The 72,089-nt window shown below is 39.9% G+C and overlaps 1 protein-coding gene across 1 annotated transcript; it reads left to right on the top strand.

The window, feature by feature from the left end:
- Positions 1–14,716: 14,716 nt before the first annotated feature.
- slc22a13b (solute carrier family 22 member 13b) lies at positions 14,717–62,477 on the top strand. Its single transcript, XM_069915446.1, has 10 exons — positions 14,717–15,094; positions 26,016–26,119; positions 38,156–38,310; positions 44,684–44,852; positions 47,492–47,612; positions 50,163–50,257; positions 55,076–55,287; positions 57,062–57,170; positions 58,402–58,611; positions 62,253–62,477. Exons 1-10 carry the CDS (start codon positions 14,717–14,719, stop codon positions 62,338–62,340), a joined length of 1,641 nt encoding a protein of 546 aa, XP_069771547.1. The 3' UTR covers positions 62,341–62,477.
- The last annotated feature ends 9,612 nt before the right edge of the window (positions 62,478–72,089 follow it).

Genomic DNA, 72,089 nt, shown 5'->3' with positions numbered 1-72,089 from the left:
CATTAAGTAAACCAGTGGATAAATTCTCCAAGCTGTTGGAAAATTTCCCTGAGATTACTAGTATACAATTTTCTGCTTCCACTGCAAAGCACAGTGTTACTCATCGCATTTGTACTAAGGGCCCTCCTCTCCATGCTAATGTGTGCTGCTTGCCTCCAGAGAATCTGTGCTTAACTAATTAAGAGTTTGCCAAGATGGAGAAACTAGGCATAATTCGTAGATCTGACAGTCCCTGGGCATCTCCATTACATATGGTCCCCAAACACAATGGAGGTTGGTGACTTTGTGGAGATTACAGGTGGCTTAATGATGGATCGTTATCTGATACCTCATATTCATTGTTACTCGACTAATTTGCATGGAGCAAAGATCTTCTCCAAAATAGACTTGTGCATGGCCATCACTAAGTACCAGTAGAGCCAGAAGACATTCCAAAAACAGCAATAATTACCCTGTTTTGGTTATTCAAATTTTTAGGAATGCCATTCAGGTTAAAGAATGCCGCTAAATAATTTCAACGGATGATGGATGCTTTAGGACGTGGTATGATCAATGTCTTCATTGACCTCAACAACATTTTAGTGGGCAGTGGAATTAAGGAAGAATATTTGGAACATCTTTGTACACTTTTTATTCATCTTCAAAACTTTGGACTGACCATCAATCTGGATAAATGTGTTTTTGGACAAGAATTCTTGGGGCATAGGATTACTCAGGAAGGTGTGATTCTGCTGCCATCCAAAGTTGAGGCCATTACCAAGTACTCAAGGGCTGCTATGGTTAAAAGCCTGCAGGAATCCTTGGGAATGGTAAATTTTTACTGTCGGTTTATTCCGGGAGCAGTTCATATCATGAAGCCAATTTACTCTCCGGAAATGCCAGAACCGTCCATTGGATTGAAGAGTAAAAAAAATGTTTTTTTGAAGGTAAAAGAGTTGCTGACTCATGCCACTACACTCAGCTACTAAATTTTAAATGCAGCCATTGCCCTTTCTACAGACACTTCCAGTATAGCCATAGGAGGTGATCTTCATCAATATGTCAGCGGGCAATGAAAACAGTTAGCCTTCTTCAGCCGCCATCTTCGTGCTTTTGTTAAGGAGTTTTTGGCCATTTGCTTCTCTATTTGACACTTCCATTATTTTTTGGAGGGCAGAGATTTTACTATGTACATCGACCACAAGCCCTTAACGTTTGCATTTTCCAAGGTCGCAGAGCCCTGGCCAGCGCGACAACAATGGCAATTCTCATTAATTTCAGAATTTTCCAGAAAAATAGTATGTATTTCCAGAAAAGACAATTTAGTAGCTGATGCATTGTCTTGCTTGGTTCCACTCGAGGTTTAGTCTGTAGATCAAGGTATTGACTATGCAGCTTTGGCCATGGCCCAAGAACATGACCATGAGAGGAATGATTATTGGACTGCAATCATGAACCTACAATAGAAAGATGTCCAGTTTGGAGATCATGGCAAACTACTCCTCTGTGATAAATCAACGGGACACCGACATGCAGTAATTCCAGCATCATGGAAACGTTGAGTATTCAAATCTGTCATGGTCTCTCATATTCATTGATTAGATCGACTGTCCATATGGTTTTGGATAAGTTCATGTGGCGTGGTCTTAAAAAAGATATTACACATATGGCAAGGTCCTACCTTGCCTGCCAGAAAGCAAAAGTTCAGCAGCATATTAAGACACCACTGCAGCCCTTCCCAGCAGTTACTCATCGTTTTTCTCATGTTCACATGGACATTATTGGTCTGCTTGCTGTTTCAAGAAGATACCGTTATCTTTTTACAGTAATAGACAGGTTTGCACGGTGGCCCAAGGCCATCCCTTTGGTAAATCCTACTGCAGGCACTTGTGCTTGGGTGTTTCTAAATTCCTGGATATCTCATTTTGGTTAAACAATGTGTGTTTCTTTGAATAGAGGACCACAGTTTACTTCCTTGCTGTGGACAACCTTGTCTCACTTGCTCAATACAACAATTCACCATACCAATGCCTATCATCCCCAGGCCAATGGAAAGATTTTATTAACATCTGGTTAGAGGGCCTGGACTGGGCTGATGAGCTGCCCTGGTAATACTAGGCATTAGAACAACTCCAAAGGAGGACATCCAAACTTCATCTGCAGAACTCGTGTACGGTGCACCATTGGTGGTTCCAGGGGAGTTCATCCCCTACCATTCCAACTCCAATAATGATCCTAAAGAACTGTTGAGCAAGCTGAAAGATCTCTGGATTTTTTGGTATGTTGCTTTTTGTGATTTTATTTAATACCTGGTTTAGATCTTCCCAAAACTTTTCCACTTTCTCACATGCCCAAATTGCATGTTCTGTTGTTCCTGTTTCCTTCTTACAACGAAAACATCTGTCTGATACTGTTGGGTCCCATTTATTTAACTTTTGGGGCGTGATATATAGCCTGTGTAACCAATTATATTGTATCATGCATAACCTCGTGTTTATTGTATTTCTCGTAGTCCTGGAGCATAGCTTTTCCCATGTTTCATTCTTTATCTTTATGTTTAGATTTTGTTCACATTTTTGTTTGGGTTTACGGCTTGTTTCCTCATTCTCTTTCTCTTACAGTTTGATGTACATGTTTGTTATAAATCTTTTAATTATCATTGTGTCTGTAATCATATATTCAAAATTGCTTCCTTCTGGTAACCTCAGCCCGCTTCCCAATTTGTCCTTCAAGTAGGTCTTCAGTTGGTGGTATGCAAACATTGTACCGTGAGTTATACCATATTTGTCCTTCATTTGTTCAAAAGATAATAATTTATTTCCCAAAAAACAATTTTCTATTCTTTTGATCCCTTTTCTCTCCCATTCTCTAAAGGAAGGTTATAATACATTTTTTTTCTACAGCTAAGGCTATCATAATAAATCTTTTTTGTGCTCCATCCAAATCGAGTCCAAGTTCTTTACTTCTTATATTACTTAGAAGAAGTAAAGAATTTGGACTCGATTTGGATGGAGCACAAAAATGATTTATTATGATGGCCTTAGCTGAAGAAAAAAAATGTATTATGTCAACCTGGAAATTAGAAGAGAGCCTGAGAATACAGAAGTGGTACATAGAAATGAATAAATGTATTCCATTGGAAAAAAATAACATATAATTTAAAAAATAACATCACAGTATTCAAACAAATTTGGGAACCATCCATGGAACACAACAGAGAAGTCCTACCGCGGACCTCCACCCCCTAAAATGACAGAAGGAGAAGAAGACAAATTGAACTGACCCAGTATGTAAAAGTAGAAGACACAAATTTCTTGTTTATTTTCATTGTGTGATGACATTGTTTAATGGGTTTAATGTATCATATATGTTGAACATTGAGTGGGTGGGGAGGGGGGGTGAAGCAGGGAGGGAAGGGAGAGGGGAAAAGAGGGAGAAAATGACACTGTATATTCAAGAGGGAAATGTTTGTGTGTATTTTGGTCAGTATGGTTCGTAGTGTGAAAATTTTTTTAAAAACTGTTGAGCAAGCTAAGGCAGACAGTAGGAAAATTGACCTCTATACATGGTCGCATGGAGAACACTCTTCCTTTGTGCCCAAAGACCTCAAAAACTGCAAATATGTCTTGGTCAACCTTTTCAGATGCCTTATGAAGAACCTTGTAGGATACTCAGACAAACTAGGTCAACCTGTATATTGGACATTGGAGAGAAGCCGCAGTCTTTCACTATTGACAGGTTTAACCACCAGCTCATGTGACGTCTTCCCCACTGCAGCAGCCAACAGTCCATCACAGAGGTCGACCACCTAAAAGACAGACAAACATTTCTACCAGCTCTTGGGGTGGGAGGGGCATGTAGTGGTGCTACAACTCCCAGAAGGCATTGAACCAGCTATGTGACATCAGGGCGTGATGACGTCAGTACACTTTGAGCATGTGATTTTGGCTTTTCAAAGGTTACGCGGGTGGTGAAGTGTCAATACGTTTAATTCACTCTAGAAATGTGTGTTATTTTGTCATGTGTACTGTGATTCTAGTTGCCACAGAATCATTGATTAAGCTAAGAGTAGAGTTTTAGATGTGGTAAGGATATTGGAAATTTTATTCATTCTACATTGTCTTGTTCAAAAGTTAAACCTTTTTGGATTTCTATTAGTAAATTTTTGCAACAGGTTACAGGTGTTGTTTTTTCATTGAATTCTGAATTATTTTTGATGGGAAATTTTGAAACCATAACTCCTAAATTATTTTTATCAGATTTTCTGTTGAAATTTGTTAAATTAGCTTTGGTGATAGCAAGGAAATGTATTGCTGTCACTTGGAAATCAGATGTTTCATTAACATTAGGAAGATGGCAAACAGAGATTCAAAGTTGTATTCCATTAGAAAAATTGCACATAATTTGAGAGGTGAATGTTCTGTATCTTTACAGATTTGGAGCCTGTATGCTTGAACATTAGGTTTGAAATTATAAATAATTCATTTGAACCCTCCAGACCAGTGAAGTCTTCCCTTAAAAATAATTAAATGTTTTCTTGTGAAATGTTTTTGGGATCTTTGAGTGTTTCCTAAAGCAATCCAATTTAATATATAGCCATATTTATTATGTATTTTATTAATTTAGATTTTTTTTTGTAGTTAGTATTTTTAGTGGGGGGGTTGGGAGGGAGGGTTTAGTTAGGGTTTAGATAGGGTTCTTTTGTAGTTTTTCTTTCTTTTTCTTTATATATCAACATGTATTTAATCAATAACTTTGCAATAACATGATATAATGTTTTTTTTTATTACATATGTGTTGATCATAAATAAAATATTCAAAAAAAAGAGTAGAGTACCAGTCTTCATCTGAAAATGTTATATTCAAATCACGTTCCCAATCATTCTTAATTCCAGCCATTGAGGCTGATCTTAAATACATGATATTAATCCACCGTGAACAAACTGTAAGTTTTTTTTAAAATCAAGAATATTTGTATTTAAGATTCAAGCGAAATCAGAAAGCTTGGGCTGAACAAAATGCCTAACTTGTAAATATCTTAAAAAAGTCAATTAAGATTAAAATTAGCTGACAATTGTTCAAAAGTTATGTAAATAAAAAGATATTTATAATTTTTGATACCTAATCTATACCATTCCTTAAAACCTGCATCTAACACAGATTGCTGAAAAAGATGGTTATCTATAATGGGACTAGCCAGAGAAAAACTATTATAACCAAAACATATTCTAAATTGAGCCCATATTCTCAACCTATTTCTCATTATCGGATTATATGTCAATTTAGAAAAGGAAAAGAGTTTAAAAAAAGGTCAATGTCAATGTCATCTGGTTGGAGAGATCTCAGGAGGAAAATTAGGTGCTGCTCCTCCAATTTGTAGGTGGCCTTGATTTGGCAGTGCATGAAGCCCTGGATGAGCAGGTCAAAGAGGGAATGGAATGCAGATTCCGTGAATTGTTGTTTGGAACCCCAAAATGTGGTGAGGGAGGAGGTGTGGGCACAAATGTAGCACTTCCTGAGGAAGGTGCCAAGGGGGCAATTAGTGCAAAGGTATGCATGGAAAAGGGATTCATAGAGGGAGCAAGCCCTACAGAAGGAGGAGAGGGGAAGATGTGACTGGTGGTGACATCCTGCTGAAGGTGACAGAAATTGTGAGGATAATAAGTTGGATGCAGATGCTGGTGGGGTATTAGGTCAGGACAGGGTAAATCCTGTTTTTGTGGCATCTAATGGGAGATGGAGCCAGGGCAAATGTGTGAGATATGGAAGGGATGCAGGTAAGGGCTGTGTTGATGGTAGTAGAGAAGAAGCCACATTTTATGAAGAAGGAGGACATCTTGGATAATCCGGGCTGAAAGATCATTTATTGCAAACAGATATGATGGAGAAAAAGAGGAACTTTTGAAGTTTACCAATATCACTTGAGGTGTGCTTTATTATCTTCTGCATTGGTGTGGTGACATGTTTCCTCCATTGTATATAGTTATTGTTGGGTACTGTATATATGGAGCTGGCCTGCCCGCTGATGACTTATACTCTACGACTCCTTCCCCATGGTCTTAGGCCATAAAAGGTTGAGCCATCTCTCCCTTCCTGCCATTCCTATACCTGGATCTAGGCCAGCAAGGTTTTTCTGTTTATTAAAGCCTATCGTTCCCTCAGCCTTGTCTTGATGGTTACTGAGAGTACCCTACAACTTAATAAACATAAATTTATTCCTCCGGTAATGGAGAAGATGCTGCACCCCGATCGGTTAGAAGTGGACCCCCAATCTCCAGGAGCGTCTGAACAGTACGAGCAGTGGATCAGCTGCTTTGGCAATTTCCTCGAGGCCGCTGCCAAACAGGTCGACTCTGATGAAAAAAAAGCTCAAAGTTCTGCAAGCAAGATTCAGTCAGAGGGCTATCCAAGGCATCAGGAGCAGTGCTACTTATGCCAAGGCGATATAGCTGAGCAACAGGCCCTCTACAAACCAAGGGTCAATTATATGTACTCGCGTTACCTCCTGGTGTCCAGGAAACAGCAGCTTGGTGAGTCGGCAGAAGAATTCATTCGTGCCCTGCTTGTACTGGGGAGAGACTGTAGGGGTGGTTCAACAGGGGGCCGCCATCTTGTGCATCGGGCCACCCTGTCGACGACAAAGATGACGATCCAATCCTGGCATCAATTACACCAGGCCAGGCCAGCCCTCATCTGATCACCCACTCCATGATGAGGTCGAGGTGTATGAACATAGGATGAACTGTCTCTTCGATAGTGGCAGTATGGAGAGCTTCATCCATCCAGATGTGGTCCACAGACTCTCGCTCCCAGTCTAGCCAAAGAACGGCTGTTTTATGAACTCCAAAATAACTTTACAACATATCTTTAAATTTAGTAGTGGGCCACTATTTGGTCCTTTAGTCCCTCCTGTCTCTTTTTTTTTAAACTTTATTTAAGATTTTATAACATGAATAACATATAGGATTACATTAAAAAAATTAAGAATAAAATAATAAAATTACAATACAATATCAGTAATCTAAATAAACTATACCCTCCCCAATAATTATTACACATTAATAACCCAACTCAAATTAGTCCAACCCCCCCTTTCCCCCCAAAATAAAGAGTGAAGAATTAATAAAGTTAATAATATGTGAGGAAAAAAACCCACTTACAAAAAAAAACAAAAACATAACCGATTAAAATACTAACAAAAAGAAAAGTAATTAATACCAAGATATCAGACGTAAAAAACATATTTAAATCAAACTTAAATGCATATATTTAACAAACGGAGTTGAGATGAAACATATATTTAACTCAAACTTAATATAAAAAATTAGTAAAGTTAGTAACATTATCTATCAAAAATTATTAAACAATAATCAATTCTTAAAAAAAATTGTAGCATGAAAAAAAGATGAAAAAAAACTTTCTCTATTGAGATAAACCTTCACCAAATATCAACTAACTTCACATCTATCATCATATTAGTCACATAAACCACCATCTTAAAACAAAATTCAAACCTCGTTAAGCATTGTACAATTCAATTTTAGTACTCTTCCACATTTTTCCCTTTTACTCTTGAATAGTTATCCAATATAAGCTCCAATACCACATTTAAATATCCCCAATCATTACGTTAAAATTCAGATATGCAAATAATAAAAACACATCTACAACGAAATCTATATCTTCAACAAATGGAGCATAAACCACAAACAAAATTCAAGCCTTATTAAGAATTCTACAATTCAATTTATAACTTTCACCATTATTCCCTTTGTTCTATAACTAAAATAGCAAAATAATATACACCAGAATTACCACACCTTTCACCTTAAAGTTAAAGAAAAAATACTAAAAAAACTTAACCATCCCATGCACATTTACATTTCAGATATTCCTTATCTACTGAATAAACTTTACAAAAAAAAACACATCAATTTTTAGTTTTTTTAACAATCAAATACTTTCTTATGCTTTTTTTATGAACAAAAAAAAACCCTTCACTCTTTAATCTAATAATACAAAAGAAAAGGAAAAAATAAATGGGTAGGAGGTTAAAAATACCCCCTCCCGTCTAAACCGCGCAATGCGGTAACTCCCCAAAAAAAATGGTGTGAGATAGCTCACACGTAGCAGAGAACTTTCAGGAAATAGTGCCTATCCAGTTCTCTCCCCCAACTCTCACTTCATCTTAAACTAACATCATCATTATTTAATATCCCTTTTTTTAAAAAAAAAATTAGAAAAAAAAAGGACAACTCTTCTTTTAATCAGCTCCAACTGCCGAGTCACCATTACAACCATTCCTTCTTGGAGCACGGCTCTTTTCTTCCATCTCTTGTCTCCTTAGAGATCGCGGCGGACTATGTCTCTGTTGAAACTGAGTAATTGGCAGCTCTTGAGCAAATGCTATAGCTTCCTTTGGAGAATCAAAGAACTTTGGTTGGCAACCATCTTGAAAAACCTTCAAAACAGCTGGATATCTAAAGGTTGCCTTGTAACCTTTCTTCCACAACAACTCTTTAGCAGGATTGAATTCCCGTCGTTGGAACATAACTTCTTGACTCAAATCCGCATTGAAGAAAATTCTATTATTTTGAATAATCAAGGGTGATTTTCTCTGTTGTGCATTTCTAATAGCCACTCGTAAAATTATTTCTCTTTCATAATAATTCAAGCAACGAACCAAAACAGGTCTTGGACTTTGACCTGAAATAGATCTTCTACGCAAGGCTCTGTGAGCACGTTCCAGTATTATACCTTCCGGGAAATGTTCTTGACCCAGCACCTGCGGAATCCATTCAGTAAAAAATTTTCTTGGGTCTGGTCCCTCCATACCTTCCGGCAAACCAATAATCTTTATATTGTTCCGTCTGGATTGGTTTTCCAAATAATCAATCTTTTTCACCAAATTTTTATTTTGAGTTTGTAAGTCTTCGACCATTTTGGTAACATCAAAAACTTGATCCCGTATTTCGTCTATATCTTCTTCACACGAATTAAATTTATCTCTCACTTCAAGCTTAAAAGCTCCAAACTCAGCCATCTGTTGAGAATGTATTTTCACCAAAGTATTAAACCTAGTACCAAGTTCAGTCATAATCTTGGATAATCCCTGCATTGTATAAGATAATTTAGATTCAAGATTCACAAAAATCTTTTCAATTGGAAGAGATTTTGGCTCAACAGATTCCTGCTTCTTCTCCAAAGGATCTTCTATTCCTTCCTTCATTCTGGTTGCCTTCCTTGTAGTATGACTGCATGTGGAAACCCCAGTCACAGCCTCTCCAGCAATGACTGGAGGACGCTGGCCGGGGTTTTCCCCAGTCCATAATGTATTAAATTCTCCCAGTACATCAAGTTGTATAGGTTCTTGTATCTCAAGAGATGCAGTTTGCAGCGCCACCTCTACAGTTGACAAATGCCTTTAAGTAACTCTTTGTTCTAAAGGCTGTTTGGCGCCCTCTTTAAGGGGCTCTACCGATGTAACATAGAGCTCTACATCCGAACACTGTACCTCTCTCCTGGGATCCATTTCACGCTGAGTCCCGGTGTCTTTCCTGTAGGTAGGCTCCAAAACTTGAACTTTTGGAAAATGTAGTTTTTTGATGATCTGTTGTCGTTTTTTTTGCTCTTTTCCACCAATTGTACCATCATAAGTTAAATTAACAGCACTGAAATTATCTAAACTTTTAAAGAATTTTAACGGGCATTTCTAGACAAAACAATAAGATAGAGTCAGGAGAGGACTGGAAGGCACGTCTGATCCTTATGCCATCTTGCCACGCCCCCCCAGTCCCTGCTGTCTCATCGCAATTCCATCCTCCTCCTGGTAATTTTCCCTGTAACCCAGTGGTTCTCAACCTTTTTCTTTCCATTCACATTCTACTTTACGTAATCCCTATGCCATCGGTGCTCTGTGATTGATAAGGGATTGCTTAAGGTGGTATGTGGGTGGAAAGAAAAAGTTTGAAAACCACCATTTTAATCGTACCTAATTGACTTGTTATGTGTGTGGTTTCATAACTCCAAAGGAAATGGACCAATGACAATTTTTCTCAAGCAACATATTTCAGTAAAAATTGGGTCTAGAACAGTGATTTTTTTTTTATTGGTACTTGAGTGGAAAGAAAAAGGTTGAGAACCACTGCTGTAACCTATTCTCATATTCTCATCAGATTTTCAGATCTTAGATTTATTGTCCGAGTACATGTATTACATAAAACTCTGAGATTTGCCACTTATTGGTAGTGCAGAAAATTGTACTCAACACACACATTTAAACAAATAAAGTAGTGTAAACAAACAGACTCTGCAATACAGAGACGGAAAAAAATCAAAGTGCGCAAGCAAGAGTCCTTAAATAGGTGCCTGAATGAGTTTGTTGTTGAGTCTGATGGTGGAGGGGTAGCAGCCGTTCCTGATCCTGGTGGTGCACGTTTTGTGGCACCTACACCTCTTTCTTGATGGTAGCAGCGAAAACAGATCATGTGCTGGGTAGTGAGGATCTTTGATGATTGCTGCTGCTCTCTGATGGCAGTGTTCCCTGTAAATGTTCTTGATGATGGGGAGGGTTTTGCCTGTTATATCCTGAGATATGTCCACTACATTTTGCAAGGCTTTATGCTCCTTGGTATTGGTGACCCCATACCAGACTGTGATGCAGCCAATCAGCACTCTTTCCACCACACATCTATAGAAATTTGCCAGGGCTTCTGATGTCATAGAAAACCTCCGCAAACTCCTGAGGACATGCCTTCTTCATTATGCCATTAGTGTGTTGAGTCTAGGAAAGATCAGCACCACCATTCATATTTTTTTGGGATGTGGAATGAAATCAGACCACTTAGAGGAAGTCTATGCAACCATAGGAATAATGTTTAAACGTCAAACAGACAGCATTTGAGGTCAAGATTGGCCATGGTGCAGTTAGCTTAGTGATTATGAGATCCAGTTGGCTCCCCCGAAAGGACCTACTGCCCAGGCCTACTGCCAATGGCTCTGTATAGGGTTTAAATGGCCTGTTGAAGGATCCAACAGTGTTTTATTTAAAATCCTGTGGCCATGGTGTTTGGGCCCAAGATGGCAGTGCCTGTGTTCGGCAGCAGCCACAATGGGTTACAGATTCTGGGGGAGCAACTACCTATTTTATTACATAACAACAAATAGTATGTGACCTGATTGGTGTAATGTCATTGTAGTGCTAGTGGCCTGGGTTTGAAACTGCTGTGTGTAATGAGTTAGTACGTGTGCATTTCCTCTGGGACCTCCAGTTTTCTCCCACCCTTAAAAAAAGTGTGGGGGTTTGTAGGTTGATTGGTGTATCTGCAGGGCATGAGCTTATGGGACGGAGGTTATCAACGAAATCAGTGGTTCTCAACCTTTTTCTTTCCACTCACACACCACTGTAAGTAATCCCTATGCCATCGGTGCGCTCTGATTAGTAAGGGATTGCTTAAGGTGGAATGTGAGTGGGAAGGGAAGGTTGAGAATCACTGCTCCAGACCAAATTCTTAATGAAATGTTTTGTTTTAGAAAAATTGTCACTGGCCTTTGGAGTTATGAAACTCTTCACATAACGAGTCAATTAGGTATGATTAAAATAGTGGTTTTCAAACTTTTTCTTTCCACCCACATACCACCTTAAGCAATGGCATAGGGAATACTTAAAGCAGTATGTGAGTGGAAAAAAAAAGTTTGAGAACCACTGTTAACCAATCAATGCATTTTTAAATATAATTCCCTTTGCAGCTTTTATCAATGAGCTTTAATATCTATTCTTAATCCCCATTCTCAACAAATAGGATTTGTTTTTATCTGCTCTGTCTCAGCCTCCATTTTAAAAACATTTGTCACAACTCATCAAAGGAAAATAATCTTCAGTAAACTTCTCAAGTAACATACATCCTGCAAACTACGCAATAATTCTTTTGGCACACAAACTCCAGACATTTTTGGAGGTTGGGAGGAAACAAGAGCGCCCGGAGGAAACCCATGCAGAGACGGGGAGAGCATACAAACTCCTTACAGACAGTGCCGGATTTGAACCTGGTTTGTTGGCACTGTAATAACATTGTGCTAACCACTACATTAACTGCACTGCTTTCTTGACTTGCTTAGTCATTTCAAAGATTCAGACAGACACGTTCCTTCACTGTCTATATTAATTGCATATATGCATTAAATGTAATCGTTTGCTTGTCTAAGAATGCTGTAGCCACTCTATCACCACTTTTTACAAGCAAACACATTAAATATTCTTTATTTGACTGTGTAAGTCAGTGGAAGTAATTTCCATGCCATAAATTCTCTGTGATTAGTAAGGGATTTCTTAAGGTGGTAGGCGAGTGGGAATAAAAAGTTTGAAAACCACTTTTTTTCAATATTTTTATTGGTTTTGATAGGAAATACAATACAATGAAGAAAATAGAATAAAACTGAAAATACAGTATCATGTGTGTGTGTTTTTAATTTATATATATATGTAGAAACTTCAAACAGAATAAACATGATTCCCCTCTACTGCGACACGTGAAAATGAAAAAAAAATCAAAAGTATTGCATGAAAAGACACCCACCCAACCTACTCTAATAAAAAAAACAGCTGAGGTTTACATGTATTTTGCAGTTTTTGGTTCCTATAAGTGAGTACATCTAATCACATTAAAAACACTGACATCAAATGAAAATAAGACATAAAAGGTCACTACGTATCTTTAAATTTCATCGATGAAAATTTCATCGATGAATCAAATACATGATTTCTAATTTTTTCTAAACTTAGACAAGACATAATATGAGAAAATCATTCAAACACTTTTGGAGATTTAGAGTCTTTCCATTTGAATAAGATAGCTCTTCTAGCCAACAATGTAGAGAAGGTCATAACCTGTTGAACAGGTACAGAAAAACTCCCTATGTCTGGGTCAATAGCCCTGAAAGAACAGTATTAGGTTCGGTCATAATTCCACCTGGAGTATAGTCGAAAAGATGTTAAAAATTTCTTTCCAATAGTTTTCCAAGGATGAACAAGATCAAAATCTATATGTCAATGTAGTAATTTCAAATTTGTATCTGTCACAAATAGGGTTAATATTAGAAAAATATGCTAGTCAATTTATCTTTGAGCAGGTGAACACGATGCACCACTTTGAATTGGATAAATGAATGTAGGGAGCATATAGAAGAGGTATTTACCAGTTTAAAAATCTTGTCCCATTGATCCTCAGATAAGGATCTTGCAAGTTTCAGTTCCCAAGCTGTTTTCATATATCGATCAATTATTTATAGTTGAGAAAAGTAATTATGAGAGATAGCACTAGATAAACCAAAGTTTTTTTAAATTAAAAAAAATCCTAAATTGGAACCAGATTCACAATATATATTTGAGTATTGGATTAGATGTATTCCTACTGATCTTAGAAAAGCTAAATGGAAGAGAAGCATCCAATAAAGAGGCCACTGAACACTGTTGTATAGATTTCAATTCTAAATCTATCCATAATGGATGATCCAATTTATCAGAATAATAGTCCACTGTTTTGATCGTACCTCATTGACTCATAATGTGCAGGGTTTCATAACTCCAAAGGAAATAGGCTAATGACAATTTTTCTCAAGCAAAATATTTCAGTAACAATTGGGTCTAGAGCAGTGGTTCTCAACCTTCCCTTCCCATTCACATACCACAAATAATCCCTTCCTAAACACAGAGCACTGATGGCATAGGGCTTATTTAAGGTAGTATGTGAGTGGAAAGAAAAAGTTTGAAAACCACTGGTGTAAGTGAAACTGAGAAGCACTCAGAAAACTGGAGATCACCCAAATCAAGATAACTTACTTTAAGTGTCTTCCAATCCACCAAATGTTATCTTAATTCAGTTCTCAAAAGTGCTGGAGAAATTTGGTTAGGTCCAAAACATCGACTGCCTGTCTTTTATTTCCAATGGATGCCATGTAATCTGCTGAGATACTCCAGCCATTTTGTATACTATACTAAACCCCAGAATCTGCAGATTTTCTTGTTTTCCTTAAAATTGATTCCTCCAGTCCAGCAACAGAAGGCAATATGTACTATTTGCAACACAGACTACAGGAGCCAACTTAGTCTTCACTGTATATCAGAATCTTTGTCTTAGAGGATTAAGGTGTCAGGGGCATAGGATTTTCTTCATCTGTAGACTCCAAGTTGTGCATCTTTCTGACTTGCTGTGCAATTTCTTCATAGTTACTGAACCAGTATCCACTATGGGTTTGCAAGGATTGCAGTGGTTCACAAAAAAAGCTTGCCACTGCCTTTTCAAGGTCATTTACAAATAGTTACCAAATGTTGCCCATACCAGAGATATCGAAGTCTCGTGAGAGATTAAAAATAAGCTTGAAATGTTAAAATTAGATTCCAACCATGCCATATTTTCCTTAAGGTTGCATGGTATGAATTAAGATGAAAACAAAATACCATTTAACTGCTGAATTTAATTTTAAGTACACTTGGAATTTCCAGGTTTCATACCCTTCTTTTAATTGAGAGGATTAGATGTGTTCTTAACATGCATCATTCTCCGTAATTTTTGAACTGTGCTGTGAGATGACATTTTTCACCTTTATTCATTATAAAAATTAACTGTGTCTGGTTAATTGTAGACAACAATGAAAGAGTGTTAATCCAGTTGCTTTGTACTAGTTCAGACTTTGTACATTGCTTGATTTAGAAAACACATACTGTTCATCAAAAGTCAAGATGAGCGAGTTTGGTGAAATTCTTAAGAACGTGGGAGAATTTGGTCCATTTCAAAAACGTTTGCTGGTGTTGATAGGTTTCACATACATGTTTGCAGGATTCCACTTACTTGCCCAGGTTTTTACTGGAGCGAACGCTCAGCATCGTTGTCAGGCCGACTGGATTCTAAACATCACGAATGACTTAACCAGAGAAGAACAATTGCTCCTGACAATTCCAAAAGAAAAGGATGGATCTTATCAAAAATGTAAAATGTACGTGCCTCACCCAGATAAAGATATGGAGTGGATTTTGTTACATGCAAATGAGACCACGGTAAAATGTGAAGAAGGATGGATATACAACTTGTCACAATATAGATCGACCATAGTTACAGAGGTTTGTGGCTTTTTAAATTATAGTGTACATAATTTGTCTTTGATAATGTCCCTGCAAATGCCACCATTGGCTGCACATTTGCAGATTATGGACAAGAGAGATTGGAATATTAATTTCGTTGCCATGTACTTATTTGTTGTAAAATTTAATTCAAGGTAATGTTATTGTCACATAAGAAAAATATTGCACAAAATTTCCATTGGCCTCCTGTAAGACAGACAAGGATTCACCATCAGCAGAAATTGCCCTGTGCCCCTTATTGTCAGAGAAAGAGAAGCAAAAGAGTCACTGAGTGTTCGTAGATTTGCCTCCAGTATTCCCACAGTCTCTGTAGTAACACAGAATTCAGTCCAAACCATCGGCAACCCAAGATCCAGGTCCAAACCTATTAAAATATCAGGACGTCCTCAGCATCCTCTTGCATCTCGGTTCTAATACCTGGTACCCCTTCAGCCATTCTCAAGCCAGTCTCCAGCAGTCCACAGCCTGGTGCAAGTCTCTTGACCGCAGTCACCAGTAGCCCGCTTTGAAATGCAATGTCATTTTCAGGGGGAAAAAGAGAAACAATAATGTGTAGTGAGTTTGAAAGCAATTGGATTAGACCATGTGTAGGAATATCAAGATGGCAAAATCATCAAAGAACTAGATAAGACTACAAGAACATACAAGACCTCACACAAACCATCCCAGCTGGAAATGGGAAAAAGCACAGTCAACAGTTCCCATTTCTCACGTTGCAATGTGGAGATGGATACATTATACTTTTGATTCAATCAGGTACTTAAGAATGATGTGATTTGGTGAACAAGAATATCAGTGAATATTAAACAAAATAGGTGTTCATAAATCAGAGAGATGAGGTTAGTGAGAAAAGTACCAATGTGGGCAATGATAACCTATGACAGGAAAGAATAAAGAGCACATATTCAGAGTAAGTACATAAAATGAGAGATTACAAATAATAAAAGAACAGATTAAAAGCAGACTTTATACGTGAATGCATAACATTTTGGAAAAAAAAGCAATGAACTCTGAAGACTAAATACAAATAACTATAACCTATTTGCCCTTTCTGAGTATAAACCTTATAAACTTAACGCTTTCATGTTGATTAAGGTGTCTTGAACATTTGAATGCCTCAGTGTAGATTTTAAAGGACCACTACCCTCAAATAATAAGAATACCTATTTCCCTAACATCATTGATGAATTCTCTCGTTTCACCTTCGCTACACCATGTGCTGATATTTCAACATGTTCTGTTATTAATGTCTTGATATGTTTTTCAGTATTTTCGGTTATCCTAACTTCATTCTTAGTGACAGAGGGTCAGCTTTTATGAGTTCTGAACTTAGGCAATACCTTCTTGATAGGGGTTTAGCTACAAGTCATACAATCCATGGAGTAAAGGCCAAGTAGAGCGCAGTAATGGTACAATCTGGAAAGCTGTTACTCTAGCACTAAAATCAAAAGGTCTCCCCACCAGTCCCTGGCAAGAGGTGCTGCCAGAGGCTTTAAACTCTATCCGTACTTTGTTTCGTACGCTACCAATGAAACTCCTCACCAACGTCTTTTTCTTTTCCCTAGAAAAGCGAAAACTGGATCAACCTTGCCAACATGGCTATCTAAACCCAGAGAAATTTTGTTGAGAAAACATTAGACCCAGCAAGGCTGACCTGCTCATCGAGCATGTGCAACTGTTTCATGCTAATCTGCAGTATGCTCAGATTATTTTTCCTGATGGAAGAAAGGACACTTTCCCTTAGGGATCAGGCCTCGCCTAGTCTACAGCCTGCTAGCCCTTCCACTGACCTGACTCCTTTTTTACACTCCCCATCTCGAGAAACGCCCGAGGAGCAACATTCATTTCATGAGAATGTTTCCCCATGCTCTCCACTCCCTTCCACACCTGGTGACAGAAGTCCTTCAGTTGGAGATAAGTCTCCCCCATCTGTGCCTTTGCATAGGTCAACATGTCTGTCTTACAAGATCATTTCTAATCTTTGCTATGATTACAATGAGCTCAGTTGCAGTGTGTTTTCTCAGACTCGCAGCTTGTTTTTTTTTACTCAGTATTCTCATTTATTCTAACCCTTGCTCTTCTGTAATCTTTTTGCTTTTGCTTTGGCCGTTATTGTATTTTATTAAAATTGGTCGATTTTGCATGGGGTGGGGGGGGGGGGGGTGGTCATGTATGTGATGATGTGTCGCTTGCTATTGGCTTTGTCTGTAGAGATACTTAACCCTACCGGTATAACAAATGGAAATGCTTTCCCACTGACCAGTTAGAGGTGGTTTTAGCTGCTAATAAAAGCCCACTATTGGTATAATACTTTACTGGTCCATGTCTATGGCATATCAATAGGTAAGGGAAAATTTGTTGAGAAAGACAGATAATTTTCCGGAGGATAGATCTGTTGAATTGCAATTAGAGTTGGAGAAACTGAGGGTGGAAGAAGAAAGAACGAAAGGGAATTTTGAGTGGCAGAAACAACAAAATGAGGGAGTGGAAGCTGAAAACCAGAGGAAATATGAGTTAGAGGTGGGTGAAAGATGGAGGGAGGATGAGGAAAGGGACAGATAGTTTCAATTAGAGAAGTTAAAAATTGAGATGGAGGCTGAATTGAGAATTGAGGCTGTAACTCCTGGGGAGAGGTTTTTGGCTAGTGGAGAGGTGAATCTAGTTCCTCCTTTTGATGAAGGAGATATAGATACTTATTTTCAGCTTTTTGAAAAGGTTGCTGAGAGCTTAAGATGGCCAAAAGAAAAATGCTCCAAAGAGTATTGAAGGGAAAAGCACAAATTGCAAACTCTGGTTTGACTACAGAGCTAGTGGCAAATTATGATACTGTTAAACAGGCAGTTAGGGATGAAGATCCAGCTGCGCTGGGTGGGTCACGTCTCCAGAATGGAGGACCATCGCCTTCCCAAGATCGTGTTATATGGCGAGCTCTCCACTGGCCACCGTGACAGAGGTGCACCAAAGAAAAGGTACAAGGACTGCCTAAAGAAATCTCTTGGTGCCTGCCACATTGACCACCGCCAGTGGGCTGATATCGCCTCAAACCGTGCATCTTGGCGCCTCACAGTTTGGCGGGCAGCAACCTCCTTTGAAGAAGACCGCAGAGCCCACCTCACTGACAAAAGGCAAAGGAGGAAAAACCCAACACCCAACCCCAACCAACCATTTTTCCCCTGCAGCCGCTGCAACCGTGTCTGCCTGTCCCGCATCGGACTTGTTAGCCACAAACGAGCCTGCAGCTGACGTGGACTTTTACCCCCTCCATAAATCTTCATCCGCGAAGCCAAGCCAAAGAAACAGGCAGTATTGAAAGCTTATGAGTTGGTTCCAGAAGTATATAGACAAAAATTTAGGAGCAAAACATGGAGCCAATCTTGTATGGATTTTGCTCTGAAGAAATCTCTATGTTTTGACCATTGGGGAACCTCAAAAGAAATAAATAAAGATTTTGAAAGATTGAGAGAATTCACATTATTTGAGGAAATTAAAAGGGTTGTTCTAAATAAGATTAAATTATATCTGGATGAGAGAGATGTGGGGACGTGGCGGCAAATGGATAGGTTAGCGGATGAATATGCCCTGATTCACAAAAATACATTTCAGAATAGCAGGTGTTTTCAGGGAGTTAATGTGGAGCAGATTAATAAGCCTGTTCAGAAGGTTAATGTGGAGCAGACTAGTAAGCCTGAAATTAAGGCTGGGGAGAATGTTAAGAGAAAAGATGAAGGTAAGATAGGAAAGGAGAGAACTTCTGGATTTGTATGTCATCTTTGTAATAAACCCGGTCATGTTATTGTGAATTGTTTTGTGTTGAAAAAGACACAAGAAAAGGAGGTTTTACCAGAAGCATGTATTCAGACAGGTGAATTTAAGGAGGCCAGATGTTCCAAATCTGGTAAGGGAATTACGGATGCTTTCAAGCCTTTTGTGTCAGAGGGCTTGGTTTCAGTAAAGGAGGGAGAATCACAGGTACCAGTTAAATTTCTTAGAGATACTGGGGCTGCTCAGTCACTGTTGTTGGAAAATGTTTTAATTCTTGATCCAAAGACTGACATAGGGGAGATGACTTTGAGTAGAGGTGAGGTAGAGTTAATATCTCTTCACAACATAGTGCTGAATTCAGAATTAGTTAAAGGACCTGTTGTAGTAGGAGTTATTTCAAAGTTACCCACGCAAGGAGTCTCATTTTTATTAGGGAATGATTTGGTAGAGGATAACGTTGGGTCAGTTTTGAGATTAATAAATCAGCCTAGTAAGGATGAGGTGGAAGATTATTGTGAGATATATCCTACATGTGCTGTAACAAGGTCTGTGACTAAGAAAATGATGAAAACTGAAGAAGATCCCATTGATAGAGACTTGCCCAGTGCTTCTGAAATAATCTTGAAAGAGCAGGTTAATTGTGAGAGTCAGGATTTCTTTTTGTCAAGGAAAGAGTTAATTCAGCAAGAGGACGGATGATGATCTTATTTACTTAAGATACAAAGCAGTAACTAAACAGAAGATTAAAGAAATGGCTTGTGGATATTACTTGAAGGGTGAATTGTTGATGAGAAAATTGAGACCTTTTGATATTTCTGCTAATGAAGAGTGTGGAGAGGGGGGCTGATTCATCAGATGGTTGTTCCTAGAAATTACAGGAATGAAATTTTAAATCTAGCCCACAGTACTCCTTTGGGTGGTCATCTTTGCGTGAAGAAAACCATGAATAAGATTTTGAAACAATTTTTCTGGCCTGGTTTGAGGACGGATATTATAAATTGGTGCCGACATGTCACTTTTGTCAGGTTGTGGGGAAACCTAACCAGGGTCCTCCAGTAGCTCCATTACAACCTATTCCTGTTATTGGGAAACCTTTCACTAGGGTTATTGTGGATTGTGTAGGTCCCCTGCCTAAAACTAAGTCTGGGAATCAGTACATTAACCATTATGTGTACAGTGTCGAGATTCCAGAGGCTATACCATTAAGGAATATTAAAGCCAAAGTGGTGGTAAAAGCTTTGGAAAGATTTTTTGGATTACCTAAGGAGATCCAGAGTGATCAAGGATTTAACTTTATGCCCAGGTTGTTTCAGCAGTTGATTTATGAGTTGGGAGTAAAACAGATCACTTCATCTGTGTACCATCCTGAAATTCAGGGAGCTTTGGAAAGATTTCATTCTACTCTTAAAAATATGATGAGGATTTATTGTCCGGAGAAAGGGAAAGACTGGGATGAAGGTATTCATTTATTGCTATTTGCGGCAATCGAGTCTGTACAGGATTCATTAGGTTTCAGCCCTTTTGAAATTGTGTTTGGACATCAGATTAGAGGACCTTTAATGTTGATAAAAGAACAGTGGGTTAATGAGGATTTGCAGTTGGACTTGCTGGATTATGTTTCTAAATTTAAAGATAGGTAACAAAAAGTATGGACTTTGGGTCAAGAATTTATAAATTCCTCAGGGTAAAACGAAATGTTTATTTGACAGGAAATCTTAAGTGAGGAATTTTAAGTCAGGAAGTAAAGTTTTAATTTTGTTCCCAACACATGACACTCCTTTGAGAGCTAGATTTTCTGGACCATATGTAGTTAAGTCAAAACTGAATGATGTTAACTATGTTGTAAATACTCCAGATCGAAGGTTAGTCACATAAATATGTTGAAACCTTATTATGAGGATAAGGGTGGTGGAGAACAATCTGTATCAGAGGTGTTAGTTGTTGACAGGGTTGAGGAAGTTATGGATCATAAGATTATGGAAACAGAAACTTGTGAGGGTAACCTTAAAGAAACCACGGTTCATGTGCTCCTGTATAACTCAGCAATTTTGGAAAATTTGGAGGAAAGTTGCAAGAACAGATGCAATTGAAATAATTAGTTTTGAAATATGCAAATTTGTTTCTTAATGTGCCAAAAAGGGCATCAGTGATTTATCACGATGTGGATGTGGGAGAGGCAAGCCTCATAAAACAACACCCATATAGAATAACCATTTAGAAGAGTAAAATCATGGATCAGGAGGTGAAATATATGTTCAAATATGATATTATTAGACATTCAAACTCAGCTTGGAGTTCTCCTTGTGTTCTGGTACCAAAACAAGATGGAACTGTTAGGTTCTATACATATTACAGGAAGGTTATTTCAGTAACTAAAACAGATGCTTATCCTATTCCGAGAATAGATGACTGTATTGATAAAATTGGGAAAGATAAATTTCTTATTAAGGTGGATTTGTTGAAGGGTTACTGGTGTGTGCCTCTAACTGAGAGAGGAAAGATTATTTTGGCTTTGTAACTTCATCTGGTTTGTAAGAGTGTTACCTATTGGCATGAAAAATGCCCCTGCATTTTATCCTTCCAAAGGATAATTAATTCTGTAATCCAAGGGTTAACACATAGAGATGCTTATATTGATGACTTGGTCACAAAAAGTGACAGATGGGAAGAACATCTGAGGGAAATGGACAAATTGTTTGGAAGATTATCCAAAGCAAACTTAACTGTTAATTTAGCAAAAAGTAAATTTGCAAATGCCACGGTAAACTACTTAGGTAATGTAGTTGGTCATGACCAAGTTGCACCTATTCAAGCTAAGGCGAATGCAATTTCTGAATTTCCTATTCCCAATGAGCAGTGAGAAGGTTTTTAGGAATGGCAGGATATAATAGGAAATTTTGCAGAAATTTTGCTGAGGTTACTCCTCCTTTAACCAATCTTTTGAAGAAAGGGGAGAAATTTGTGTGGACTAAAGTTTGTCAGACAGCTTTGGAAAATTTAAAGGAGATGGTATGCCATTACCCTGTTTTAAAATCTCCTTATTTTGACAGATCATTTTCTTTAGGAGTGGATGCCAGTGAGGGGACATTGTAATTGCATAGGGAAGAAATTGCAAGAGCCCTGGCAGAGATATTTGCATCATCATTAAGCCTGGGTAAGGTGCGAGAAGACTGGAGGGTAACTAATTAATGCACAGTTCAGGCCCTTCAGCCCACAATGTTGTGCTGACCTATATAAATCTATTGAAAACTCAAAACCTTCCCTACCTCATAACCCTCTATTTTTTCTTCAACCATGAGCTGTCTAAGAGTCTTTTAAATCCCCCTATTGCTCAAGCCTTCACCATCACCCCTGGGAACACATTCCAGGCACCCTATGTAAAAAGAAAAACAAAAATGACCCTGGACATCACCCCTAAAGTTTCCTCCCCCACTTTGTACAGATGTTCCTTGGTGTTTATTATTCTCACCCTGTGAAAAGGTACTGGCTCTCCTCCCTCTCAAAATCTGATCTCTAAAATAAAACCTCTTCAATAATCATTGGAATGTCTTGTGTAAACCGAGACCAAAATTGTCAATAAAGGCAGTACAAAAACTTTCTGGAATAAAACATTAACATATTGATCACACATTGATGGCATCTCTTCACTACCATAAATCTTTAACGAACCTTCACAAGTGATCAAGGCAATGTGGTGCACATGTGGAAAACATTAGTTCAACATACCACAAAAAATGTAAACAGAACGATTTCAATAATAAACAGATAATGCGAAACTTTTCATTGGACATTCTCATCCTCTTCCTCAAGCAGATGAATGTAGGAGCTGGGATAATGGCCAATGAGGGAGTGATCAGCTGAACCCTCCACACCACCCCGTGGTGAGGGTGCCCTGCTTGAGGAGGTGATGATGGTTGGCATATGGGCAGGGTTCACATTGGAGCCGGAAGATAGCAGTGGGATGAGCAAGGCTGTGTAGGGCGATAGGAGGGAGAAGAATAGAAAGGGGAGGGCTGACGGTGGTGAGAGGAGGGAGGGGTATGCTGTGAGGCTTATGGCAGCATGGAGGCGGAAGATGGTTGAAAGGAGGGGGAAGCTCGTGGGAAGGAGGCTGGTTGGGAAGTGGAGGAAGGAGGCAGGAGGCCTACCAATGGAGGAAGGAGACTGGATGGTGGAGAGGCAAGGCTGGACTTGCACAATTACTTTGATGTATGAGGCAATTCTCGTTATCCCTGCAGTCAGTGCCTGCATCTCCTGCCTAATCTCACTTATCAGGTGTGCGAATCCATTGCTGTTTGCCTGGTGCTCCTGTCTGTTGGTGCCACGTTCCTGACTTTCGGTCTGTTGCTGTGTCAACCATTGCTCCTGTATTAGCCCCTGCAACATCTCCACCTGCCTCTCCCTTCAGTCCTGTTCTCTTTCTTGGTCCATCTGGTCTATTTCAGATAGATGCCCATGCATCTCGGTTGCCGCCTCCTGCCTTTTTGTGGGTTTCTTAAGTTTCTGCCTCCTTCTGCCTCCTGGGTAGAGGTGAGACACATATGTGAATTAGATGCCATGTCATGACCATGAATTGACATTGAACATATTAATTATGAGTCTTACCAGCTTCCAGTGCAGCAGGAAATGTGATCCCTGTTTTTTCGGCTGTTGTCATCTGGTCAGTTGCAGTCTGACGGGCAGTTGAGGTAGTGGCAGGGGATGAGGCAGAAGGAGGGGTTGCAGTAAAGGTGGGGGGAAGGTACCAGGAGCAGATGAGGAACTGGGATAGTTGATGGATCTGGAGCAGACAAGGTAAAAGGGGCATCTTGTTCCTTGACCTCGCCTACCTCCGCCTCAGGTTGCAATCTGGGTTCAAGGGATGGTGCAGCAGTCCCACTTGTTGCCTGCAGGTGCCTACAAGGGCCAATGGTGTAGCTTGCCTGCTTGTACCCTAGATGTCATATGCCAGGTTAAAATAAGGCCAGTCCCAACAGTCTGCACCACTCCTCCCATTATGGTCCATGACCTGGTGATGCCTTCTCTATAGTGTCCTTAACTTGTTAATGACCTTTTTTATGTCACTCTGACACTCCATTGTCCCGAGCTTCGATGCAATACCCTCATAAAATTACCCATCTTTAATCGTGCCCAATAACTCACATCAAGCACCCTCCTCCAACCTTAAGGCGAGGAGCTCTTTCATCTCCCTATCCCCTAGTTGGAAGAAGACATTTTTAATATTTGTTTGTGTATGCAATGTTTTTCACTGATTTAAACTACTTTAAAATCACATCAAATCACACCTGATTTTATAATTCACAGTTTTTATAATCCTCTCCCAATGTGCCTGCTATTTTTATATTATATTAACTTCAAAGGATGAATGGAGGAGGAGTGTCTGCAATAACTTAGGACTCCAGCACATCTGCAGCACACTTCCCCATGGGGTTTAACATGCTCATGCAAAGAATAGCATCATTTCTATCCCAGAATGCAATTGCCCCATTCTACACTTGCCTGATTGCAACACTGACATCTGCAGACGCTGTGGATTGTACTTGGGGTCAAGGCAGTCTATTCCCAGCATGAGATGATGTCGTCTCACTCCAATGTTGAGAAGATTTTCCTTTGATGCTGGACCCGTTAATTCCTGGGACCAGTTGCAAGTGTGAAAAGGGTTATAATCTTGAAGACTTCATTTAATTCACCTCTCATCTTTCTTTGCTCCAAAAGGAAAAGCTCTAACTCTACCAACTTTGCCACATAAGGCACGTTCTCCAATCCAGGCAAAGTCCTGGTAAATTTCCTCTGCACCCTCTCCATAGCTTCTACATCCTTCCTGTAATGAGATGACCAGAATTGAACACAATATTCCAGTGTGGTCTAACCAGAGTTTTATAGAGCTGCAGCGTTACCTCTCGACTCTTGAACTCAATCCCTTGACTATTGAAGGCCAGCATATCATAAGCCTTCTTAACTACCCTATCAACCTGCATGGCAACCTTGAGAGATCTTTGTTTTGGACCCATGGTCCCTCTGTTCTTCCACACTGTTAAGAATCCTGGCATTAACCATGCACTCTGCAGAAAAGTTTGAGCCTCCAAAATGCATCACTTCACACTTATCCAGATTGAATTCCATTTGCCTCTCTTCTGCCCAACTCTATATCCTGATGTAACCTATAACAGCTTTCTGCACTACCCACATCTCCTCCAACCTTTAGTGTCATCTGCTCTGCTTCTATTAAAAAAAAGGGGTTTCTAAGGATAAGCCAGAGAAATGCACTCTGGTGAACTTCACATTTTGTGAGTATGGGGTTGGAGAGAGAGAATCTATTTGCATTTGGAAAATAAGGAACTGATTAGAGATCATCATCAAGGCTTTTCACGTGGAAAGTCATGTTTCAACAATTGGATTGAAGTTTTTGAGAGGTGACCAAGAAGACTGATGAGGGGAGGGTTGTAGGCATTATCCATGTAGACCTCAGCAAGGATGTTGACCGGGTCTTGCATGGCAGATCTTGCATCTGGAAGATCTTATCACACGAGTCCAGAGGGAGCTGGTCAATTGAATACAGAAGTGGTTTAATAGGAAGAGATAGAGGATTGTTCTTGAAGGTTGTTACTCAGATTGGAGGCCTGAGATCAGTGGTGTGCTGCAAGGATCTGTGATGTTCACTGTTGTTTGAGACTTTGATTGACATCAATGTACTTAGCATAGGTGTAAAGCGAATAGAGCAGAGGGCTAAGAATGTAGCCCTGTGATGCTCCGGTACTGATGTAGATCTATGGAGGAGATGATCTTACCAATCCTCACCGAATGCGGTCTGTGGGTGAGGAAATCAATTACACAGTAGGGTGTTGAATCCCAGGTCTTGGAGATTGCTCATTAGTTTTGAGGGGATGATGGTGTTAAACGCCGAACTGTAGTCAATAAATAAATACATCTTTGCTGTCCAGGTGTTCCATGGCTTTGTGTAGAACCAGTGAGATGTCATTCACTGTAGATCTGTTTCTACGATAAGTGAACTGGAATAGATCCAAATCACCACTCAATTTTATTCCTACACTTTAATATTTTTGAATAATAATTTAGTATAGTATAGAACAGGCTCACTATTCTGTCTTTTCCTAACTGATTATTATTGCCTCCCCAGTTTAATTTGGTTTGTGATCGAAAATGGCTAAGTCAGTTCTCGAGGACAAGTTCAATGATTGGCCTTCTTGCTGGAGCATTGTTGTTTGGTCCCCTGGCAGACAGGTAAGAACCAAAAGTTTGGATGCTCATTAAATTGGCCTTATCAACCTTGACAGAGTTGTGTCTTAATCCCACTTTGGTTATAAGATATTATTTTTCTTGATGTGTTTGGCATACAGTATCATTTGGGATAGTGTTTTGAGACCTGCAAGGTCTTTAATTAAATTTGGGATTAAGATCAGACACAGTCATTTGTGCATGTGATCCTCCTCAGCTGACCTTCTTCTGACCTTCTTCTGTCTGCTGTACTCAGATGAGTAACATGTGAAAACAAATGGAACTATCTGGTTCCTTGTACAGGTACACAATCCTTTATCTGGATATCTAAGATCCGGAAAGCTCCAAAATCTAGCAAGTGGGGAGAGAGAGATGGCAGCACAAGTCGGGCGGGCGAGGGGGGGGAAGAGACCGGGAGCGCAAGTTGGGTGGGCAAGGGGAGGGAGTCCGGCAGCTCGAGTCGGGTAGGCGGGGCAAGGTGAGGGGAGATGGCAGCGCGACTGGAAGGGGGTGGGGGTGGATATGGCACCACAATTTTAATCTGGCTTTCTGAAATCCTGAAAAATCCAAAATTCGGGACACTCTCTCTCCCAAGGGTTCCGGATAAAGGATTGTGTACCTGTACAAGTGGTTTCAGGATGCCATTAACAACAATCTGCTAGGGGGGACTCAGCAGGCCAAGAGGCATCGTTGAGATATAAGCATGGAGAAAAGTGTAGAATTTGCTGTTAAAGGCAGAGAAATGAGTAGTGATGCCTTTTGGTGGGAAGGCTGAGGACATAACTATAAATAATAGTCACATAACTATTCTTTGAAGTGCGTAGGAGAAGAAGAATTGGTGAAAAGTGTCGAGAAAGTCGCAGAGCCATTGATAACGCATATGCAATTGAGGCATGGAGTATAAAACCAGAGACGTCATGCTGAACCTCTATTCAGTAAAACTCCTGCTTTCTGGCACTTATGGTGATTGGTAGGTGCTGGATAAGTACATTTTATGGTTTCTTGAGATTTACTCTTACAATGTCTAACTAATATTCCTGCATTAAGATTAACAGTTTAAAAGACAAAACTACTGTTACTTACACTGAATAGTCTTCACTTGCATGAATATGCAAACCTTAAAACATTTCACTTTATTTTCAGTCACATTCTTTTAAAACATTTAACTGTCACTGCCTCTGCAGATTCCTCCTCCTCCACGGAGCCACCTGAAAGATGAACAATAACATTCTAGAAAATTAACTTTCCATCCCTCAAGTTTACAGAAAAGCCACTGACCTTCACAACGATAAGAGATTTATTTTCCTCAAATTTTATTTTGTTGGTTGCTTGAGGCTGCTGGTGGCTTGAATTCCAGAGACCAGGGGTTTTACTCTATAACTCTGGCCCAGCCTTAGCTGCAATATAATGTTCCTTTCTGGTTTCCTCATTGCGGGAAGGATGTGGGGAAGCACAGGAGAAGGTCCAAAGGAGATTTACAGGAATAATTTCTGGGATAAGGATGTGCTGGATAGACTGGAACCCATGAGATGGGAAAAGTGAGGGAAGATTTAAGAGGTGTCAGCCATTGAGCAGAAATATGCAGGGCAGGCAGGGCACGATGTAAAGCAGCATGAAATTCTACTTTAATTATAGTGCATTGAGAGAATCAAGTGCCAACGTCCAGGTATGAACTATGCTATGTAAAGGGATCATTGCGTCAAGGCTTGCAGATAATTTGATGATTTACTTCTGTGGAGAAAAGTTTGGAGTCAAGTTTTTTTGGAAAAAAAAATTAGATATACAGTGTAATGATAGTGATCATGTTTGCATTTGCTACTAGTAATGTCTTAAGGATATAGTTCCTGTTTGATTATACTTGGCTGCCAGCAGGGGGCTGAGACAGATAGCGAGATTGCTGGATGAGAGATCTGTAATGGAGGTTTTCAGCCTCATGGGCTTCTGACAACAACTTTAAAGAAGCTTTTCCTTCATCCATGTGTTATCTAAGAACTCACACATACGGATACAAGATGAAACATACACCATGGTAACAGGTCCTTTCAGCCCATGAGTCTGTGCCACTCAATTGCACCAAATTGACCAACAATGGTGGAAGGATACCGGAGCTCTTCGGGAAAACCCATGCAGACACAGGGAGAACGAACTAGCTCCTTGCAGGCAATGTGGGTTTTGAACCCCGGTCCCACTCACTGGTGCTGTAACTGTGTTGCACTAACTGTTATGCTAAGCATTTCTTCTCACCATCTTCAATCTCTCTGTTTCTCACTCTTGGCTTATGTTCTTGGTAAACAAAAGAGCCATGCAACAGGTAAAGGTTGTGGTGAGGGACCATTGAAGAATGGTTGAGTGCTTACATCAACTTTAAATGTTGAAAGAAGGTGAAAAGAAGGATTAGGTCTGGCAAGAACATGACATTCCGAACTAACCATCCAAGACTCATTTTACGAAACACTTATTTGGTTGTATATATGAATACTCGTCCTGCATGAGTATTGTTTGTCTGTATATGAGGATGTCTAGTTGTGTATCTGCATGTTTTGTACTGGGGATCTGAGGATGCTGTTTCATGAAATCAGATGATAATAAATTTGACGTGACTTGACATTCAATGGATTCAGCCCAGGGTCTTTGCACAGCCATTCCATAAGAACATAATGCCAATGATCATCAGGAGCATATCCTCTGTACACATGAGGTTGTGCAGGCTGACTATCCCTATAAAGTAGCTTTTGTTATTGAAAATTCGTGCGCCATCAGCTGCAAGAAAAATGAGCATATAAGTAAATGCTGTGTCATCTGTTTGACTGGTGTAGTTGTCATGGTTGAATAGCTGGCAGAGTCTGCAAGGCATCAGATGCATTCCTGATGATGACAGCAATGCCGTGAATGAAGGATGATGTGGCTTACGATTATGTCGTATGAAACTGGTTGTAAAGGATTGTTTGGAGCGGAGTGATGGAAGCATGTAATATGAGAAGTGAATGTCCCTTGAAAGTGAATTCACCATTTCTTTACTGAAAGAAAGATAGACAGCACAGCAACAGACCTGAGCCGCCCAAAATGCACCCATGTGACCAATTAACTGACCCTGAACGCTTTTGGAACATGGGAGGAAACCGGAGCACCCAGATTGCTCATCAGTTTTGAGGGGATGATGGTGTTAAACGCCGAACTGTAGTCAATAAAGAGCATCCTTATTTATAAATACATCTTTGCAGTCCAGGTGTTCCATGGCTTTGTGTAGAACCAGTGAGATGTCATTCACTATAGATCTGTTTCTACGATAAAGAGCATCCTTATTTATAAATACATCTTTGCAGTCCAGGTGTTCCATGGCTTTGTGTAGAATCAGTGAGATGTCATTCACTATAGATCTGTTTCTACGATAAAGAGCATCCTTATTTATAAATACATCTTTGCAGTCCAGGTGTTCCATGGCTTTGTGTAGAACCAATGAGATGTCATTCACTATAGATCAGTTTCTACGATAAAGAGCATCCTTATTTATAAATACATCTTTGCAGTCCAGGTGTTCCATGGCTTTGTGTAGAACCAGTGAGATGTCATTCACTATAGATCTGTTTCTACGATAAAGAGCATCCTTATTTATAAATACATCTTTGCAGTCCAGGTGTTCCATGGCTTTGTGTAGAACCACTGAGATGTCATTCACTATAGACCAGTTTCTACGATAAGTTCCCATGCGGGAACAGAAGGAACGTGCAAACTTCTTAGTGCAGGATTCCATCCTGGGTTGCTGTCATTGTTATAAATGAATAAATGAACCAACTTTACTGTTATGCTACTGCATCCATTTCTATTGGGTTGACTCCAGGCTTTCATCTACTAAGTCACCTCCTTTCTTATTCTGTAATTGTAGGGATCTTGAACCTCTGTGGACTGAATACATCTCTCATTTTATCCACTAACTGCAACAAGGCCTCCAGCGAAGCTCATTCTCTTCCATGTGGTGCTGTGAACACTCACCTCTCTACTCAATTTCATCAGCTTCAGAAGTGAAAATAATCCTCTTCTTTGCGAATGCAACCTCACTTTAAATGGTGCACACTTCAGTTGGCACTGATTACATATGAAATTGGTTTACCTTGCAGAGTTAATAATAGGGGGGCTCTGAATGAACCAACAGCATACATTTGCACACTGCTTGCACTGATCAGGTCCAACCTCTCTATGTATACCTAGTGTCCTAACCTTCTGAACCAAACTCTCATGTGGAACCTCGGCAAAGGCCTTACTAAAGTCCATATAAACAACATTCACGGCCTTTCCCTCTTCAACCTTCCTGGTAACTTCCTCAAAAATCTCGACAAGATTTGTTAAACACAGCCTACCATGCACAAATCGTTGCTGACTGTCCTTAATCAGCTGATAGTCAAAAGTTCAAACAATCATCATTACCTTGGTTGTATTTTTTGAAGATAAATCATTGATTTAGTTTAATATATAAATCCAACAATTAATTTAATTTACAACCTTTTTTTGCTGATCCTACTGTGACAGAGTATATAGAGTATATATATATATATATATATGTTAGGGTCCTCTACTGGTCCTCTACCGGCATCACCTACGGCTCCTAGAACGCTTCCACCAGCGTTGTCTCCGCTCCATCCTCAACATTCATTGGAGCGCTTTCATCCCTAACGTCGAAGTACTTGAGATGGCAGAGGTCGACAGCATCGAGTCCACGCTGCTGAAGATCCAGCTGTGCTGGGTGGGTCACGTCTCCAGAATGGAGGACCATCGCCTTCCCAAGATCGTGTTATATGGCGAGCTCTCCACTGGCCACCGTGACAGAGGTGCACCAAAGAAAAGGTACAAGGACTGCCTAAAGAAATCTCTTGGTGCCTGCCACATTGACCACCGCCAGTGGGCTGATATCGCCTCAAACCGTGTATCTTGGCGCCTCACAGTTTGGCGGGCAGCAACCTCCTTTGAAGAAGACCGCAGAGCCCACCTCACTGACAAAAGGCAAAGGAGGAAAAACCCAACACTCAACCCCAACCAACCAATTTTCCCCTACAACCGCTGCAACCGTGTCTGCCTGTCCCGCATCGGACTTGTCAGCCACAAACGAGCCTGCAGCTGATGTGGACATTTACCCCTCCGTAAATCTTCGTCCGCGAAGCCAAGCCAAGATATGTTAGGGAAATAAATTGGGAAATGTTTGTTAGAGCAGGTCACACACAAACACTTTAAAACACAGAATCTTTCCAGGAATGTGGTGATATGATTGTATGCACTGGCTGACCCACCCTCCAGGTGTCTCCCTGCCTTAGCTCCTCCCTTAGTCCTGCCCATGTAACCCCAGGCCATAAAGTTCGAGTCCCCTCTCCTTCCCACTCATTTTCCGAGCCTGGACCCTGGCCAGCAGTCTCTAGCTCAATAAAGCCTATCGCTTCCCTCAGTCTTCTGTCTGCGTCATTATTGGGGCTACTAATATCGCCCAACAAATTGAGCTAGAGTTTGGAACTCTCCGGTTATGGAGAAATTGCTGCGCCCCGAATGGCTGGAAGTAGACCCCCAAGTCCCAGTGCATCGGTACTCTTCGAGCAGTGCTTTAACAACTTCCTTGATGCCGCTGCGGAGGGAGTCGACTCAGTCGAAAAGAAGCTCAAGATCCCTCAGGCACGAGGCGGCCAGAAGGCCTACCTGACCATCCAAGGCAGCACGACCTAAACTGAGGTGATGGCTGAGCAGCGGGTACTGTATAAGCCAAAAGTGAACATGGTTTACTCCCGTTACCTGCTGACGTCCCAGAAATAACAGCCTGGTGAGTCCGCAGAAGAGTTCATCTGGTCCTTGGTCACACTGGGAAAAGACTGTTTGGGGGATCCCACGGGCCTGGGCATGATATCATTAATCCAGTGCGTGGAAGAGCTGATCAGAGATGCCTGAGTGTCGGGGTTGAGGTCGGACTACATCCGGCAAAGTCTCCTCAAGGAGGACCTGCTCCCTCTCAAAAAGGCTATCGACTTGATCAGAACTCTGGACTCGGCCCAGCGTCACGCAGTGTCGATCGCGGGCAGAAGTGTTCATTCCACCATGAAGGCCATCGGCCTGGGACTCAGCATCAGGCATCAGCAACCCGACCGAGGCTGCAATCACGCCAACTGCATCGTCAAGATGCAACTTCTGCGGCAAGCACACGAGATGCCTCTGCCCTGCAAAAGGAGCAATGTGCTTGGGCTGTGGAAAGAAGGGCCACTATCAAAAGGTCAGCAGGTCCTGATCACTGCATGTGAACAACGCAGCATGCGTTCCTGAAGAGCTTCCGGTGCTGACCGTGTGTGCGGTGAGGGGAGTGCTGTATTACCAGCCAGCGCTACCAACCTCGGCACCTCAGCCTACCACTCCAGTGACGTCACTTCCAACCACCACGACTCCACTTCCGCCGCCGCCTTCATCCGACGCTGCATGGTTAACATGGAGGTCACCATCTTGGGCAGGCCTCCTCGCCAATGACGACGATGAAGAAAGGCCAGTCCTCGCTTCAGTGACACTGAATCAAGCCAGTCCTCACCCGATCTTGAACTCAATGATGTAGATCGAGGTGAATGGGCATAAAACAAATTGTCTTTTTGATAGCGGCAGTACGGAACTTTTCGTACACACCGACGTGGTCCAGAGACTCTCCATCCGAGTCTGACCAATGACCGGGATGGTTTCAGTGGCAGTAATGGATCAACAGACGAGTATCCAGGGGTAATGTGTAGTGTCACTGATGGTGAGGGGGTGGGGCGGAATGTTATAACGACTTTGCGTTATTAATTTTGCCCTGCCTCTGTGCGCCGATCCTCCTAGGCCCTGACTTTCAGAGTCAGTTTAAGAGCATGACGATGGTGTTCGGAGGCTTCCAACCACCGTTGACCGTCCACAGCCCACAGCATTCGGACGTCCATCCCCGACTGGATAACCAGCCCCCAGTACCATCCTGTGGCCCATGCACTCAATCTCCGGTACCGTCCAGCGGCATTGGCACTTGAGACCCAGCACCAACCTGCGGTCTCACTTCCTTAAGGGTGCCCCCTCCGTCGCTGTTCACGAACTTCACCCCAGATTGCAAACCCATCGCCACCAAAAGTCGGTGCTATAGTTCGGAGGATATGCAATTTATCCGGGCTGAGGTTCAGCGACTTCTGGTGGAGGGGATCATAGCCCCTAGCACCAGTTCCTGGAGACCACAGGTCCTCGTGGTCAGAGGGTCGGGCAAGTCCTGGATGGTAATTGATTACAGTCAAACCATCAACCACTTCACCCAGCTAGATGCGTACCCATTCCCCCATAGAGCCAACTTGGTCAATAAGGTCACCAAATACAGAATTTTTTCAACTATTGACCTCAAGTCGGCTTACCACCAACTCCCCATCTATCTGAGCGATCGAATCTATACTGGATTCGAAGCAGACGGGAAACTCTTCCATTTCCTGCGGGTGTCCTTCGGCGTTACTAACGGTGTTTCTGATTTTCAGAGAGTAACGGACCGGATGGTGGAGGAACACAGGCTGACGGCAACGTTCCCATACTTCGACAATGTCACCATCTGCGGCCATGACCAGCAGGACCACGACGCAAATCTCGCAAAGTTCTTGTGTACGGAAGTTACTCAACTTGACGTACAACAAGGACAAATGCATGTTCAACATGAAGCGCCTGGCCCTTCTTGGATGCGTCGTGGCACATGGTGTCATTACCCTTGATCTGACCGCATGCAACCACTTTTGGAGCTCCCTGTCCCAAACACCCTGAAGGCACTAAAAAGGTGCGCAGTGGGTGCCCAACTACACCGATAAGGCCCATCCCCTAATTCGGTCAACCACTTTTCCATTATCGGCGGAGGCCCAGGCTGCCTTCAACCAAATTTTAGGAGACGTCGCTAAGGCCACGATGCATGCCGTTGATGAGTCCATCCCCTTCTAGATAGAAAGCGATGCCTCCTACTTCACACTGGCCGCCACATTAAACCAGGCAGGCAGGCCAGTAGCATTTTTTTCCTGCACCCTTCACAGTCTCGAACTCTGGCACTCCTCCATCAAGAAGGAGGCACAAGCGATCGTTGAGGCAGTGCGTCACTGGCGACACTACCTAGCCGAAAAGAGATTTACCCTGTTGACTGACCAGAGGGCAGTGACCATGTTCAGTGCCAAACAATGGGGTAAAATCAAGAATGACAAGATTCTGAGGTGGAGGATTGAGTTATCCACCTACAACTATGACATTTTGTACCGGCTGGGTAAGCTCAACAATCCCCCGGATGCCCTATCCCGAGGGAGGTACGCCAGTGCGCATCTCGACCATCTCTAGGTCTTGCACAATAGTCTGTGCCACCCTGGAGTTATGAGGTTATATCACTTTATAGATCGAGGATGTCCAATCCATGACCATCGAGGATGTCTAGTCCATGACCAGACGCTGCCAAATCTGCACCGAGTGTAAGCCTCAGTTCTACTGGCCAGAAAAGGCATACCTCATCAAGGCCACTCGCCCTTTTGAATGACTCAGTGTCGATTTCAAGGGCCCCCTCCCGACCACAAATAGGAATGCCTTCTTCCTGACAGTGCTGACCACGCCGCGGACCCAACGATGCCACATCCAAGCTCGGCCCTGGAGTCTGAGCTGCCTGTCCTGCAGCCGGACGTCCAGACCTCTACCCCTCATGCAGCTGCGGTGGACACCCAAGCACTCCAGGAGTACACCACCAGCACCCCAACCCCCACAGTTCCTGCAGCGGACACTCCCCTGTCAGCCCCCTCTCCGGAGGAGCGCCGTACGGACATGCCGGTTCCCCAGCCGTCCGGCAGACAGAGGAGGCCGCCTGTGCAGCTCAACCTCTAGCTGGTGGGGGCGTCCGCTTCTCCTGCCACTTTGTATATTGATTATTAAATTCTGCTGTATATTACTTTGTTAAATTGCTGCTGTTATTGCTTCCGGGTTTTGTTGTTTACCGGTGGGTTATTTTTTTAAAAAAGAGGGGGTGAATGTGGTGATATGATTATATGCACTGGCTGGCCCGCCCTCCGGATGTCTCCCTGCCTTAGCTCCTCCTTTAGTCCTGCCCATGTGACCCCGGACCATAAAGGCCCAGCAGTCTCTAGCTCAATAATGCCTATCATTCCCCTCAGTCTTCCGTCTGCGTCATTATTGGGGCTACCAATAGCACCCAACAAAGAGCTTTTGCAAAAGTGCTCAGATTCATGATGGATGGTTTGAAAAAGGCAACAAATGTAACAACAAGCAGTAGCAGCTTTATCTGGAAAACAAAACTTACTGTCTGGAATGTCATGTGATCTTTGCAGGCAAAGAGCAGAAAAAAAGGCTTTGCTCTTAGAGAAGGGAGGGAGTGAATGAGAGTAAGAGAGGAGAGACACAGGTATCGGTTCCAGAGAGACAAGCTGGCAAGCTTTGAAAGATGGCCTGGTCAAAGGAGAGGACTGGCTGTCCACTGTTTCCCTTGGAAAAGGAAAAACAGAAAGGAACTCTGTGGTGACCTGAAACAAGAAAAACTTTCTCTCTGAAGATCAACAAGAACCCTTCTGAGTGGTAACCATTTACCTGTTAATCACCAAAGCCTGGTGAACTTTATTAATGTTAACTTCTGTGCACAGTACAAGAATTGCCTGCAACCAGTGAGATTGGACTGTGAACCAAAGAACTTTGCTGAACTTACACATACATTACACACACCTGCGCTTAGAATTAGAAAGAGGTTAAGTAGGTTAAGTGAGTCAATAGAGATAAATTAAAGTTTGATTTTATTTTTGTGTTCAAAGATAATTAAAGCAACTTTTGTTTAAGTAACCCTTTGCCGTGGTGCATATCTATTGCTGCAGGGTTTTGGGGTCCTCTGTACTTGTAACACTACTAATTTCAACGTAATGTTAAAGTGGTGGGCCGGTCCCCCATCTGGGTAGGGAGAGGTCGCGTTTTCCCCGTCTTGCTGGAGAGCGAGAGGTCATGTCCCCCGTCCTGCTGAGCAGGGAGAGATTGCGTCCCCTGACCCACTGGGCAGGGAGAAGTCACATTCCCCAGCCCCGTCAGTTCGGTGTCCCCCAGCCACATCCCACTGGGCAGGAAAAGGTCACATCTCCTGGCCCCATTTCCCTGTCCCACTGGGCAAGGAGAGGTTACATTTCCCCCATCCTAATGGGCAGGGAAAGGTTGTCGTCCCACATCCCGCTGGGCAGTGTGAGGCCGCCAGCCCTGTCCCCCCATCTTCCAGCCTCATCCCACCGGGCAGAGAGAGGTTTCTGGACCCAACCCCCATCCCACTAGGCAGGGAAAGGTCTCTGGCCCCATTGCTGTCCCACTGGGCAGGAAGAGGCCACTGGCCCCGGCCCCCATACCCCAGTCCCATCCCACTGAGCAGGGAGAGGTCGCTGTGCTGCTCAGGCCAGTTGGGTGACCACAGTAATCCTCCACGGCCCAGGGTGCAGACACAAGGAAGAAGTGCTGAAAATCTCCCACCAGGTTCCTGAAGTGCTGTGGCTATGGCTCACCATTCCTCCATTGTTCCTGTATACACGTAATCCCTGACATACGTCCGTGTTCCACTCTGGATGACATACGTCCGTGTTCCACTCTGGATGACTGGTCGTATATTGGAATGGATGTATGTCAGAATTAAGTACTTATCTCGTTAGTCAGCCTCCTAGGATCCGTAGGCTGGGTACGGCCTCTTGGTTCCTGTGCACATGCTCGGTGGGTTCATGTATTGGAATTCAGTCGGCGATTGCGTGAGAATTAAGTGCCCTAACGATATTGAATTTGTGTCCTTAACTCTCATGCATGCGCCAACTGAACTCTATAATGCAAACCCACTGCACGTGGCTCTATATAGAACAATGCAGCACAGTACAGGCCCTTCAGCCCTCGATGTTGTGCTGACCTATATATTCTTACCAAAAAAATACTAAACCCTTCCTACCTTGTAACCGTCTATTTTTATTCCATCCACATGCCTGCCTAAGAGTCTCTTAAATTCCCCTAATGTTCCAGCCTCCACCAAGGAATTCCAGGCCCCCACAACTCTCTGTGTGAAAAACACCCTTGATGTCTCCTTTAAGCATTTCACTTTGTACAAATATCCTCTCGTGTTTGTTACTCTGTTCCTGGGAAAAGGTGTCGGTTGTCTACCCTATCTATGCCTCAGAATCCTTTTGATGTCTACTAAGTTTCCTCTCATCCTTTTTTTGCTCCAAAGGAAAAAGTCGCAGCTCTGCTAACCTTGCCTCATAAGACTTATTTTCCAATCTGGGCAACATCCTGGTAAATCTCCTCTGCATCATTTCCACAGCTTCCACATCTTTCCTATAATGAGGTGACCAGAACTGAACACAATACTCTCAGTGTGGACTCACCAGAGATTTGTAGAGTTGCAAAATGACCTTTTGATTAATGAAGTCCAACATGCCATTTCTTGAGGAAACAATTACATTCTACAACTCATTGAGGTGGATACACAAGAGACTGCAGATTCTATAATCTATTTTTTTTTAAACTACCAGAAGAATTAATGGAATTATATGCCCAGAGAAGCAATGGAGGCTACCTCCCTGAACATATTTAAAACATAGTCAGGTAGATTTTTGCAAAGTACTAGAATGACGTGTTTTGTGGAAAAGACGGGTAAGTGAATCCAAGGTCAGACTTGCCATAATCTTATTAAGTGGCGAAGCAAATGATGGGCCAGATGTCCAACTCTTGCTCCTATGTCCTTATGTTCTTATGAACCTGGCAGATCAGGTTGAGAAAATGGAACTTTGTTTCATGATGACCAGTGGAAAATACATGAAAATCGTTGACCTTTTGGAAATCTGAAATATAAATGTTAAAAGATACTCTGTGGGTTTGGCATCTTCAGAGATTGATACCGAATCAATATTTCAGGCTCTGAAGTTGGGGGGTGGGGGAGGTTGTTGACCTGAACCATCAACACAGTTTTTCTCTCTCTGCTGATGCTGCCTGACCTGCTGAGTATTTCCTGCTTACCTTCAATAACTTGCTTATTTTCCCCTGTAGATTTGGTCGACAAAGAACTATCTTGGTCTCACTGCTACTTCAGCTTATCAGTGGAGTCGGAGCAGCATTTGCACCAAACATCAGCTTCTTCATTGCTTTGCAGTTTGTTCTTGGCACTTCAGTGTCTGGCATATTGATGAACACAATTGTTTTAGGTATGAATAAAATGGTCTCTGTTAACACTCTGAGCCTCCCTCTCCTCCCTGACTAGTATACTTTCATTATTCCTTAGCATTTGAATCAATATAACAAATGTGAATGAGGAAATTTGTTGAGTATATCCTAGCTGCTTTGACCAAACTCTGCCATTCAAATGGTGCAAGTAATTTGGTTCTTGAATGCTTCTAAGCCTGCTTCCTTCACTACCTACCCTGCAGTCCACTTTACAACTAATGATTTTGTGCTTGAGACATATTAATTTTAGAGAGGTGAGCTCAGAAAGCATAATCGAAGAAGGTCAAAGTAAGTAGGAAATACAAGAGGTACACCACAAGGCAAATAGTAAATTGAATGTAGGGTTGGGTGTAAAAAAAAAGCCCATGGTATGGGGGGAGGAAGGAACCTAAATGATACAATAAAGAGAAGTAAGATATATCAGGTAGCACATGCTGACACCTTGAGGCTTGTCTATGGCAAAGTTATTCATGTGGGCATTGGCCTAGAATTTTGTTTAACTTTAGACCTACAGCACAGTAACAGACCCTTCTGGCCACTAACCCATGCTGCCCAAATACACCAATTAGCCTACAATCCCCAGACGTTTTTGAAAGGTGGGACAAAACCCGTACAGACATGGAGCGTATATACAAACTCTTTACGGAGAGGGCCAGATTTGAACCCAGGTCGCTGGCACTATAAGAGCATTTTGTCATAGCATCTTCAAAGGCTGATATATGTTGAAGATTAACATGATGTCTAATATCCTAGCAAAGGAAATCTAGGAATGTCCTTGATTTGGTTTTATTACTTATCTAGTTATTAACATATAATCCGTGTAATAAGAAAATATCAAAACCCTCCACAACTTGTGGTCCCTGTATATTTTTTCATTGCCTGCCTAAAGAGCATACATTTAATGAAAATACAGAGTAGATACTCATGAAACAACCAAATAGACTTTCTAACCCTCCTGTCCCTCACAATAGACAGAATAGGCCCATGCTCAACAAGGATGGTTCATGCAAATTTTTTGAAAATTTAGAATCCTGTTTTAGATTATGCTCCTTATCTGCTTTGCTGAAGACTGCTACAACAATTGATCTTTTGTAGTACCTTTAAAATTTCATCACCAAAAAAGAAACATTTATGTTAACACATTAATACAGCAAGATGTTCTAAAGTACTTCCCAGGGACAATATTAAAAATGTCTTTGTGATGAAGGAGCAGTAGGATTCAGAAAAAAGTATGTTTAATATATACAGGGGTTTGTTCGATCTGCAGTTCTATATAGAAAGTAATTCTAAAGACCATTCTCAGAGGAGAAATTCTTCCTCATTTCAGTTTTAAATGGGGCATCCCTTTTCTGAGACCATACCCCCTGAATGGACACTCCCATAAAAGGAAACATCCTCTCGGCATTTACCCTAAGAATATTGTATTTCAATAAGATTGCCTTCATTTTTCTAAACTCCAATGGGCAGCGCCCCAATTTGTTTAACCTTTATTTGTAGGATAATCCTTCCACGCCCGTCAATAGTTTTCTTAACCACCTCCAATGAAATATCGTTTGGCAAGTTGGGGGCCCAGAATTGTTCACAGTCTCATTGTGATCTTGTTATTGCATTACACAGCTGTAGTAAGACTTTTAATTTCCAACCTTAGTGAAATGAGGGCAATTCTCTTCCCTATTACACGCTGAATGAGTTTGGGCACAAGGACCTCCGAAATTGCTTTGTGATGTAACTTTCTGCAGTTTATCCCCAATTAAGTGAGAAGCTGTTCTCACATTCTTAAAAAAAAACCCCACATTTTCCCCACATTATGCTCCACCTACCAACTTTTTACCCATTCAATTCACATATCTCTATCTCTTTAAGTTCTTTGTATGCTCATCTTCTTACTATTTTCGTGTCCCTTATAAATTTGGCTACTGTTCGTTTCATTTCTCAGACTCATTGGACACAATTGTGGTCCCAGCACTGATATCTATAGTACCCGACTAAAGACAGTTTGCTAATCAGAAATAGCCCCCATGAGCTGGTTCCTGCCTTTTAGTCCATCCTCATCCAAACCAATATGTCCAATGCTTGAGACCTATCTTTTGGAACCTTTTGAAATCCAAGTACAGTACACCTGCTGGTTCTCTATTATTTACTCTAGTTGTGACTTTTCATGTGTGCAATTAAATTTAAAACCTATGAGATGGATGAGAAATTAAAGTATTCCACACCCAGTTTTTTTAGGGAGTTACTACCTTTTGGTAGGTTTTTTTTTCTTTCTTATTAACGAATATTATTTTTATTTGGAGGGCCTATATATTTTAATTTGAGGGTTCTATATAAAAAAAATATTTTCTTTTCTTTGTTATTATTAATTTTGTGATTATTTTTGGTATTTAGCAATTGTATTAGATAGGTCAAATTTGAAATTTGCTACTTTTAATGTTCAGGGATTAAACAACCCGATCAAGCGTAAGTGAGTTTTGGCTTACATTAAAAAGATGAAGATTGATATTGCTTTTTTACAGGAGACACATTTGAATGAAAAAGAAAGTATGAAATTGAAGAGGGACTGGGTTGGACATGTTTTTTCTTCTTCATTTAACTCCAAAGCTAAAGGAGTAGCAATTTTGATACATAAAAATTTATCTTTTGAATTACAATCAATGGAAATTAATGCAGGATGTCTTCTTAAGTTGAATTGTAAGATTTTTAATGAATTTTGGACTTAACATTTATTCACTGAATGTGGATGATGAAGCATTTATTTTGGATGCATTTCTGCTTTTGGGGCAAGCTAATGAAAATGCTCTGGTTGGAGGAGATTTTAACTGTGTTTGGAACCTTTATTAGATAAATCACCAAAAAATGTTAAAAAATCTAAAAAGGCAATTCAAATTCGAGCTTTATGAAAGATTTTAATTTAGTGGACATTTGGCGACATCTTGACCAACAGAGAAGGATTTCTCTTTTTATTCATTTAGACATGAATCTTTTTCTAGAATTGATTTTTTTTAGTATCGGCACATTTACAGGAGAAAATATTGCAAGCAGAATATAAAAGTTGGGTAATTTCAGATCATTCTTTGTTGTATTTTACTTATGAGAGTTCTGAAAAAGTTCGTGCAGCTTCTCGTTGGAGATTCAATACGATGTTGTTTAAAAAAGCAGAATTTATTGAATTTTTTAAAAAACAAATTAATCTCTTTTTGGAAGAAAATGTTAACTCCATTCAGAGTAAATTTATATTGTGGGATGCTATGAAAGCTTACTTGAGAGGTAAAATAATTAGTTATACTTCTAAGGTTAAAAAGAATTATCTGACCAAGAGCCTTGAATTAGAGAAACAGATTGATGTATTAGAAAAGGAATTTCAGAGAAATGTGACAGAAAATCAGAAGATAGAGTTGTCTAGATTGAAATTGAAATACAATGCGTTGCAATCTTATCAATTTGAATGCTTGATTAATAGATCTAAACAACAGTATTATGAATGGGGTGGGAAAGTGCATAAGGTACTTGCATAACAGTTAAAGAAAGAACAGGTATCAAGGGTTATTAATGCAGCTAGATGAAATTTGACTATTACTTACAAACCTCGTGAGATTAATGATGAGTTTTATTCATTTTATAAGAAATTATATACTTTGAGGAAAAACAGGAGAGCGGATCGATTGACTCTTTTTTATCGGTGTTGAAATTACCAGAACTAGGAGAAGAAGACATATTGGATCTGGAGGCTCCTTTTACTGATTTAGAAATTAAATCGGCTATGTTAGAAATGCTGAATGGAAAATCACCTGGTGATGATGGGTTTTCGGTTGAATTTTATAAGGTATTTTATGATGATTTATCTACAGTGTTTGGAGATGTGTTATGACAGATTAATGAACATTATGATTTACCTGAATCAAGCTCTAGTGCCTTAATCACTGTAATTCCTAAGAAGGATAGAGATCCTTTAAAGGTGTCTTCATATAGACCAATTTCTTTGTTGAATGTATACTATAAAATAATAGCTAAAGTATTCGTGAATCGATTGGCTAAATTTTTACCTCAGTTGATACATGTTGATCAAACAGGTTTCATAAAGAATAGATATGCTTCAGATAATATTCTTCGAGTGATTAGTTTGATTAATAAATATTGACAGTGCCCTGACCATCCAATGGCGATATCTCTTAATGCAGAAAAGGCTTTTGACAGAGTTGAGTGGAACTTTTTATTTAAAGTCTTAGAGAAATTGAAGTTTGGTCCTACTTTTATTGGTTGGATTAAAGCTTTATACAATAAACCAATAGCCAGGGTATTGACAAATGGTCAAATCTCAGAACCTTTTAAATTAACTCGTTCAACTCGTCAAGGTGGTCCTTTGTCTCCAGCTTTGTTTGCGTTAGTGATTGAACCTTTAGCATAGTTGATACAACAAAATACACAGATACAAGGTATGAGAGATTTAGATGAGGAGTATAAAATTAATTTATTCACTGATGATGTACTGGTGTATTTAACAAACCCAGCTCAGTCACTTTTACACTTGAAGGAATGTTTAACACAATATGGATCTTTGTTTGGATATAAAGTTAACTGGGAAAAAAGTGAAATTTTACCGATAGGTGAAGGAGATTATTCAGTTTATAAGAATATTATTAATTTGAAGTGGACTGATTGAATTAAATATTTGGGTATAAATGTGGATGTTGATTATCAATCTTTATATAAATTAAATTATGTACCGTTAATGAAAAAGATCAAAGCTGATTTGATTAAGTGGAAGGATCTTCCTATAAATTTAATTGGAAGAATAAATACAATCAAAATGAATATCTTTCCACGTATACAATATTTGTTTCAGTCAATTCCGTGTTTACTTAATAAGAATTTTTTTTGAGATTTAAATAAAATGGTTAGGGAATTTTTATGGAAGGGTAAATTTCCGAGAGTAGCTTTGAATAAGCTAACCTGGAAATATGCATTAGGGGGATTACGCTTACCACATTTTCAAAATTATTATGAGGCAGCTCAATTTAAATTTATTAGTTCATTAATGGATTTGGAACGCCCCCCTAGTTGGGCTAAAATTGAGATGGCAAATATTTCTGAATTTGAAATACATCAATTTTAGTTTCGGTCGAATTTAAATTTATTACAACAATATAATGTGCCTATACTAAAAATTTAATGAAGTTATGGATGAAGAAAAATAGAATGATAGGTTCTAAGGGTAAATTATTGACTTTAACACCGTTATATAATAAACCAACTTATTCCTTTTTCAATGTATAATCAATGTTTATTACATTGGAAATCTAAAGGTATAAAAAAACTTGGGAGATTGTTTTAAAGAAGGTCAATTTTTATCCTTTAATCAAATAAGGGAAGATTTTGGTATTAATGAGAATTCTTTATTCGTTTATTATCAACTTCGATCCCTAGTAAAACAAATATTTGGTAGAGATATGATTTTACCTAAATTGACTAAATTTGAATATTTTCTTGTGACTGTACCAGAAAAGGGATATATTTCATTGATGTACCAAATATTACAGGAAAATATGGAAAAAAAGGGATGGGATAGATCTAAGATTAAATGGGTAAAGGATATCAACTTTACTTTTTCTGAAGATGACTGGTTAGATATTTGTCATGATCGTGTTACTAGATTGATAAATGTTCATTATGCAATTTTTTACATCAATTGTATTTAACACCTGAAAAGTTTTTAAAAATATGGTTTTAGTGAATCGGATTCTTGTTTTAGATGTGGTAATTCGGTTGGAACTTTTTTCATGCTGTTTGGTTATGTGTACTTATACTTGTTTGGTCTTTGGATCCGACAATATTTTTGTTGGGTGAGTTAAATCCTTTGAAAGATTTGGGATTAGACAAATTTCAGATTGCTTTTGTATATTTAGCTTTATTTGTTGCAAAAAAAAATGTACAGCAAGTACATGGAAAAATGCTAATGTGATTGATACTAATAGATGACAAAATGAGATGAAAACTTGTTTGGTCATGGAAAAAATCACGTATGTTTTACATGATAATTTTTCTTTTTTTCTTAATAAGTGGTCTTTATATTTAGAATATTTACATTTAGATTTACCTTGATTAGATTTTAGTAAATATATTTCAGTTTTTTTTTTCTTTCTTTGGCTCTCCTAAAGAGAGCTGGCTGAGAGGGGGAGGGGGGGTGGTTCTTTTATTTTCTTTTTTATAAAAAAATTTTATCGTTCATAATATGTACTTTTTTTAACTATATGTAATAACTTCGTTGAATGAATAAATAAAGTTATGAAAAAAAAAGAAATTAAAGTATAAAAATCAAAATGTATTTTGCATTTACATGCCAAATTTCGTATACTTCAGGTATGGAATGGACTGGTGTAGCACAGCGATCATTTGCATCTGCATTTTCCCAGTGTGGCTTTTCAGTAGGGCAGATGCTTTTAGCTGGGTTGGCGTATGGAATTTGTGACTGGAGAAAGCTGCAATTAGCTACCTCGTGTCCAATGATTATCTTCTTGTCATACGCATGGTAAAATATTTAATTTTTGAAAGTTTCAATTCTATCATAAGCTTCCATTTCTTCATAATACTTGGACTAGTTATTAGAATCCATCTTGTAATAAATGCTAAAATAAAAACAGAAATGGCTGGGAGAATGGAGTTCCTATGGAGAGAGAAAGTGTCAAAAATTTGAGTCAATGATCTTTCATCAGAACTATAGAAAAAGTTAGACATCAGGCCTGTTTAAGTTGCGTGAGAGGGAGAGGTGCTCAGATGGGGAAATCATCTGGGATACCTACTACCTGTAAGGACATCCTTCGATTCACGAGTATTTTATCTGTTCTTGTGATGATACCTTCCACACTGATAATTTCAAGCGTCTTCCTTTAATCTTAGCCATGCTTTTCCCCTCCACATATTTGACAGAGGTCTCAATCATGTCTGTTCTATTTCTCACATTTTTGCAAGTGCCAGGTTTGCCTTGTCCTCTCTCACCGACCATAATTTCTTCCACCTTTAAGGTGACACCATTGATAAACAGATACACCCTGCTCTTCCCTTTTAATATTCCAAAGGGATTAGTATCTCTCCTCCCTTTTTGTCCTCCACCAATCAAAGAGACATAAACCACAGAACAGGCCCTTCAGCCCAATTTGTCTATGCTGACCAAGTTGACATTCTGGGATAGTCCCATTTACCTTCATTTGGTTCTTATCCTTCTAAATCCTTCCAGTCCAAATTTCTATCCAAATATCTTGTAATTGTTGTAATTGCTCCTATAACTTCCTCTGGCAGCATTTTAAAGGTGCAGACCATGCTCCGAGTGAAAAATATTGCCCATCAGGTCCCTCTTAAATCACTCCCTCTCCCTTTTTCTTGGGTAAATGCCATCTTACCTGCGACCCACATTCTCCCAGCTTTAACACTGTTTTGTGTAAGACAAGATAGGTTTGACTTGCCTAATGGTTACCTTATCCAAAAAAAAATGAGAAAAGGTTGTTGAAAGGAATGCAGTCAGTGTTAATTTTCAGAAGAAGTCCCTTGTTAAAGAATGACAAGCAAAAGTGTGAGTAGAGAAAATGTAGGGTCAGTAGTAGCACTGATAGGAAATTGGCTTGAAGGCAGAGAGTGGAGGTAAATCATGGGTTTTTTTTTTAATCAGACTGGAGAATGGGTCAGTGAGGTTGTCCAGGGATCATGGCCGGGATGACTTTCTCTCAAAATGGATGTGTCGGGTAATATCTCGAACTGTGTGAGCAACACCATTTGTAAAAGGTATTAATGCAATAGGACATATTTCGGCTGATGAGATGGACAAACAAGTGGAAGATGACATTTGTTTAGAGAACTATAGTAGTACAATGACAGAACGAGAAACAATGGTGATGAAATGGCACATTTATAAAGCACAGTTGTGCAGGATCAGAGGAACCAGGTGCACATAGATCAATAGTACGTCATTAGTGGGTATCTCCAACTTGATTGTTTTCCTCCTGCTATTCAATTTGATCTTCTATGAAGGTGATCACATTTTATCTAAAACTAGCCATTGAATTTATTCCCATCAATACCAAGTTACTTAAAAAATTAAAGAATGAAACATTTCAATTAATAAATCCACAGTAGGGTATCATGATTTTCACGACTCCAATAATATTTTAACTCACAATTAACGTTATTGGGAGGATTGCGAGATCCAATAAACCATAGAACATTACAGTGCGGAAACAGGATCCTTCAGCTTTTCAAGTCTGTGCTGAACCATTTTTTTGCCTTGTCCCACTGACCTGCACCCTGTCCATAATCCTCCACACCTCTCCCATCCATGTCTGTCCAAATTTTTCTAAAATGTTCAAATTAAGCCCTCATTCATCACTTCAGCTGAAAGCTCATTCCATACTCCCTTGACTCTCTGTGTGAAGAAGTTCTCCCTAAACATTTTCCCTTTTACTCTATCTCAGCTACCCTCAGTGGAAAAAAAAGACTATATACATTTTCTTTGTCTAACCCCTTTAAATATCTCTATCAAATCTCCCCTCATTCTTCCACGCTTCAGAGAACCTAACATCTTTAACCATTCCCTGTAACTCAGTTCCTGAAGTCCAGGCAACATTCTAGTAAATCTTCTCAGCGCTCTTTCTATCTTTTGATATCTTTCCTGTAGTTAGGTGACCAAAACGGTATACAATATTCCAAATCTGGCCTCACCCATGTCTTATACAATATTACCACAACATTCCAACTCCTGTACTCAATACTTTGATTTATGAAGGCCAACATGCCAAAAGCTCTCTTCACAACGATATCTACTTGTGATGCCATTTTCATGGAATTGTGTATCTGTATTCCCAGATCTCTCTGTTCTACCTCAATCTTCAGTGCCCTACCATTTACTGTGTATATACTTTCTTGGTTTGTCCTTCCAAAATGCAACACCTCACACTTGTCTGCATTAAATTCCATCTGCCATTTTTCAAGGTGGTCCAGAGCCCTCTGCAAGTTTTGAAAACCATCTTCACTGTCCACAACACCTCCAATCTTGGTGTCACCTGGAAACTTGCTGATCCTATTTAGCACATTATTATCCAGATGACAAAAAACGATAGTCCCCGCACCAATCTCTGAGGATCTGATATTTAATTGCTTAAATGTATTGCATCACTTTAGGTTGCTTCCAGAGTCTGCAAGATGGCTTGTAATGAAAGGACAAAAAGAAGCAGCCAAGAAGTACCTTAAGACTGCAGCAAGAGTGAATAAAAGAGTTCTACATGAATCATTGATTGACAAGGTATTTCTGACTGGGGTTTAAAGAGGATGGACTTTTTTTATAATCTATGATTATAATGTTCAGTTGAATTTATTTAAAAGCAAAGATTAAAACAAATTAATAATTTGACATTCAAGTCATTACATCTTCACAATGCAGAAGCACAATTTTTGATGTTTGTGATATCAAATCTTAAGCTTAAATAATAAAGATTTTGGAACACACAGTTTTGTGCTGACATCATGACCTATTCTAACAACTGCCTAGAATCTTCCTATTGCATAATTCCATTTTTCTCAGTTCCATGTAATTGGGCAACACGGGCTCAAGGGCTGAAAGGGCCTGTTACCATGATGTATGTATAAAAAAAAGACAGACATGAAAGATTGAGGCTCTGATATGATCTGAGCTCATCTTCTTTACATTAGTCTATGAAAGATCCTATTTCACCTGCCTCCACCACTTTTGCTGGCAGAATATTCCATACACCCACCACTCTCTCTCTCTCTCTCTCTCTCTCTCTCTGAGAAAAACCTTCATCTCCCTTTGCTTCATGTTGGTGTTATTCTCCAAATAGCTCCTCCACCTCAAAATTTTAAAGTCCCTACGCTTGTTTGAAGATTCGTTCGTAATTTCATTCCTCCCTCTCTCTTTGCAATCTTCAACTCAAAGTTTTGCCTCAAATGTTGGCTTCGTGAGCATCACAGATGTTAATCAGCCAACTTTGATAAGGATTCTGCGTCATTAGTCTAAGAAATATTGAGGGCTTTAGGTATTTATGAACTATTCTTGCCAGAGTTTGTAGTATAGTTTGCTACACAAGGTGTGAGTTGGTAATGGCTTGCCATGGGCTCTTGAAGAAAACAAATTATGTGGATTTTTTTCAAGTATTTCAAAATATAATGGATTTCTTAATATTTACTTTTCAAATTTCACATCCTTCCTTCATCTCATTTTTATGTTACAATTTTAACTTTGCACCCAGTAAAATGGTTAAAATGTTAAGTTGAGACTGGCCTTTTTATTTCCTGTCTCTGAAATCTTTGTTGCACCTTGGCAACCAATCCCAGAAAGGAAGTCTGTGCTCAAAGGACAAAAACACTAACCTGCTACACAACTGAAATATAAAGATGACCTCAAATAATATCAGGGCCTCAATCTTTCACGTCTAAGCCTTTTTTTATACATACAGCCTGGTAACAAGCCCTTGCGGCTCTTGAGCCCGTGTTGCCCAATTGCATAAAATTAACATACAACTCCCATATATTTTGAAGGGAGGGACAAAACCAGAGCACCTGGAGGAAACCCACGCAGACATGGGGAGAATGTACAATCTTCTTGCAGACAGCACTGGATTTGAACCTGGGTCGTTGGTGCTGTAACAGCGTTGCATGAACTGCTATGCTAACTGTACCACCCTATCTTAGTTATGATTAAGATTTTAAGTTAACTACAAAGGGTCTGAGAGCAACAAGCTGATGCTTCAGTGCAATGAAACCTTGTAGAAACACAAAAACTGCAATTGTTGAATCTGAAGCAAACAAAGAGGTGCTGTTGGGACTTGGGTCAGATGAAGGTCCTAGCCTGAAACATTATCTGTCCATTTCTCTCCAAGGATGCTGTCTGACCTGCTGACTTACCCCGGCTCCCTCCAGATCCTCCTTGATTACTTAATGAGCTGTGGCATTATTTGAGATGTTAACTTTCAGATACAGAATAAACTGGTGTCCCTTTCTGCCTGATTAGGTTGACAAAACAGATCCTGTGGTGTTATTGGTTAATTAGTGAGGGGATTGCTTGATATACAATAATAATAATAATAATGAGATTATTGCTATATACATTGTACAATCTACATATCTCTCCACCACTTTGCATCTAATAAGTCAGTCTTTTTTGATTCTATTATTCTATACAAGAGGCATCCTGATTTTCCCATAGATAAACAGTCTTTGTTCTTGACAAGATATATTTGTGGCTCTGAAGAGATTGTAAAAGTTAAGCAGAATCTCATCTTTCTAATTTGTATTTCATATTTGAAGAGATGCTTAAATGCAGTTGGCTGTAACAGTGTTGGAAATTGCAGTTCACTGTAATAGAGAGGGGAGAAAGAAAGAAACGAGAAGATTTGTAGCCTTCATGTTAATGAAGGTGTATTAATTCAAGTAACATATTCTCTCTTTAATATGCTGGGTGATGTGGTGAGTACTTTCAGTTTTTCTTTCAAGGTGGTTGCAACCAAGATTGGAAGGGGATTGGCAGAATGATATTGAGTGGAAATAAATTGTTCCTCTGCAATTAACAACGGCATGATCTAAGAACACCTTTAATTCCTGTTTTACGTCATCCAGTATTTAGTGAGAGAATTCCATATGAAGTAATTTTCCTGATTAGTGGGAAAATGCTGTGTTATATTGCTGAAGTTAGAATCTCACCAGAGAAGATGTGAATTGAGGGAAGTAGAAAGGTTCAATTATTTTTGGATAGGGTATATTTATTCACACACAGGCCAGCCAAGCATTTTGAGTTCAAAGGTGTTAGGTATCTAACATTTCTGTTTTTACATTCAAGGTTGTCATTAATAAAGAAATCCAGCACATCACCATCTGGAATCTTTTTAGGATATCAAGTCTACGAAGAGTTATGTTGGTTTTGACTTTCATTTGGTAATATTAAATTCTCATTAATTTATATTACAATGCAACGTAACAGCAATGTTCCAGTTCTATATATTTAATGGGTGAGGTTACAAACAATGACTGGTTTATAACCTTTTATACAGTAATGCAAAATGCTAAGAAAAGATAGTAGAGCATCAAATGTCCTGCAATTGAAAACTGACTTAGTGTAGTACAGCCTGTGCTTCTGAACTTTTACCAGGTGAATTTGCACCACAAGTGCAGTTTGACCAATTGCTGCCCAATATTGCAATGTCAGGATTATTTTCACGAGGATGTCATTCACATTTAATAGTCCTTTTGACCCATCTCCAGGAATTTTGGACCAGAATTTGTGAGGAGCAGAGGGTTTATTATTTAGCAATTTGGAATAATGCATTGTATCATAAGTTTTTTTTTAAAATCAAGCTATCCTTTTGAACCCTCAGGAAACTGAACCCTCCCCCATTCCAGAACCCCAGAATCTCCCACTGACCATGTGAATGATGCTGTTATCCTTTCAATGTTGTTACCACTCACTTCTCCACCCTCACACTCCTACATCAAATACAGCTTTCAATCTTCTAGTCGAAATGTACCTTAACCCTTCCCATTGAAAATGCCCATCATATTTTGTTTATCCTTGTCGCCCTCCCACTTTGCCCAATAAAAGCACAATGTTTCCACATAACACTCATTTCCCCAAGCTTTCAAAAAATTATCCAAATTCCCCTCTAAATACCTCCAGTGATGCAGCTTGAAGGTGAAGATTTCCATCATTATCTGCGGCAAGAGCTTCTTCCGCATAGCAGTTGGAAATAATTGAACCCTTATCCTGTAATGTTTTTCCCCATGTTCATGACTCTCCCATTCAATAGCAACCATATCATGGCCCCTTGGGATCTTGTGTTCCTTCACTTTATTCCAACCTCAAAGGATACAAGTTACCTTTCTTTTAAAGCTCTTTGTGATAGGAAAATGTTCTAATCATTGAAATTAGCTAAATTAATCTTTTCTGAACTGTTTCCAATGTTAATAGATGCTTTCTTAGACAGTGGTACTGTGACAGAGTATTTAAAGGTGGCTTGGGAGGAATTGCTAGAGCAGGTTGCACGCAAACATTTTAAAACACAGAATATTTGCAGGACTTTTGCAGAATGCTTTTTGTAGAGGAGCAACAAAGTAGCAACATTCAGCAGCGTGCCTGGGAGAGCATGTGATCTTTGCAGGCAGGGAGAATAGTTTTTCTCTCAGAGAGGGAGGGAGTGAAACAGAGAGGGGAGATACAGAAATTAGTTCCAGAGGGACAAGCTGGCAAACTTTGGAAGGCTGCTTGGTCAAAAGAGAAGACTGGCAGTCTGAAAGGTGACTTGAAAGAAAGAGGATCATCTGGAGAACCCTGAAGGGGGCAAGTTTCGTCAGCAAGACTGATTGAAAAGGAATAAGTTGTGGATGTCCTGGAAAAGGAATCTCTCTCTGAAAACCAGCAAGAACCCTCCTGAGTGGTAACCATCTGCCTGTTAAAAACCAAAGCCTGGTGGAGTTTATTAATGCTAACTTCTGTGCACAGTACAAGAATAGCCTACAACCAGTGAGATTGGAATGTGATCCAAATAACTTTTTTATCTTAAATATTTATTGCACACACCTGCGCTTAGTATTAGAGGGGGGGATTAAGTAGGTTAGGTAGGTTAAGTAAGTTTATAGTAATAAGTTAAAGTTTAATTCTGTTTTCTTGTTCAAATATAATTAAAAACTACTTTTGTTTTTTTAATTTTTTTTATTTTTCACACTATGAACCATATTAACCAAAATACACACAAATATTTCCCTCTTGAATATACACAGTCATTTTCTCCCATTTTTCCCCCCTACCTTCCCTCCCTCCTTCCCACACCCCCCCCAAACCCATTTAACATTCAACATATACAATACAATAAACCCATTAAACAATGTCATCACACAATGAAAATAAACAAGAAAATAGCGTCATCTACTTTTACACACTGGGTCAGTTCATTTAATCTTCTCATTCTGTCATTTTAGGGGCTGGAGGTCAACAGTAGGCCCTCTCTGTGTGTTCCATGTACGGTTCCCAAATTTGTTCAAATAATGAGACTTTATTTTTTAAATTGTATGTTATTTTTTCCAATGGAATACATTTATTCATTTCCATGTACCATTGCTGTATTCTCAGGCTCTCTTCTGATTTCCAAGTTGACATTATACATTTTTTTGCTACAGCTAAGGCTATCATAATAAATCTTTTTTGCGCTTCATCCAGTTTAAGGCCTAATTCTTTACTACTTATATTACTAAGAAGAAAATCTCTGGATTTTTTGGTATGTTGCTTTTTGTGATTTTATTTAATATCAGATTTAGATCTTCCCAAAATGTTTTCACTTTCTCACATGCCCAAATTGCATGTACTGTTGTTTCTGTTTCCTTCTTACAGCAAAAACATCTATCTGATACTGTTGGGTCCCATTTATTTAACTTTTGGGGTGTGATATATAGCCTATGTAACCAATTATATTGTATCATGCATAACCTCATATTTATTATATTTCTCATAGTTCCAGAGCACAGCTTTTCCAATATTTCATTTTTTTATCTTTATGTTTAGATCTTGTTCCCACTTTTGTTTGGGTTTATAGTTTATTTCATCATTTTCTTTCTCTTGCAGCTTGATGTAAATGTTTGTTATAAGTTTTCAAAAAAAATATCTTGCATAAACTTTTGATCTTCTTCATTAGGTGCATATATATTGACCAAATTCCAGAGTTCTGAATATATCTGACATTTTAACATTACATATCTCCCTGCTGGATCTATTATTTCCTCCTCTATTTTGATTGGTACATTTTTATTGATTAATATAGCTACACCTCTGGCTTTTGAATTATATGATGCTGCCGTTACGTGCCCTACCCAGTCTCTCCTTAATTTATTATGTTCCACTTCAGTTAGATGCATTTCCTGCACGAATGCTGTATCAACTTTTTCTTTTTTCAGTAAATTTAATAGCCTCTTCCTTTTGATTTGGTTATGTATTCCAATAATATTTATAGTCATATAGTTCAACATGGCCATTTCATACTCTGTTTACATCTCATTTCCACTTCCTCACCATCACCTTTCCTCTTTTCCTCATTTTCATTTCTCAGTTTTCCTTTTTTGAACGCACTGTATGACAACACTTCTAAAACATAAAATACTTCAACTACTTCCACATCTAAAATTCCCTTAACCCCAAGTGTCCCCCCCCCCTCTCTGAGTCGCCCCTTGTTCCTTGCCGGGCAACCACAACTCCCCTCTCCATTCGGACTGTGAACCCGTTCGCAAGTGTCAACTAATTTTGCAGTGACTGTTATTCTCTCTCACCCAACACCCTCCAGAAAAAACTTTTATCTTCACATTACAACAAAGCTCCCCCTCTTTTCTTCTCTTTTTCTTTTTTTTCTTTTTTCTTTTTTTAACCCATCCTCTTTTTTACCCCCATTCTCCCTTACTTCCTTTTCTTCCCTCCTTTAGTTCTTACTTAGACATTATTTTTACATCTTTATATGTAGTTTGTCGTCGTTCATTGTTCTTGTTACATCTCTTCATCTCTCTTTCTGTCTTGCAGGTGTTTTGCAAATTTTTGTGCTTTCTCCGGATCTGAGAACAGTCTGTTTTGCTCCCACGGGATAACTACTTTAAGCACCGCTGGATATCTTAACATAAATTTATAGCCTTTCTTCCATAGGATCGATTTTGCTGCGTTAAACTCCTTTCTCTTCTTTAGGAGCTCAAAACTTATGTCTGGGTAGAAAAAAATGTTTTGACCTTTGTACTCCAGTGCTTTTTTGTCTTCTCTAATTTTATTCATTGCCTTCTCCAATATATTTTCTCTTGTCGTGTATATCAGAAATTTTACTAAAACGGATCTTGGGTTTTGCTGTGACTGGTTTCGGGGCTAATGCTCTGCGTGCCCTTTCTATTTCCACTCTTTCCTGTATTTCTGGCATTCCTAGGACTTTTGGGATCCATTCTTTTATAAATTCTTTCATATCTTTGCCTTCTTCATCTTCCTTAAGGCCCACTATCTTTATATTGTTTCACCTACTGTAGTTTTCCATTATATCCATCTTCTGAGCTAACAACTCTTGTGTTTCTTTAACTTTTTTGTCACTTTCTTCCAATTTTCTTTTTAAGTCGTTCACTTCCATTTCTACCGCCATTACACACTTTCTAATCCTTTCCCTACATCTGTTATGACCAGCTCTATTCTAATCACTTTTTCTTCTGTACTTTTCATTTTTCTTTTCATTTCACTAAATTCTAGTGTCAGCCATTCTTTTAATGCTTTCATTTGTTCTTCAAAAAAATTTTTATCTTTGTACTGTCCATTCATTTTACCTCTTATTCCTCTGTGCAGAGCTTCTTCTGTGTCTGCTCTAGGGTTTGTGTCTTCTATTTCTCTTCCTTGTATCTGTGTCCCTTCTGACTTTCTTGTTGAGCTACATGTCTCAGTTTGTTGGGTTTTTTTTCATGGTTTTTTGATGTTGGTCTTCTTCTTCTGGGCTGGTTATCTGTTGAGCCTCCTGCTTCTGTTTTTCTTTCTCATCCCTCCGTTTCCCGTTGCTTTCTTTTTCAAAAACTACTTTTGTTTAAGTAACCCTGTGTTGTGGTGCAGATCTATTGCTGCTGGTTTTGGGGGTCCTCTGGACTCTGTAACAGTACCAAAATTGTACATAATGCAGATTTATACCTGTAATTTTATCACCACTGAAAGTGAGTTGCAGATGGACAGTAAATAATCTCATTTCTTTCTTGGTTTCATAGGTTTGTAAATAGCTTTGTCTATTATGGATTGTGCTTCAGTGTTGAAAACTTTGGCAAGGACATTTACCTCACACAGTTCATCTTTGGGTTGGTGGAAGCCCTCCGAGTTTCTTGCATCTGGTTCTTGGCGATGTTTGGACGAAAAAAATGTCAAGCATATTTCCTGTTGATTGGTAGTATCTCAAGCTTCCTCATATTAGCTTTACCAGAAGGTAAGACTGGGGGAACAGGGAGGATTCTGTCAATTGTAACCCTGGATGGGCTTTTCACATCCATCAGTTCCATGTTGCCTCTTCAAATGAGCCCAAAAAAAATTATACCTGGCTTGTCTTCCTCCAAAGCTCCACAACTGTTTTGTTTAGTAATTATTTGATTTTACAAAAAGATACAACTGATTCTGTTTCCATAACAATTCAAGCTATGCATTCAAGATCAATCCAACTTTCCTCATTAAGAGCACCTCATTCATTGATTTATCACATGAATGATAGAATCAGAGGCTGGAAGCTGACAGAGACATTTATACAATTGAAATTATATCTTGGCAGGAGCCTCCTTGGCCAATTCTTTCAGAGCTAGCTGGAAAAGATCTATTTAGAACTATTACTGTTCATCCCACTTTTCCGCTCGCAGTGGCATGTGGCTTATCCTTTAAATATTCTGAGATTTCTGCCTCCAGTGACTTTCCAAGCAACAAATCCTCACCATCACCACCCCTTGGATAAAGCAAGCTTTTTTTTTATTCATTTCTAATCCTTTTATGAACTTGCATTCACATTTCCTAATTATTAATCCTTTTGCTTGTGCAAGTAAATTGTCAACATAACAACACAGAAACAAGCCATTTGGCCCAACTCATCCATGCTGGCCAAGTTACCTACTTATGCTCGTCTCATTTCATTGCTTTTTGCCCTTGTCGCTTTAAACCTTTTTGCTGTCTGAAAGTCCACCAATAATTTTCTTTGCTTGTCTCCATATTTTTGTGTGTATATTTATATCTGTATGCATACATACATATGCGAACACCTACATCTTACACTAAAATTATTTAGTGTCTTGGAAAAATCCACAAATCTCCCATCAGTCATGTTTTATTTTAAATTTAGAAATACAGCACACTATAACAGGCCTTCCCAGCCTATAAGCCTGTGTGGCCCAATTACACCTGATTGACCAACAACCCCAGTACATTTTGAAGGGTGAGAGGAAACCATAGCACCCGGAAGAACCCCATGCAGACATGGGGAGAATGTACAAACTCCTTACAGACAGCACCGGGTTTGAACCTTAGTCGCTGGTGCTATAACAGCATTATGCTAATCGCTACATTAACCGTGTTGCCCTCAAGTTCTTCCTGTGACATGGTGGTTATATCTATATAGAATATATTCTACTTTAGTTGTAAAGGACTAATACCTTGTCCTAGTTAAAATGATTTGTTTAGAGAAGAATATTTGAAAATGGGTTGCAGGCTGGAATCCAATGGAAGTATTTGGGTAATTTCTGTGTAAAATGATAATTGAAAAAAATATGATTATGCACCCATGCACAAAAATCTTAAACAGTATTATCTCTAATCAATAGAGATGCTTTCAAGAAAGACTGTTACTGAGCTCCATAGAGAGAATAATATAAGATCAAACATTTTGCACACTGCATACAAACGGGAGCGAGATTGATATTGGATAACTCCAAAGTTTGATGGAGCTTGAGTAAAGTGAACAATAATAACAGAATTTGAACTAGACTGGCAAGTGGCAACAAATATGGATGAAATTATCATTCAGAACAATGAATCCCCCTTCACAATTTAACCTGTAAGTGGAAAGGATCAGTTTTGGTTTGGTAACCCAAAAGTCTCAGGCACAATGTCTGTAAATGAGAAATCAGGAACATGTCAAGAACACAAAAAGTGAGGAAGAAGTTAAAATGTGCTCTTCAGAGACCAAGGTCTGCCAAGGCCTGATATCTGTTCTTATGTTTCAGGAATGTCTATTGAAGTCACTGTGCTTGCTGTCCTTGCAAAATTGTCGATCTCATGCTCCTTCACAGTAACTTATGTTTATTCCACTGAGTTGTTCCCAACTGTGATCAGGTATGACGGATTAGAAAATATATCACACAATTACCTGCGTGAAATCTCTTTTTTTTTTGCTGGAATGTTTTAAATACCTTTTGCACCTTGTTCACCAAGCATAACCAGATCAGGCATGCATACAGAAAATGTGGCGAGCAGTTTGCTAACAGTAAAGGTTTCATTTAAAATGTAACATGCATGAAATTCTTTAACTTTTGTCCACCATAAGGCACACAGAGTCATAGCTTTGTCCAGTGCCTGTAACTCACCCCATTATTACATGTAATCCAAGATCAAAGATGAAGTTGAGTTCACATTGTGCCGTGGCAATATGCATTTGAATTCATTTGCAAGTCATGAAGTAAAAAGCCATTTTCAGTAAAGGTGACAGCAAAGCCTATGAAAAGCTCCACCGTGCTCATAAATGAGGAGAGGGAACAAACCTGCTCTGTACTGAACATGAACCAACACCAATTCCAAAATGGCTGACCGTTCTCATAGAGGAGTTGACTGAACAGGTTCCGTCATCACTTTTTCTTGGCAAATGGTGGGAGGTCAGAAATGTCAGAAGCACTCGCATCCAATAAAGATGTGTAAAAATTCAAAATAAGCTGGTGACGTATCTGACCTGACTATTCCCAAGACTTTAATTATCTGAAATTCTGGCCCTTCCTCATTGGTATACTATTAAATGGCATTTTGTGTTATTGGGCCCGATTATTAATGGGCAACTCGAGGAATGAAAGAATTGTGCAGGAAGGTAGAGCTGAGATAGTAGCTTGTTAGGGCCATAGTTAATAACAAATAACAAGACCTGAAACTCTGAATGACCTACTCCTTCTATTCATTACGTCCTTTCCTTTGTACAGAGATCCTTATCAGTAATATTGGCCGATAAGTGAGCACATAGTTTGTTTCAATTGCCTTATTTTTCCCCAATTTCCTGATTGTGTTTCTTACTGTGAAATGTCAAGAAATATTACAGGAATTTTGAACTGTTCTGAAACCTATTTTCCCAGTTTATTTGTTTGTTCTAGCCCATGGCACCATTGATCCGAGCCAAGAAGCAATAGGTGTAGAAGAGTAAGCAATTTGTTAATTGGACATATTTAGCAAAAGATGAAGAGAATAAAAATTATTTGGATTATCTGCTGCATTTTAATATGTTGCATGGCCGTATTGTAATTGACAGCTGTCGTGATGGAGATCTTTCATAAATGACTGTAAGCTCTTTTTTTTAATGATGCAGACAGAGTGCCATTGGTTTGATGTCCATGATTGCTCGGCTAGGTGGTATCATTGTTCCCATGGTCTTGATTTTGGAACCAGTCTCTCCAGGTATCTCCTTGGCCTTATTTGGAATCATGTCAATAATTGCCAGTGCTCTGACTCTCCTGCTGCCGGAAACTGCCAACAAAGAATTACCAGATCCCTTTGGACAAGATGGAAATGTTAAAAAGTTAGTACTGTTTTATTTGGGTGTTATGAGTCCAGAGGACCCCAAAACCCAGCAGCAATAGATATTCATCAAGACAAGTGGTTACTTCAACAGAAGTTGCTTTTCATTAACTTTAAACATGAAAACCGAATCACACTTTAACTTAACACTATTGACTTAACTAACCTAACTTAACCCCCTTCGAATGCTAAGCGCACGTACGTGTAATGTGTGTACAAGTTTAGAAAACTTCTTTGATTCACAGTCCAATCTCACTTCTCATTCCTCCAAGTTCACGGGTTGCAGGCAATTCTTGGACTGTGCACAGAATTGAACCTTTATAAAGTTCACCAGGCTTTGGGGCTTGAAAGGTAAATGGTTACCACTCCGGAAGGTTCTTGTCAGTTTTCAGAGAGAGATTTGTTGTTCCAGGACATTTATAACTGGTTCCTTTTTAATCAGCCACATCAGTATCTTGCTGATGAAACGTGTCCCCTCAGGGTTCTCCAGATGATAACCTCTTTCTTCCAGGTCACCACAGAGTGCCTTTTTGTCTCTTATTTCAAGTGAAACGTTAGATAGCCAGTCCTCTCCTCTTCCATGAGGCACAAGGGCTTTGACCAGGCTGAACCAAGCACTCACAACCCATCTTCCAAATGGGGTTTTCCACAAGCTTTCCAGCTTGTCCTGTTCCAATTCCAGCTGCTGTTGCTTAATGTAACACTGCAGAACTGATCTCTCTCTCTCTGTCTCTCTCTCTCACACACACACACACACACACACAGAAAATCTGTTTGACTCTCTCTGCTTGCAAAACCACATGACCCTCTCAGAACAGCAAGTTCCCTTCCAGACAGAATGTTGCCTTTTTGTAAACAACAATCTATTGGTGAAGTCTCTTGGGCACTCTCCAAAGCTTTTGCAAAGGCTCTGAGGCTGATATGTCTAGCATCAGCAGAGCTCCAGTATTTTAAATAAGATCTGTTTTAAAGTGTTTGTATGTGACCCACACTTACAATACCTGCCCCAATTTATCTCCCAAAAATATATCTATATTCTGCCACATAGGCTATAAACATTCATCATTTTAGTCATTGTTTAGTATTCCTTCCTGACATTTAGTGTCAGTCAGAAAGAAGAAAACAATTAATTCACACTTGTCATTGCTGGTCTTGGGATATCTCACAAATTCTGTTTAATATGATAAGTACTCCTTCACTGCAACCTGTTGTGTCAGATAGCTCACCAATCTGCCAGAGGAACTCACCAGTTCGAGCAACATCAGAGGGAGAAAAAGACGGGGACCCTTCACCAGGACTGAGAGTCCAGAGGGGAGGTGGTTAGTATAATGAGGACAAGATAGGAGGGATTGGATAGGGGATAGTGAGGATTGGTGAAACAGGGAGGGTTGAAAGATGAGAGATAGAGGCAGTTGATTGGCAAGTGTCAGACAAAGGAAGAGAGCATGATGGAAGCAAGGGGAAACAAAGGGGTCAGGTGGAATGTAAGTCATACAGAGTGGAGTGAGTGATATGTAGAGACAAAGTCTGCCATCTCCGAGCATTGCATCAGAATGGACTGTAATCATCTGAATCAGAAGTAAAATTGGGCAATTGCTACAACTGACCTCTTCATTGCAAGGAATAGCTAATCACTTTTCTTTCTCAAAAACATGAAGGCATAGATAAGGTAGAAAATTTTAGTCTTTGTCCCAGGGTAGGGGGATCTAAAGCTAGAGAGCATAGATTTAAGGTAATTTAAGGGGGCAATTTAAAATGGAACTGACGAGCATCTTTTTCAGATGGAGGTTGATTGGTGTATGGCACCAGCTGTCAGAGGAAGAAAGGGATACAACTGTAATATTCAAAAGATATTTGGACAGGTTTAGAGGGATATGGGACAAATATAGGCAAATTGGACTAAATTGAACAACAGGGACAAGATGAATCATAAGATCTGTTTCTGATTGTGGAGCTCTGATTCTTCCTGATAGGAGGAGGGAGAAGAGAGTGGGGTCATGGTAGGATGAGTCCTTCAATCTGTTGGTTACTTTTCAAAGTTTTTTTTAACAGCAGTTAGCGCAACACAGTGACAGCACCAGGGACCGGGGTTCAAATTCAGCGCTGTCTTTAAGGAGTTTGTACATTCTCCCCATGTCTGCATGGGTTTCCTCTGGGTGCTCCAGTTTCTTCCCACTGTTCAAAACATACCAGGGTTGTGGGTCAATTGGATGTAATTGGGTAGCATGGGCTTATGGGCCAAAAGGGCCTGTTACTGTACCTTATGTCTAAAAAAAGTTTTCTTTATGCATCCTTGATTTAATTAATACAGCTGAAAGCTCTACTACATAATATTGCATTTTTAAATCAATTTTTTTTGTGAATAATCCTATTTTTGACACAAAATATAGTTTTAAAATATATTGGAAAATACTGAAAGATATATTGAGGAACAAAAACCTTTTTCTTAAATAATAAATTCAAAAGATTACAGTCAAGAGCTGTTAAAATATTGTTATCAGTGTTCTTGATCCCAAACAATTCAATTTAACTTGTATGCCTTTAAAGCAATTTTAAAAGCTTATTCTATTAGTTGAAATCACATTGGTCTTACAATCATACTTCGGGACAGAGCTGAACCCTAATATAACTTTTAAACATGGTAAAAATGCTTGATTTGTGCTGGATATATTTTGTTTTAAATATCTCAGCTCTGCTGATTTCAGGTGAATTATAGCAAACAGAAAACAATCAAGTAGCAGCACCAGATTACATTGTTTCTTTTGTCGAAATGTCAAGGTGGCCATTGTTAGGTAATGGGATGGTTTCTACATGGTAACTGGCATTTACCATCAGCACAGAAACAATGTTCCACCCGAATGTCCCAAAAATATGGGTAATGATGAAAATGTCAAAGCTCACTATTGTTGCCATCCTTCAACACCTAAGATTAAAATTAGCTTTGGATCTCTGTTCCGCTGGAATCTCGTGGCTCATGTTCACTCCTTTTCCCAATCATCCAGGTCACCAGCGAGGATCTTCAGCTTATGAGTGAAACAAGAAAGTTTGCAGATGCTGTGATTGTAGTTACTAGGCAAAAGTGCTGGAGAAACTCAACAGGTCCACACTGTCCATAGGAGGCAAAAATATTTAACCAACATTCAGGACTGAGCTTGGTGAAAGGCTCGGGCCAAAAACCTTGGTTATCTACTGTATCTTTGTCTTCAATGGATGCAGCGGGACCTGCTTAGTTTCTCCAGCACTTTTGTGTATTAGTTTCAACTTGCTAGTGAGGGTAGATTGCAAATCTCTTCAGTTCCTTTTAATTAGTTCATTGCTTTGATGCAAAGTTGCTCTGTGGTGGTACACCATCAGCCGATTGTAGGAGGAAACCTCTGTACCTGCAGAAGTATAAGGGAACAGGACAACACCTGGCCGGCTGCCAATCAGTTGGCCTGAATGGATCAAGCACCACCCAATCAGGTGTCAATCACCCTCCGGGATATAAGCCTGTGTTGGCCTCCCAAAGCTTCACACTGAGTTTTTGCAGCCACAGCCAGCCTGGTTCTGTGGATTAAAGCCTGTTGTTCAGTCTTTACCTTGTGTGTGTCTGATTCTGTCTAACAGCGCACCACATGCTCAAAGGTTTTATTTTCTCTCCAGGGAAGTGAATGGTAACTGTGACGCAGAAAATACACACAATCAGACTGCAGCAGAGAATGGAAACGTAATTGAGAGCACACAAATGTAAAGCAACATGTCATTGAAGAATGGCCTGAATTTTGAGCAGCGCTGACTGTAAGCTATTTCGAACTGCTGAGCTCTGCTCTGCATTTAACATTCAGCTTGTATTTGCAGCAATATATTAACACTGTCAAGATAAAAAATTGATAAGGGCTTAGATTTAAAAAAAATTATTGAATAATTCCAACTAAGGCAAGTGAAATGAATCACAGCAATTGTTTATTTTAGTGATTGAAGTTGACCAATCTTTCAAGTGTTTATGATGGTGGTTGTTTTACTTTGATTTTAAGGCAACAAGTCGATATTCATGTAATGTATAACAAAGTATTCACAGGATTTCATTAACATTATTATGGTGTCTGTCTGACAGGATTTGAAAAAGGACATGAACTTGTCTTTCTGCCTCACCCAAAGCACAGAAACACAATGCCATCAGATGTAAAAGCCAATTTATTGGCAGACAAAATTGGAAGAGGAAAAAAGTAGAACAGAATTATTTAACAATCTTGTTCTGTGTCATATTCACTTCAATATTTTATGATTTTCTTATTGTTTTCAAATCCCATATAAAATGAGCAATAGCTTCACAGAGTTTCCCCAAAATTTGTTCATGAGCAGTAAAGCAATGCAGTTCTGATATTCTGTATGCCGTGCCCTCTTCACTCTGTGACCAATCTATCCCGAATGTGACCTTCCAGATGTTTATAAAACATGAAGGGCACAGATAGAGTAAAGAACCTTTCTTTCTTTTTTAAAATATTTTTATTGGTGTTTATATTATACATTATAAATACTTAAAAAGTAGTTATATATTGTGCTATAAGATACAAAAGAAAAAAAAGAAATTATTACAAAAAAGATTTTCATGATTTAAAAAATCCATATTTAAGAATAGAATTAACCACACAAAATAAAGGCAAAAGAAAGAAATTTTAATTGAAACCACCTACTGCTAAGCAAGGTTAAAAGTCAACATGTGGGAATCAAGTGGCAGCTACTTGGAAACGAACAGCACAGCCCCAATGGTTCAAAGCAACCACTGAGTATGTGTAAATGGAGTATTATCTTTCCATTTAAGAGTAAAGAATCTCAAATATTTCCAAGGGTAAGTGAGTCTAAAACTTGAGGATATAGGTTTATGGTGAGAGCGGTATGTGCGATGAGCTACCAAAGTTGAGGCAGATACAGTCACAGCATTCAAAAACTTTTGGACAGGTACGGGACAAGTGCGCTCAATGTCAGCAAAACCAAGGAGATGATTGTGGAATTCAGGAGGAAGTTGGGGGAACACGATCCAGTCCTCATCGAGGGCTCAGTAGTGGAGAGGGTCAAGAACTTCAAATACATGGGTGTCAACATCTCTGGCCTGGAGCCTCCACATTGATGCAATCACAAAGAAGACTCGCCAGCAGCTATTCTTTGTGAGGTGTCTGAGGCAGTTTGGTATGCCACTGAAGGCTCTCGTAAACTTCTACAGATATACTGTGGAGAGCATTCTGGCTGCTTGCATCACTGTCTGGTATGGAGGCACCAAGTCTCAGGACAAGAATAAACTCCAGAAGGTTGTTAACTCAGTCTGCAATGTCACAGGCACCAGATCACTCCATTGAGGACATCTACATGAGGCAATGTCTTAAAAAAACAGCTTCAATCCTCAAAGAACCCCAGTCTATGCCCTCTTCACTCTGCTACCATCGGGAAAGAGGTAAAGGAGCATAAAGTTGAGCACTCAGCAGCACAAGGACAGCTTCTTCCCCGCTGCCATCAGATTCCTGAATGATCAATGAACCAAAGACACTGCATTTTTTATATATACAGTAATGTTTTAAGATTGTTGTAATATGTATGTTTGCTCTATGACGCTGCCACAAAACACCATATTTCATGACTTGTTCATGACAATAAATTCTGTTTAGGAAAGGAATTGAGGGATGTGGGCCTCATGCAGGATGAAGGGCCAACTTGTGCATGACTCAATGCTTTAAATTTGTTTTTTCTTTGACAAAGACCAATAAAGACCTATAGTTTTTCATCATAGAACACATGGAAGAGCAGCCCAGTTCGCCTAGTGGTTAGCGCAATGCTGTTAAAGCACCAGGGGTTTGAATCCAGCACTGTCTGTAAGGAGTTTGAACATTCTCCCAATGTCTGTGAGGGTTTCCTCTGGGTGCTACGGTTTCCTCCCACCATTCAAAATACATACCGGGGTTATAGATCAATTGGATGCAATTAGACGGCATGGGTTTGTGAGCTGTAACTGTGCTGTATGACTAAAAAATCCACAACTAATTACAGCACAATACAGGCCCTTCAGCCCACAATGTTGTGCTGGCCTTTTTCAACCTACTACACATCAATTCAATTTTTCCCCACCTCACAACCATAACCCTCTATTTTCCTTACATCCATATGCCTAAGTTACAGTCTTTTAAATGTCCCTATTGTACCAGTTTCCCCCATGGCCATTGGTAATCAGTCCAGGCACCCACCACTCTCTACGTACAGTTCTCCACTCACCTTAAACAAATCTCCTCTGGTATTTCCCATTGCTGCTCTGGAAAAGCCATGCTGGCTCTCCACCCTATCTGTGCTGCTCATAATCTGATATACCGAGATTAAGTCACCTCTCATCCTTCATTGCTGCAAAGAGAAAAACCCTAGCTCTATCATTTGTTTCTTAAGACTTCTTCTCTAATCCAGGTAATATCCTCATTAATTCCCCCCCGGACCTTCTCTAAAGCTTTGTGTGTGAAAGGAAGCTTCTAAACTTCTAAAGCTTCTTCAAGAGGGCCCAGAGGGACCATGCTCTGCTGACCATTGTTGGCTCCACCATTGAGGCCGTCAAGAGTATCAAGTTCCTTGGAGTGCCTGGCGAAGAACCTCACACGGTCCCTTAACACAAGCTCCGTAACCAAGGAAGCCCAGCAGCACCTCTACTTCCTTCGAAGGCTGAGGAAAGTTCACCTCCCACCCTCCATCCTCACTACCTTCTACAGAGGATGTATTGAGAGCACCTTGTGCAACTGCATCACCGCCTAGTTTGGAAGCTGTATCTCCTCAGACCACAAGATCCTGCAGAGGATAGTGAAATCAGCGGGTGGCTCTTTTCCCACCATAAAGGTCCTTTACAACACTCGAAGCAGGAGAAAGGCAATAAATATTGTGAAGGATTCCACACACCCCTCACGTAAACTGTTCTCTCTTCTGCCATCTGGTAGAAGGGCGCTCGGGCCCTTACATTCAGATTGGGTAACTACTTTTGCCCTATAACTATTAGACTCCTGAACTCCCAGAATATTTAAGGATAGGGTAATGTGGACTGTTACTGTACAAGTCTTAATATTTTAGTGTGTTTAACTTCTATTCAAACTTATATTTCTATAAATATGCTCCGTGGTCCTGGAGAAATACTATCCTGTCTTTATCGGCGAGCATGATTTAAATGATAAATAAAGATGACAATATAAATCTGTGTGTTGTAAGTAATCACCTCTTTATAAATACCAGGGTTGATTTCAAAGTATCCCTGCTTGAAGAGAAAACAGATAAATCACTGTAAGTAAAATATCATATGCATTTCCAAAAAAAATCTCGTCACATTTTTGGATGCTCTAGTACACACATGTCAAACTGAGGCCTGCAATATAATTATAATTATATTTGGCCCGCAAGATCATATCAAATATGTATTAGAGCTGGCCTGCTGGCTGCCGCGCCAGTATAGTGCATGCACAGCTAATACTACAGATCCCAGAATGCTTTGCAAATGCTTTGGCGTTAGCTCGCTAATCGCCCCCACCTCCTCTCTTTACTTTCATTAGCACCTGCGACCTGTCGCCGAACTCACATGTAATAAACCCCTTACGAAAAATGGCCAAACCAAAGACAGAAAACAGGACCTTTCAAGACAGGTGTGAGGCAGACTATATGTTCATCATTTTAAAAGACAAACCTGTTTGTCATTGAAGCAAGTTGTTATTTTTTTGACTTGTTGGCTTGTGAAAAAAAAACATTTAAAAGGAGCTTAAAGGCTAGAGAAAAATATTATTTATTGAATATTTTATTTCTCATTTGTTAATGCTTCTTCTGGAAAGAGTTTAACCAAAACTATTATTAAACATTTATTTTAATAAGAAAAAGTTTAACATTACATATGTTGAAAGAAGAGAAAACATGCAGATGTTGTTGAAAATTTTCAATCAATATTTAGTTTGGCCCACGATTTAGTCCAAGTTTTTAATTTTGGCCCTCTGTGAATTTGAGTTTGACACCCCTGCTCTAGTATGAATTATTATCTTTGGCAACTTTAGACTTTAGGTATTTCTTGAATTTCCTGTTACCGTAAGCCTTGTTGGCAACAGCCTGTCCACAGCTGTAAGGGTAGAAGGATAATGCCTCTAGATCGGACAAGACCCTCCATCAGAACACAATGGCATTGTGTTTATTAATTTATGCTTCTGAAGGTGCTGTTGAATGTCTTTCAGTTTTCAGAATGCCAATATCATTTTTTTCTATTGTTAAGATGGCACATGGTATGTTGGCCTTCATTAACCATGCGATCATACATTTGAGATAATGTTGCAGCTAGACCCCAGTTGGAACGTTCTGGTCACCTCACTACAGGAATGATATGGATGCCACAAAGCGGATGCAGAGGAGATTTACAAGGATGTTGCCTGGGTGGGAGAGCGTGCTATGAGGATAGGTTGAATGAATGAACTTGATCTTTTCCCCTTGGAGGGGTGAGCTGATGGAGGTTATACAAATGAGAGGCATTGATTGTGTGAATGTCCAGAGGCTTCTTTCCAGGGCTAAAATGGCCAACACAAAGGCATCAATTTTAGGTGTTGAGATTAAGTAAGAGGTATGTTTTTTCACAGATTTGTGGGTGTATGGAATGCATCACCGACAATGGTGATGGTGGCAAATACAATAGGATCTCTTGAGAGATTATTATATATAAGTACTGTACATGGAACTGAGGTAAATGGAGGGTCCTGCAGTAGGGAAATTCTAGACAGTTGTTAGAGTATGTTATTAGGTTAGCACAACACTCCCTGTACTGTGCTGTACTATGTTCTCTGTTCTAATCCTGCCTTCTATCCGAGAAATGTTTTTTTTTCCAATTTGGGACCTCGAATGTTGGTTTCTTCAAGTTCAAGTTTATTATCATCTGCCTGTACATATTCAACCAGAAGAAACTGCAATTCTCTGCCCCATGGTGCATACACAGACACACATGATGTGCACATATATACATAAAAATATAATAAAATAAATAGGTATAAATAATTTATGAGTCCTAGGGTGACATTAATCTCACAGCCTGTGGGTAGAATCAATTTCCCAGCCTGGCAGCCGTGGTTTTGATGTTGCTGTAGCTCCTTTTATGTTTTGAAACAGGTTAGCAAATGAAGATGATGAAATGTAGCACTTTAGATTTTAAAACAGTAAAAGACTCTACAATTTGCCCTTCAATACGCAAAATGGTAATTTTCACCTTCATCCATTATTGAGAACCCCATCTTCTATTTGATTAGAATCTTTGCACTTCTCTCCCTGTTCCACACATTTTGTTAAAGAATTTGGCGCATTTCAGAGTTCATTTTCTTTACTAATTTTCTTGATATTGTGAAATCAGAATTGCTCTATTTCTGTTCCAAGATATTCACTTTGAAAGTTCTTTACGTTCATTTCTTTACGTGAACGGTCGATCAGATTCAAGGGTGACACACTTCTCTCGTCTGAAATTCTATCGAAGGCTAGTGATCATCTGATGCTTTTAAAGAAGGCTGAATTCTAAGGTTCACTGTTGGCATGGACATTGCACCATCTACTAGGACAGAACTATTTCTTTCAGCAGGCCCAAAATTCTTTCCCTCGCTTTCCAACATTGGGTGCAACTTTAAAGTTATGAATTTCTGCAGTTTGTAGAATATGCTCAGCTCGGTTGCTATTGGAAAGATTCTTCTTTGGCTTGGCTTCGCGGACGAAGATTTATGGAGGGGGTAAAAGTCCACGTCAGCTGCAGGCTCGTTTGTGGCTGACAAGTCCGATGAGGGACAGGCAGACACGGTTGCAGCGGCTGCAGGGGAAAATTGGTTGGTTGGGGTTGGGTGTTGGGTTTTTCCTCCTTTGCCTTTTGTCAGTGAGGTGGGCTCTGCGGTCTTCTTCAAAGGAGGTTGCTGCCCGCCAAACTGTGAGGTGCCAAGATGCACGGTTTGAGGCGATATCAGCCCACTGGCGGTGGTCAATGTGGCAGGCACCAAGAGATTTCTTTAGGCAGTCCTTGTACCTTTTCTTTGGTGCACCTCTGTCACGGTGGCCAGTGGAGAGCTCGCCATATAACACGATCTTGGGAAGGCGATGGTCCTCCATTCTGGAGACGTGACCCATCCAGCGCAGCTGGATCTTCAGCAGCGTGGACTCGATGCTGTCGACCTCTGCCATCTCGAGTACTTCGACGTTAGGGATGAAAGCGCTCCAATGGATGTTGAGGATGGAGCGGAGACAACGCTGGTGGAAGCATTCTAGGAGCCGTAGGTGATGCCGGTAGAGGACCCATGATTCGGAGCCGAACAGGAGTGTGGGTATGACAACGGCTCTGTATACGCTTATCTTTGTGAGGTTTTTCAGTTGGTTGTTTTTCCAGACTCTTTTGTGTAGTCTTCCAAAGGCACTATTTGCCTTGGCGAGTCTGTTGTCTATCTCATTGTCGATCCTTGCATCTGATGAAATGGTGCAGCCGAGATAGGTAAACTGGTTGACCGTTTTGAGTTTTGTGTGCCCGATGGAGATGTGGGGGGGGCTGGTAGTGATGGTGGGGAGCTGGCTGATGGAGGACCTCAGTTTTCTTCAGGCTGACTTCCAGGCCAAACATTTTGGCAGTTTCCGCAAAGCAGGACGTCAAGCGCTGAAGAGCTGGCTCTGAATGGGCAACTAAAGCGGCATCGTCTGCAAAGAGTAATTTACTGCTTTTCAATATAACATATAACAATTTCAGCTCGCCAATTTGGCCCTTCTCGTCCGCACTGATCCAAGTCCCCTCCTCTAATTCCACCTACCAGCACTCTGCCCATATCCCTCCATCCCCCTCCCATCCATGTACTTATCCAACTCTTTCTTAAATGACAAAATTGACCCTGCCTCCACCACCTTTCCCGGAAACCCATTTCACACAGTAACCACTCTCTGAGTAAAGAAGTTCCCCCTCATGTTACTCCTAAACCTTTGCCCATCAACTCTCAACCCATGACCTCTCACCTACTCTCAATGGGAAAAGCCTTTCCACATCAACTCTCTCTATCCCTCTCATTATCTTAAACACTATCAAATCTCCTCTCAGCCTTCTACGTTCCAAGGAATAAAGACCTAATTTGCTCAATCTTTCCTTGTATTCCAGGTGCTGAAACCCAGGCAACATTTTTGTAAATCTTCTCTGCAGTCTCTCTATCTTGTTAATATCCTTCCTATAAATCGGTGACCAGAACTGCACACAGTACTCTAAATTTGGCCTCACCAATGCCTTGTACAGTTTCATCATTACTTCCCAACTCCTATATTCTATGCACTGATTTATATAGGCAAGCATACTAAAGGCCTTCTTCACCACCCTATCCTACCTTCAGGGAACAATGCACCATTATTCCTAGATCTTTCTGCTCCATTGCATTCTTCAATGCCCTCCCATTTACCACAGTGTCTTGCTTTGATTATTCTTTCCAAAATGAAGCACCTCACACTTATCAGCATTAAACTCCATCTGTCATCTTTCTGCCCATTCCTCTAAGCAGTTTAAATCCCTCTGCAATCTTTGAAAACCCTCTTCATCATCCACATTTCCCCCTATTTTAGTATCATCTGCATATTTACTAATCCAATTTACTGCCCCACCCTCCAGATCATTAATATATATGACAAACAGCAGTGGTCCCAATACCGAACCCTGAGGTACACCACTTGTCACCGGCCTCCATCCTGACAAACAATTATCTACTACTACTCTCTGGCACCTTCCTTCTAGCCACTGTTGAATCCATTTGACTATCTCCAAATTAATACCCAAGGACTTAGCCTTCCTAACTAACCTCCCAAGCAGAACCTTATCGAAGGCCTTACTGGTCCATATAAACAACATCCACTGCTCTTCCCTCATCAAGATTCCTAGTCACCCATTCAAAATATTCAACAAGATTGGTCAAACACGACCTTCCACACACAAATCCGTGTTGAGTGTCCCTGATCAGACCCTGTCCCTCCAAATACTTATATATACTATCTCTAAGAATGCTTTCCATCATTTTACCTACCAAAGACGTCAAACTTACAGGCTGATAATTGCTAGGCTTGCTCCTCTAACCCTTTTTAAACAAAGGAACCACATGTGCAACATGCCAATCCTCCGGCACTATACCCGTCTCTAATGACATTTGAAAAATCACTGTCAGAACCTCTGCTATTTCCACACTAACTTCTCTCGAGGTCCTGGGAAAAATCCTGTCAGGACTGAAGACTTATCCACCTTTATATGTTTTAAAAGCTCCAGTACTACCTCTGTCTTAATCACTATAGTCTCCATATTTACCCCCTTTGCTTCCTTTACCCTGCACAGTTCAATATCCTTCTCCTCAGTAAATACTGAGGAAAAGAAATTGTTCAAGACCTCTCCCATCTCTTTTGGCTCCACACACATTTGTCCTTTCTGATTCACTATTAGACCAATTTTATCTCTCACTTTCCTTTTGCTATTTGCATATTTGTAGAAACCCTTTGGATTTATTTTCACCCTGCTTGCTATAGCCACCTCATACCTTCTTTTAGCTTTTCTAATTTCTTTCTTAAGATTTTTTTTACATTCAATATAGTACCAAACATTTCTTTTTTTCCCTGTTTCTTATATTTATTGCAGTACTCCCTCTTTTTTCAAACCAAATTTCCAATATCCCTTGAGAACCACGGATCTCTCAAACTTTTGACCTTACCTTTCAACCTCACAGGTATATTAAGATATTGTACTCTTAAAACCTCTCCTTTAAAAGACCTCCATTTCTCTATTACATCCTTCCCAGAAAACAAATTGTCCCAATCCACCCCCTGTAAATCCTTTCGCATCTCCTCAAACCTAGATTTTCCTCACTCAAAAACTTCAACTCTTGTCCCAGACTATCCTTTTCCATAATTACCCTGAAGCTAATGGCACCATGATCACTGGACCCAAAGTGCTCCCCCACACATACTTCCGTCACCTGATCCATCTCATTCCCCAACAGTAAATCCAACACAGCTCCCTCTCTAGTTGGTACCTCCACTTATTGATGTAAAAAGCTATCCTGCACATATTTTACAAACTCCAACCCATCCAGCCCTTTCACGGAATGGGTTTCCTAATCAATATTCGGAAATTAAAATGCTCCACAATCACTAGCCTGTGCTTATTACAAATATTTGCTATCTCCCTACTAATTTGTTCCTCTAATTCATGTTCCCCATTTGGTGGTCTATAATACACCCCTATAATTGTAACTTCCCCTTTCCCATTCCTCAGTTCCACCCAATTAGCCTCCTTGGACGAGCCTTCTATTCTATCAGACCTAAGCACCGCTGTAATATTTTCTCTAACAATTAGTGCAACCCCACCCCCTCTTACCCCCCCACCCCTAGTTCTATCACACCTAAAGCAACTAAATCCAGGAATATTTAGCTGCCAGTCACATCCCTCCTGTAACCATGTTTCACTAATCACTACCACGTCATACT

This window comes from Narcine bancroftii, chromosome 2 (assembly GCF_036971445.1).
Source record: "Narcine bancroftii isolate sNarBan1 chromosome 2, sNarBan1.hap1, whole genome shotgun sequence".
Lineage (NCBI taxonomy): Eukaryota > Metazoa > Chordata > Chondrichthyes > Torpediniformes > Narcinidae > Narcine > Narcine bancroftii.
Note: the sequence above shows the minus strand (reverse complement) of the source record. Positions and strands in the feature narration are given on the sequence as shown.

What these genes read in the sequence shown, in the direction of transcription:
- slc22a13b (XM_069915446.1), top strand. Translation starts at nt 14,717, where the DNA reads ATGAGCGAGTTTGGTGAAATTCTTAAGAACGTGGGAGAATTTGGTCCA. An exon ending in GATCGACCATAGTTACAGAG is followed by an intron (nt 15,095 to 26,015) that starts GTTTGTGGCTTT and finishes TTGCCTCCCCAG; the next exon opens with TTTAATTTGGTTTGTGATCG. An exon ending in GATGAACACAATTGTTTTAG is followed by an intron (nt 38,311 to 44,683) that starts GTATGAATAAAA and finishes CGTATACTTCAG; the next exon opens with GTATGGAATGGACTGGTGTA.